The sequence below is a fragment of the Oxyura jamaicensis genome, chromosome 12 (assembly GCF_011077185.1).
Source record: "Oxyura jamaicensis isolate SHBP4307 breed ruddy duck chromosome 12, BPBGC_Ojam_1.0, whole genome shotgun sequence".
In the NCBI taxonomy this organism is placed as follows: Eukaryota; Metazoa; Chordata; class Aves; order Anseriformes; family Anatidae; genus Oxyura; species Oxyura jamaicensis.
Window position 1 is genome coordinate 8933159 of NC_048904.1, and position 55795 is coordinate 8988953.

The following is a 55795-nucleotide window of genomic DNA, read 5'->3' on the forward strand; positions in this document are numbered from 1 at the left end:
CGGCGTCGTCGTCGTCGTCCCGGGCGCTCGGCGTGCCCAAGGCCAAGGCGCTGCCGGGCGCCGTGGTGGCCCCCTCGCTGCTGCTGGCCGGGCCGCCGCCGGGCGCCGCGCCCTCGCTGCTGCTGGCGCCGCTGGGGGGCTCGGCGGGCCTGGCCGGGGAGCCGCCCGGCTCGTGCGAGTACAAGACGCTGCTGGTGAGCGGGCTGAGCGCGGCCCTGCCCGACCAGCTGCTGGAGGACGGCCTGTTCCGCCTCTTCCAGCGCTTCGCGGGGGGGGGGCGCCGGGGACATCAGCGTCAAGCTCTCCCACACGCCCGAGCTCGGCCGCGTCGCCTACGTCAACTTCCGACACCCCGGGGACGCCCGCGACGCCCGCCGGCATGCCCGGGCCCGGCAGCTGCTCCTCTACGATCGGCCGCTCAAGGTGGAGCCGGTGTACCTGCGCGGGGGCCGCAGGAGCCGCACGCCGCCCCCCGCGCCCTCTCCGGAGCCCCTGGGGTACCTGCCGCCCATCCACAGCACCTACCAGTACAAACAGAGGTCGCTGTCTCCTGTCACCAGCCCCCTGCTGCGGGAACCACGGCCGAGGCACGCTCACGCCGCGGCCGCCGCCTTCGCTTTGGAAGCCGCCGCCATCGGGCTCTCCCGGGAGCGGGAGCGGGCCCTGGATTACTACGGGCTGTACGACGAGCGCGGCCGGCCCTACAGTTACCCCATCGTGGCGGAGGAAGACCTGATGCCGGAGGACGATCAGAGAGCTACCCGCAACCTCTTCATCGGCAACCTGGACCACAACGTCTCGGAGGTGGAGCTGAGACGCGCCTTCGAGAAGTACGGCATCATCGAAGAAGTGGTGATCAAGCGCCCTGCCAGGGGCCAGGGCGGGGCTTACGCTTTCCTCAAGTTCCAAAACTTAGACATGGCGCATCGGGCCAAGGTCGCGATGTCGGGCCGCGTTGTCGGCAGGAACCCTATCAAAATTGGCTACGGTAAAGCCAACCCTACTACCAGGCTGTGGGTGGGTGGTCTCGGTCCGAGCACCTCCTTGGCTGCCCTGGCGAGGGAGTTCGACCGCTTCGGCAGCATCAGGACTATTGACTATGTGAAGGGAGACAGTTTTGCCTATATCCAGTACGAAAGCTTGGATGCTGCCCAGGCTGCCTGCGCGCAGATGAGGGGCTTTCCTTTGGGTGGACCGGAGAGGAGACTTCGTGTGGATTTTGCCAAAGCAGAAGAGACGAGATACCCGCAGCAGTACCAGCCCGCACCTCTCCCCGTGCACTACGAACTGCTCGCTGATGGGTACAGCAGACACCGAAGCCTAGAGCAAGACTTGCGGGTGCGAGATAGGACTCCTCCACACCTCCTGTACTCGGACAGAGACAGGAGCTTTGCAGAGGCAGAGTGGGCCAGCCCTGCCAAAAACGCCGAGCGCAGAAACAACTTGGAAAGCTACAGCCGATCGGTGCGTAGCCGGAGCGGAGAGCGCTGGGGCGGCGATGGCGATCGCACCGTGCCCAAACCGTGGGAAGAGAGGCGGAAACGCCGGAGCCTTTCCAGTGACCGCGGGAGGACTACTCACTCGCCTTACGAGGACAGAAGCAGGACAAAGGCCAGTGGGCCAGCTTTAGACCGCAGCCCAGACAGGGCTCGCAAAGAGAATCACACTACAGAATCCGGAGCTGAGAAAGAGCAGAGTAACTCCCTTCAGAACAATCGTCACGCGACTGAGGAGAAGCCCCATCGTGAGGCATCCGATGCTCCGCAGCCTAAAAAAAGGGACAGCGAACGCAATCATCGAACTGGCGAATCGGAATCAAAAACTCACGAGGAGCCAAAATCAGAGACCAAAAAGTTAAAGAATTTATCGGAATACGCTCAGACACTGCAGCTTGCTTGGAATGGGCTTCTTGTGCTAAAAAACAGCTGCTTCCCCACCTCTATGCACATCCTGGAGGGAGACCTCGGCGTCATCAACGGGCTCCTTAAAGACCATTCGTCCGGCGGGAAGTTAACGCAGCTCAAAATCGCTCAGAGACTTCGGCTCGACCAGCCCAAGCTGGATGAAGTCACTCGCCGCATCAAACAAGGCAGCCCCAACGGCTACGCTGTGCTCCTGGCGACCCAGTCCGCCCCGGGAGGCGCAGGGGCTGAGGGGACCTTCCCTGTTGTAGAGCCTGGCTTGCAGCGACGGCTTCTCAGGAATCTGGTCTCCTACTTGAAACAGAAGCAGGCTGCTGGGGTTATCAGCCTGCCCGTGGGAGGGGCGAAGGGCAGAGACAGCACAGGCATGCTTTACGCGTTCCCTCCTTGTGAATTCTCTCAGCAGTACCTCCAGTCAGCACTAAGGACATTGGGAAAGTTAGAAGAAGAACATATGGTGATAGTTATAGTCAAAGACACTGCCTAGCCCACACTGTCTTTTCAAATTCCATGTTTTCTTTGTGTGTCACACAGCCCCGTTGTTTTTAAGGCCGATCATTTTGGTGGAGGCTCAAAACACCTCGACCAAAGTGGTAAGATTTTTAGTTTCTAATTAATTTTAATACCATTTAAATAGAGCCCATTTTATTCGTTTTTAATATGTGACACTGTCTGCTGTTGTTCTGTATTTTTATTTTTTAACTGTATGAAAAGTTGTCAGTAAAGCCTTGTTCACTGATGGATTTCTAAACTTGTGCAGTATCCTAGTTTTTATGGCCCCGTAAAGGGCCCCCTGTGCCGTGAGGAGCTGGAAGGGGATGGCCGCAGCCTCCTGCCCCCCTCAGTCTGTGTCCTGCAAGGTGGGAGGGGAAGGGGAGTCCTCTTTGTGATGGATGAGAGACCAAAAGACTGGTCCTGCTCTTTTTTTCCCATTCTGTTTGCCGTTCCACAAATTTAAGTCTTGAAGCGCTGCTGTTGATTCTCTGTTTGTGGATTGGAGCTTCCCAGGAAGCCAGCTACCGAGGAAGCAAAGCCTGACTAAGACAGAAATGTTTTTTAATATGCAACAAAAAATTGTAGTTGATAGTTGGGCAAAAAGTTTGCTGCTAAGGAGTCAACGCTGTTCTCAGGTCTGTGAGGTCTGAAAGCACCCGATACGTGGCTCGGTCAGATGTTCTTGGGCAAAACAAAAAGAAATGAGGCTTGACACTCCTGGTTTTCTTAAAGGGAAAAAAAAAAATCAAGCAGGAGAAAAAGAAAGTCATTGACGTGGGAACGCTGTTGGGCCTGTGTTAGATGTAGACAAGCAAATAAAGGGCGTGAAGGGTTTTTTTTTGTGAATTATATGTGCCCTTTTGCATAGTCAATCACGTTGCACTATCTGAAATCCTTTATCGAAAGATAAACTTTTCTTTGCTAAAGTTAAAACTTGGTTGCAAGCTTACAAAAAGAGAGAGAAACATCTGGCTGTCAGAAAAGCGTGGCGCGTTACCACAAGCAGCACCTGGCCGTGGCTGCAGGAATCCTGCAGCGCGAAGCTGGGCGGTGAAGCTGGGCGGTGAAGCTGGGCTGGCTGCTTCACCTTGCCCAGCTGTGGTGTGGGACAGTTACTCAGGAGCAAAGCCAGGACAGCTGCAGCTCTGATTTCGCAGTAACGTAAGGATGTGGTAACGATTTTAAACTTGAGTTAAAATCCACACTGTTTGGGGATTATTATTATTTAGTATTTTGAAACAATGTCTATAGATTTTTTTAGGAGGCTTACAGAAGTGTGTGGGATTAAAAACTATTTTAAAAAAAAGTTTCTTTAAACTTGCAGGGTTTTGTTGTTGTTTTTGGTGGTAAGCAAGCGAGCTGAAGCCAGGGAGCCCCAAGGCTTTTGCACCTGTGTGAGATTGAGCAGCCTCACTTGCTGACAGCTGCCAAAGGCCCTTTTGAAACTGCTCTCAGGTATGATTGGTGGCAAAAAAACTATATAGCAGGGAGCGTAACTCAGCCTAACAGTGCTTCTATTCCTTTTATTATTATTTTTTAACCCTGCAGTTTCACGGTAGGGACATCATCAAGTGATGACGTATGAGCTGTTGCTTAATTTAATGTGCTGATAAGAGTATGGTTGGTTTTGTGTGTGTTTTTTTGTTTAACATTTACTACTGTGGTCATGCTAGAAGTAACTCTGACGCGTTAGCTTGCTGATGAGGGGATATTCCACTTGCTGAGGCACCCCAGACAACTCACTGCTGGCCCGAGTGCAGCGACAAGGCCCGCGGGGTGCACGGCGCGTGCTGGGGGCGCTGGCAGCGGCGCGGCTGGCGGCCCCATGCGGGGCAGTGCTGCTGTCCCCGCAGCCCAGCCGTGTCCCCAGCACCGCTGCCCCGGCTTTAACCCGGTCACAGGGCCGCTGGCTTTTAACCTTGTGACCGAGTCCCCGGTGCTGTTGTAATGCGGCCGGTGCCAAACGTCACCGACTGTAACCGCCGAGTGTGATCTGAAACCGAGTGCTATTAAATACCCCTGATGGCCGGAGTCAGCGTGGTCAGAGCTTTTTGTCAGCGAGGAGCCTCCGTGGTGGCAGTGTCCATGCAGTGGGCGGCAGCATGCGTGGTGGTGCGGTGATGGCTGCCTCGGTGGCTTCTGGCTGGCAGGGCCCCATAGCTTGTGCTGGGGGTGGGCCCGGTGTGAGGGGTGGGAAGGAGAAGGAGGCCCTAAATGACAAAAGCTGCCAATACCTAACAACAAAGCCAGGGAAACACTAGAAATACCCATCTCCTACTTCCTTTTTTGAGACAATTAAACAGTAATGCAGCTTTTCTTTTTTCAAGAGTACAAAAATTGTCATGCTTTGGGTTGGGCGAGTTGTTTTTAATGACAGGCTTTCTGTTTCCAGTGAGGTGGCCAACTGCTGTGAGCAGGTGTGCGAGCAACACCTCTGCCTCCCACACACAAACTAACAGGTGTAAAGTTGGAGCGCGTAAGGAAAAACAAAAGGAGAGCAGCAGCACCCGCTCTCGAGCATCAGTGTTTAGAATTAGAATCATGGAATCCTAGAATATTCCATGACTCCAGAGTTGGAAGGGACCCATAAGGCTCATCAAGCCCAACTCCTGGCACTGCACAGGTCTACCCAAGCATTCAGATCGTATGACTAAGAGCACAGTCCAAGCACTCCTTAATTCAGACAGGCTTGGTGCCGTGACTGCTTCCCTGGGGAGCCTGTTCCAGTGTGCGACCACCCTCTCAGTGAAGAACCTCGCCCTGATGTCCAGCCTAAACGTCCCCTGCCTCAGTTTAACACTGTTTCCACAGGTCCTATCACTGGTGATTACGGAGAATAGGTCCCCTGCCCCTCCGCTCCCCTCGTGAGGAAGCTGTAGGCCGCGATGATGTCTCCCCTCAGCCTCCTCCAGGCTGAACAGGCCCAGTGACCTCAGCTGCTCCTCATACATCTTCCCCTCTAGGCCCTTCACCATCTTCGTAGCCCTCCTCTGGAGGCTCCCTGACAGTTTTACATCCTTTGTGTACTGTGGTGCCTTTTTGTGCTGTACTGCATGCAGTGCTCGAGGTGAGGCCACACAGCCCAGAGTAGAGCAGGACAATCACTTCCCTCAACCAACTAGCGATGCTGGTGCATCTTTCTTTAAAAAAATAATCTGTAAATATTCCAGCTTTCATCACCTCTCCTAACATTGGTTGCTGGCTGTCTTTATTTACTGTTGCCCCACCACGCTTGCCTCCAGCACGATGGCCACGGAGCCGCGGGTGCAGCTTGTACTGTACAGCCCTGCGCTGGAGCACAGCAAGCAGGGCAAGCAGCCTCTGGGCCAGGTCAGTAGGAAGAGGGCCAGGCTGGGGCTCAGCCTCCCCTCTGCCCACCTCATGGTAGGGCCACAGCCCGCAGCATCCTCTGTGCAAAGGCTGGGCTCTGCTGCTGCAGTAGGTATGTGTTTCAGCCAGCTGGCAGCACACTGAAAGGTCCCTTCCAGCCCCACTAAGCCACGTCCCCACCCCTGAACCAGAAACTCCCCAGCAGCCACATGTTGGGCTCACGCCTCCACACAGCACAAGCACAGGAAGGCTGAGCATCAGCCCTGAGCAGGCACAGGGGCTGCTTCAGAGGGGCTGCGTGACTGCAGGAGCTGGGTCCTGCCTCCACTGCTGCAGTTGCACTGGCCCCAAACCTGCTCCCTTTGCATCTAGTCACTAAAGATAGGTGTGGGAGGGAAGGGTTGCACACGTACTTACGGTGGCCCAGTTTCAAGTCCAATCTGTAAATACAAGCTCTCCCTGCTAGACATTTTGTTTGTCTCATAAAACCAGTCAGCAAATTTCCCTGAGATAGCCCGGCCCGAAGCAACAACAGATGCAGCTGATTAGAGCTGTGGTATAGCACCAGAACACGATATGCACATCTGGCACCTTATCTCTCCTCCATTATTAGTAGCAGAGTATTATTATTTTTCCCTCTCCTCCAGAGCAGCACATTTTCTAAGGTAACGTTGCACAAGATGCGTTTTCATAAGGCGGAGGCTGGCTTCCACAGCTGCTGGGTGGCATATCCAGTTTTCAATTCCCTATTTAATCAGACTGCTGCTCCAGTTGCTGGTCTTTAATGCTGTAGTAATCGCAACTTGTTCATCTTTATCGACTCTGTAGGGTACAATTATCCATTATAAGTTGCAGAAGCCTTTCTTTTTAATTATTAACAAGCAGCCCTGGGTAAGTACAGCTTGTAGAAGCACTGCTGGAACGAAGAAACGCTATCCCTTCTCTTGGTTAAAAAGAAAGTTCTTCCTCTTTGAGCAATGAAATGCTGAGCCTTAGCTGCAGTCAGTTATAAGGTGATTGCCAGCACCATTCTTGGTGGAAAACATGATGTAGTGGCAAGGAGTGAGAAGCCTCCAGCTCCCTGCTCTGCCTCAAGCTCTATGCTGAAAGTGGCCAAAACAGAGAAAAGGTAAGAAGTTGAGTGGATGTTAACTGAAAACCTGGGAATCAAAAATGCTTTTAGCAGCCTCATCCGAGCAAGCGATGAGCACACTTACCTCTGAGCTCTGACTCACAGAACCAAGCTCTGCAGTTGTGTGCCACGCACTGAACTCACATTCAACTGCAGTATTTTCCCCCCTTTGAAGGGCAGGGCCTGTTGTCATGTACAAACAGGAGCACCTCATTCGCCTTCTGCCAGCATAGCCACAAGGCAATCTACAAACCGCACGTGAACGAGGAGTCCCAGAGCCGCTCCTGCCTTTGAAACACACCAGCAGGGTGGTAGGAGTTCCCTGCAGCTCACTGCCCTTCCTGTAGCTGAACCGCAGAGTGGACGTCCTGGTGCACCTTTAAACAGAATCACAGCCTGGCACCAGCAGCTTCCTGTTCCCACAAAGCAGTGACGAGGCGGTACCGTGCTGCCTGCACCCCCGTGGAAAATGCAAGGCTGGCAGGCAAACCGAGAAGGCAGATTTGAACCCACAGGCTGTGAGAAGTCTTGCAGGTCCAGGAGGTGCTGTGGACTGGAGCAGCAGGTGGAGCCTGCACCCTCTGAAATCTCACCCTTTGTTTACTTTGCCTTTCCTTACTGCAGCTGAGCCTCTAGCTACACCTAGCTGCTCTCCTGGTAGGCAGAGCGCTGCTTCTGCAGGGGTGGCAGAGGAATGCATGGCTACAGCTCACAGCCATAGACAGAGACAGGACTTCCCACTCCTGGTGTGTATACAATTCAAAAAGCAATGTCCTTTTATTTAATTTTTTAATAAATACACTTTACATTAAAGAAAAAGGCCTTCAATTTGCAGTTTCCACACAGAGGGCAAAAAGGGAAAGAAAAAAAAAATAAAGATTAAAAAACTTGAACCACAAAGGGCAGAGGGGAGAAAGAGGGCTCCAACTTTAACCCCAGATTCCCACGTCCTCAGGAATACCACGCTCCGATTAGGCCACGCCAGGCTTTCAGCCTCCCACTACAGCTGGTGTCACAGCAAGAATCTCCACTCTAAGCAGCCTGCACATTCAGCTACCAAACACCCCCAGGGCTCTTCCCTGGGGGACATATGCGTCTGAAACACATGGCACACTAGCAGGTGGCTAACACCTGTTGTGTTTTCTTTAAAAAATAAAACATATTTAAAATAAAGATATTCTCAACTCCTCAACCATTTTAGAAACCATGATCCTCTTATTTCATTTCTTAGTTGCATAAAAATGCCTCTTTTTAAATTTTAAACAATTTTTCTCCCCCAAACCTACCCCATGGTAACAAGGTACTACAGGAATACAAAGTTCATCCCCTCTTTACTAGAACACCTGCCTTTTTTTTTTTTTTTTTTTTTTTGGTTTTATATAAAACTATTTCTGTTCTTTAGGAAAGAACTTTATACAAAGAAAATATATTGTGAAATATCTTCAGAAGTTTCCTTGAAGAGGAGAGTCATCTCAGCCTAAAATAAAAAATAAAAAAAAAGGCAGAGAGAAAAGAGGCCTAACCCCAGGTCTCTTTATTGTAGAGCCTCGGACTTAGCCCCGAGCCTCAAACTGACTCAAACCAACACAGCGGATGGGCTGGAGTTCCTCAGGTTTTCCCAGGAGGAAAAGGGTCGGGGTGCTCAGAATCAGTTTCCAATTTGGTCTCCAGTCTTCTGCTGGGAAGGGAGCGTCTCCTCCCGCCAACACCCCCGCCTGGCAGCCGCTCCTCACTCGTTCAGAGTCAAGATTATGTCGTCCTCCAAGTCAGAGTTATCTGAGCTGTCAGCTGAAAAGGAGACACACAGGTTAGGCTTGGTGGGTGCACAAACACGGCTGTCAGGTGGCTAAGCAAGGCAATGCAGTCATAGTTATAAGGAGATGGCCAGCACCTGCTTGGGACCAGGAACTCCTCTGCACTAAGGAAGGCAGCTAGCACCATTCCTGCAGTTCCCATCAACCAAAAGCAGTTGGCAAATCTGCACCAGAGCTGTGTTCTCCCTGTTAGAGCAGAGGGTGAAGAGCAGCTCTCACAGGTGCAGCGTTAGCTGGCAGTATTTTACCACGACAAGATAGAGAGAAGGACGCCAGCACGAAGGGACCTGTACATGAGCTGCCCGCACAACTTACTGCGTACATCTGAGTGCAACAGCTCTTCGTGCTGGGAGCTGGCCGTACCTGCAGTCATTTCTCACAGCTGCTATTTCAAAGCAAGCTGGACAGTTCCAGCAAAATGATGCAGAGGAACATGGCCTCCGTGTAGCGTACACAGGGCTAACTCATTAATCAGCAGGTTGGACCCAGACTTTGTCAGCATGAGGACACTCCCCTCAGCGCAGCAGGAGACCCCCCTGCTGAGGGGGAAGTAATCCATACACTCAAGACTAGCACCTTCCTCTAGCAACCCCAAAGGTTACCATAAATTAACTACAGTTATTAACAGTGACCTGCAGCCTATTGCTGAAAACTGTGCCTTCGTTTTCCTCTCTCTGTGGTATAGGATGAGGACATGAAAGGATTTGCCAGAAGCAGTCACACACACACACGCTTTTTAACTTAGAAAATCTCTCCTCCCTCAGTTGTACAAGAGGGAAGTGATAGCAGCTCTGGCAGAAAGGCCTCCTGCTTACCTTGGAGATGACGATGGTTCTTTTTCTTACGTGAATTCATTGGATGCTGCAGTTAACTAGGTGTTAAAAATAGTTTTTTTTAAAAAAAAAAAAAACACTGAGACTTCCTCTTAGCCATCTCAGTTATAGTGGAACTCTAGAACACCTGTTAAGGTAAGCCAGACCTTCTGGAAGGTTCACCCCTTCTCAGGTGCTTTCCTTAGGAAAAAAAAAAATCACAGGCAAGCAGCAAAGGGCACAAACCCTTTCCCCCAACCCTCCTCCCTGAAGACACCTCTAAGATGAAGAGAAAAATGCAATGCCAAAGTGAGCTGAAGATACGGTTATCCCACACCACACTGGCAATCTGTAGAGACAGCTGACTGCTGCACAGCCCTTCTCCCCCAGGCTTCCTGCGAAGCCCTCTGGTAGGCCTGTCCTTCTGCTTTAAACTCCCTTGGAAACCAGGTGACCTCTGGCCTCAACTCTCCTACATGCACAAGGTCTCGGACAGACCCAGCTACTGGAGCCAGACCCATTCAGGAGCGTGGTATTCTCCCCCCGAGGAACAGGCAGCAGAGGAGCAGTGGCTGATGAAATGCTTGAAGAAGCTTCAGGGAAGGTACAAGAGCATCCAGGAGCCTGTACAGTGGCAGGGCAGGAAACTGCAAATGCAGCAGCAGCTTGGGAACGCTCCTCCTCGCACCTCTGTTTGCCTTTCCACTGGGACCAGCCCCAGTCTCACCTGCCATCGCACTGAGCCTACACTGGGGGATCGTCAGTGCTCCCCGAGCGGCTCCAGCAACGCAAGGGGAGTTGGAGAACACCCGTTGGTGTTGCAGCAGCTACACTCATGTAGTAAAGAGGGAAAGAAGTACAAGGGAGACAATCCACGAGCTCTGGAAAAGAGCAGCTGAAAAAGTTCTTTCCCAACACCAGAGGAAAGCTTTGAAAGGGGATTTCCTAGCTCCTTATGCTCCAGTCCACCACACAACCTGACAGCTTTGAGCTCCGTGTCTGTAAGTAAACCTGATTGCAACAAAATGCTTGGGAGAAGCTTATAGACACGCCTGGAAACTGCCATTTCAGATTACAGAAGGAGAACTGAGGAGACAAGTCAGCCATGCTGCTGCAAGTCACCAGGAGGTGCTGAAAGGCATTGTCCCAGACCCTGGAATTCAGCACATTCCCAGGTTATTCCTCTCCTGGATACAGGTGAGAACTTCAGAGTTTTCTTCCATCCTACGTCCCCACCTGCATTCAGAAAAGACACCCCTCTGGCCCACAACAAGCTCTTGGGAGACGTGCACAGCGCACAAACTGCTCTGGACAAGATTAACAGGTCCGCCTGCCCCAAAGTGGTGACAAAGCAGGAGCAAGAAAAATTCACACTTAAAAGATTTCTCCATGGATTATTCCTGAACAGGAAAAAATCTAAAGCATGAGGAAATAAAGCCACTCACTTCTCTGCTTCAACTCATTTTTGAATTAATTTGTTTTAAGCACGCCCACTGCACATTATGTAGGTTCAACCGAAGTAGAGCAAAGGTTGGCAGTAGAAAGCATTCTAAATTCATCACCAAGCCGATCTATACTTGGTGACTGTGTCTTGGTCATCATTGCCCTTGCCACTTTTAGCTCAGGACCACAGCATAAGCAAAGGAGAGGGAGATTTCAACTGCTCTCGCTACATGAGAAACAAAAGCAAGCCAAAGTTGAAGCCACAAAGAAGCAGCCACAGAAGCCCACTCATCACATGCTGGGCAAGGACCACATGTCCGTCAGCCTGGCACAGCTGCTCTCCCTGCCTCAAGTTCCCAAAGATGCTTCCAAGCAACCCACAGCCACAGTATGGGCTGGCTGCAGCTCTACTGCAGTAACAGACCCCAGGTTCTGACCAAGTGGCTGTACCTATAAGCAGCGTACAGGTGTGGCCATTTCATAACGTGTAGTGCTCCGCAGAGAACACTTGGAATAACCGTCAGGTAGCATCCAGGTTTGTTACAGGAACAGCTACGGGAATTACTGGCCCCAACTGCCATTCTGGGCAATTTGAGTTCTAGCACGCTGGGTGCTCTCTTTCAATAGCGTCGAGCCCTGCACCCTCTGAAAACAGAAGTGGAGCTGTCAGGAATGTCGTGACAGCAAACAGGACAGGCAAAAGTTACGTGCAAGCCCGAAATGCACCAGTGCAAGACCTTGTTTTTGAATTTGAGCTACATAAGCGTCCAGTAAGGTCCTGCAGACTACACCTACCACCTCCAAAAGAACTGACCCCCCAAAAAAATGTAGCAACCTGATGTAGTCACGCCGTTAGGGAAGTCAGAGGACTAAGCTGCATTGTAACAGAGATGTGGGACATGAATGAGCGCCAGCCACATTAGCACCAAAGTAGAGGCCTGGCACACAGTTCTCCGGCGCTTTGGCAGAGAAGACCAATTCCCACCTTTAGCTCTCATGTGAATCCCCTGTCACTGCGGTAGGTCACTGACGCTACCTTACTCACCTTCTCTTTCTTGTGAAGCCTTTTTCTAAATTGAATTGCTAGATAAAGAGTTCAGACCTTTCTTTCCTACACACACACTTTATTAACTTTTCAAGTCTCTGTATCTATGGAATGCCAGAAAAAAAGAACAATTTCAATTTTATCTCAAAGTTACGTTAGCAACAGCATAGTCTGAAAAAAAAAGAGCCAGAAATGCCATGTTGCAGTTGCTTGAAGTGCAAAGTCAAAAGAGAAAGAACAGTGCCAAGGAGCAAAAAGGTCTCTCTGTCCTTACAGGTACAAGTAAGGCAGAGAAGACAGGTGAAGCAACAGGACAACCAGTGACGCCCTAAAGGGCAGGATGGGCAACAATCAGACACGGCTTCTTCACATGGAGTTTCTTGGCCTGCCTTTAAGATCTCTCACATGTACCTGGGAGCACTTGAAGAAAGGAGGTGCCTTCCTTTCCAGAACTCACAATTGTTCTCTCAGGTAAGAGCTGTTTTTCCTGTCAGATTACTAAGAGAGGCCATAGCTGACCAAGCATAATGAACTGTGCCTTTCATACTATCGAGGGAGAAAGTCACCTAGGTCAGGTCGGCCAGGTGTTGCATATTTGTCATGACATCAAACAGAGGACAAGGTCACCTTTGGTCACCAAGCTCAGTACACACTTACTATCTCCAAGGATCAGCTCAACTTCCTCATCAGCGTCAGAGTCTTCATCTTCACCCTCATCACCTTCTTCCAGGAGGTTGGCAAGCTCCTCATCGTCAGAGGGAGAAAAGTCATTTTCTCCGTCCTCACCAGCATTCTCATTGTTCTCATCCTCCTCCAGCTCAGCCTCCAGCAGCTGGTCTGTGTCCAGCTCATCAAGGTCATCTGTATCATCATCATCTTCGTCATCATCTTCTTCCTCTTGCTCTTCTTCCTCCTACAAAGACAGAAAAACAGTCCACAGTGGACATCAAAACAAATGCAAAATGGAGTAAGAATAATTGAAGAAAACACACCTATAGCTTCCACTTCTCTGAAGTACATTATCTAATTAAATTAAGTAAAGTCTTAAGTACATATATCAGTTATGTGTAGTACCGTCAGTTATACACTTTATGCAAAGTATAGATGATGCAAGAACTGTCAGTTCTTCTAGTGCAAGTCTGCAGCACGGGACAACTCGATTCAATTGTGTCTTGTGTCTTCGAGGTATCTCTGAACACTCACTAACTTACCAAAACCCACTAATTCACTTACACAGTAACAAATCACTTCTCAACACAGTCCATGCCCCTGGAACTAGTTCAAGGATGATTAAGATGGCAAGTGATTCACGTCAGCTTTTGAACGCACCTGCAGATTTACAGAGATGGAGTACAAGAAAAGCTGGACATCTAGCTTACAGAATCAGAACAGTTCATTACTTAGCAAAGGATTATCTCAAGATCATCTCCAAGCAAATTACCAGTAACTTAACTCTACTTACCCGTTCGTAATCTTAAATAAATATTCAGAAAGCACAATAGATTCAGCTCAAGTGATTTATTGTTTATAGCTACCCAGGAAAAACTAAATGCCATCCCATTAAGGAATGGCATACATGGGGGTGGCAGTGCTATAGCAAGAAATGCTTCACCTAAATCACGCTGCCAGTATTTACCTCCTGTTCACAGCTTAGTAAATACCTTTTGCTCTGGTTCAAGCTTTATACATTTACTTCCATGTTGTTCTTGGATATCACTCAGATTTGCATGCAATTTCGCTTGCCCTTCATCATCAGGTTTTCGTCATCATTGCAGACTTCCTTACTGTTCTCCTTCACCCATTTATTTTGCACATACAAAATTCACTGCAGTTGTCTTGTTGGGTAGTACAGGTTATTGATACGTAACACATTCACTGGTGTTCAGCTCTCTCTACACAACATACAAAGCCTCAGGAAAACCTCCATCCTTCACTTAAACTCTGATGCAAACTACGTTTTCACTAGGCAGAATTTACAACATATTTCGGCACTGCAGTTACGTCTCAAGCTAAGGCTGCACGTCTCCTAGCCAAAGGAGCAGAAATAACCTTATTCCAGATTACATTTTGTATATTGTGGGCAACAGATTGCGGCACAACTCGAATGGGATCGGCAAACTTTCCCAAGGAAACAACACCCAACGGAAAAGCTTCCAAGTTCTCCCAAAGCTGTTCAATACTCTCCTTACTGCAGCTTCCAGGGAAGAATCTTTGCCAGAGGATGATTAAAAAGAATAAATCAGCATCTACAGAAGCACAGAATACTAAGAAAATTAGATTTTCTGAATTTCCCAAGAGTTTCTTTTCTAAAGCATAGACGATTCCCTCTACGGATCAATCTACATGTGTGTTTTCTGTACTACTGATGAATTGGGAGAAGCTATTAGACAGGACAATAGACAGGACTCATTAGACAGGACAATACCATATAGCAACTGCAACACATTGGAAACTGATCTCAGATGTCAACTATGGTTGAGCCCAATTTCCACTTTCCTGAGATAATACGCACAGATTCTGTAAGGTCCTGTAGGTCTCCAACATCTCAAGAACGTTGGTCCACCAGACACCTTTCAGTCAGATCTAACTTATTAAGCTTGTACACCACTGAACCCACAGTGTACTTCTCCACGTCCCTGAATTGAAGTGACCTTCTGCAAACTCAACTGCATTAGAAGAAAGCTTCCAACAAGTAACAGAATTCTTTTCTATTCAATACATATCTTACCAAAACATATTTTAAACAAAACATAGAGGACACAGTACACACGTAGTCTAAGTTCCCATCATGTTTTTCGTACAATTTTCAAACTTTGCTCTTTTCTTATTCAGAGTGGAAAGAGATACAACAGAAATATAAATTATAGCAGCTTACTTTACAAGCAGTCTTAAGACCTTTTATAGTGTTTTCTTACATTTCCAGAATTCTTACATTTCCAGAATTCAAAACTTTCTATGATCAGATGAACAGACTTTGAGACCTCAGCTCACTTTTTTCTTCCTCACTAGGGGTTGATTTCAGTCCAAAACAAGTCCTTGTGTTAACTGTTCTCTGCTGAGTCTCCTTTGCTACTGCTATATGAACTGTTCAGCTGTCACCTGCTCCTGGCTGCTCCTTCCCCAGCCCCATCCTCACCTCCTGTCATCACTTCCAAGTCAACACCTCTCCTCTGCAGACGCTTTCCAGCAACAGTCCCTTCCTCTGAAAACACACTTCCCATTGCAACTGTCAGTTTGAATCCTGATATATTATATTGCTCTATTCTTAGTTTCATTTGAGGGGTTACCTTTTCCTCTACCTGCAAAACGGTTAATCAAATATCACTGAAGGTTCCACCACATTTTCACATCTTTCAGCTCATACTTAATTCACTTCTGGCTATTCATAGCTCTGTAAGCGTAATCATGTGGCAGTAAACATCTGTTTCTATAAACTTTTTCTTTTTTAAATAAATGTTTCCCAGAGCCCCACTAATTTGTTGAAATTAAACTAGTAGGTGGTCTCCTGCAAAAGCAAATACTGTACCCTCTTCCCCCAAGCTTCTCCTGAGAAAAGCAAATTCCTTTTTAGTAATCTGATTTCTTCCAAAATAACAGTATTACTTAAATTACTACTTCTTTTCCAGCACAGGAAGGGGTTTTGCCTTCATAACAAGAACACACAATTGTTGTTCCAATACAAATTCACTGAAGAGTATTTTTCACTCCAGAGGAATAAATCTCTTCCTCTTCTCCTAATTTATCTTTCTCCACAGATGATCCCCTTGTCACATCTTCTGACAATTGTTCTCTGTTTCCAAACGGCCATGTAGCACGTTAGTACTTTCTGATCCTTTGCTATGCAGTTCTCAGGAGTGCCAATGTCTGTTTTTCAATCACTTCAGAGTCCTCTATCCAGTTTCCTCCCCTACCCACTTCTTAACACTCCCAGAACAATGCGCAGTAGAAAAAGCTTAAAATATAGCCAACAGTCCTTCTGGGGGGTCAAGTATTCAAGGAATTTTACCTTCTGAATTACCTAGTCCCCCTCCCTCCCCTCGGTTAGCAAGCCCTAACTCACTTCCTATCACCATTCCATTAAATTCATTCTAAGTACACCTCTCCTTCACATTAAAAGGCTGCACCTACTTTTAGCTTCTTGGCTACTCCAACATCAGAATTTCCTCACAGCCGTTTATGGAGGTCAAAGTACTAAAAACACAGAAGCCTGGGAACGTACAGAAGTTACTATATGTAACAAGCAAGGGATCTTACCACGGGCTTCTATGCAGAAGTTAAGTATGTGCAGATTTACTACAGGACGTGGCACACAGCATGTCACAGAGGCAAAAAATGGAGTGAAGAAATAAAACCCAGTTATTCTCTTAGGCTGTGTAAGTCAGTTTAGCCTAACAATAATTACTCACTTGTTATGAATGAAAAAGTACCCATGACACAGATGCACAAAACCTTCAGAGTAACTGGGCCTCTGTTGGATTGGCCTGTTCAGCTGGGACTCTTTGACCAATACTTTGTTTTGCCAATGAAATGTTTTCATTGTAACATGACCAGATGCATCTGATGATAATAAATCTCACTCCAGAGTCACCGTCTGCTTTGAGGAATATGCAAGTCACCATTCAGCAGTTGCTGAGAACCATCAAACCGTGGTGGTGATTTGGCACAAGCTGCCAAATGGATTAAAGTGACCCATCCCCTTCCCAGCAAGTATCTGCATGAAAACAAGCCCGTATCAAAACAACGGCAATAAAAAGCCAGTGGAATTGCTGTTGCAGGCAGATAGGCAGGTAGATTCCAAAAATAAAAGTCAAAACTGGGACCACAAAGAACACACAAAGAAAATCATTCTCCATCCTGGCTAAAGCATATGTTAGAATGACAATTCTCTTGGGAGTACTTACTGCCTTAACTCCAAAGCTTTCATTTCATATCACCCAGAATTTTCCAAACCAATGTAAAAAGACAAATTACACACCTACCATCACCATTTAGATAGCCCAGAAGCAGTGCAGGATTATTAAGTTCTTCAGTTCTGGCAAAAGAAGCAGAACACACTTTATAGGACAGGGACAGCTAAGCGTGGCAATCGCAATCTGCTGCTGAAGCCATAAATCTATCTAAACACAAGAATAACTGAGAATACTTGAGCCTCACAGGTGTAATAACATCATCCATATCATGTACTACAGAGAAAAAAAGAGGTCTTAAAGAACTAATACGGAAAAGAAAAACTAAGAGGTAAAAATACAGACACTAAAAATCCTTTAACTAACTCAGAAGATGATCATTATCCAGACTTCATTTTCCCAGTTTTGACACAGAGTGTGTGGTCAGCCAGTCCAGTTCACTTTTGTTAGCTTTTCTGATTGTTTAATATTTCTGAGGACTACTTTTCTCATCCACAGCAACTGCCACGCACCACTTCTAGGTCTGATCAGTACGTTCACTTTTCTTTGCACCAATTCTTGGTCTGCCTAACTACACCAGAGAGGCCAATCAGCCAAGAAAGGGAACTGAAGAATTAAGGAAACGAACAACCAAAGGATGGCCCAGTATTGGCGTAAGTAGCTCGAATACCAATCTTGTTTTTTATGAAGTCTCTCAAAGTCAATCAGAATAGGGGTAAATGCATGAGGAGGAGCACCTTAATGCAGCCTGAATAATGGGGAACTCAGCCTATTTCCCCATAGCTGAACGTGGAAATACTTGCGAATGTCAGACCCCTTTAGATACTCAGCCAACAGTGAAATAATGCATGAAAAGGCTGAAATCAAAGTCATTCTGCCGAAATTACTAGTCTTTCTGCCGCGTACGATATCCAGCCAAAAAAGCTTACCTATCACCTCTTGCTAAGCACGTCACCTCTTCACTTTCCCTCAGTTACTGCAGTAGGTATGGACCACAGAGCATCAATACCCATTCAGCATCTGTTCTGATTAACAAGTCCTGACAATACTGGATTACCGGCCACAACTCGAGATGCAGCTTTCTGGAGATCTAGTATGAAAGGCTGGTGTAACAGCAAAGGAAGGACCCAGCAACAGTGCTGTTCTTCTCAAGTATTTCAAACAAAAGCAAAAGGATTTAGCACAACAGGACCATACACAAGCCAGCCAAATCAGCCTGACCATTTAATTAGTGGGTAATTTATGTAACAGATGATTTTACAAGGTTAATTTGAGAAAGGGGGAGTAATACAGTTTTGTTTCTTCGCTGAAGTAAGAGAATGAATTGAAAGGCAGCAGGGATGTGTGGCCTATAAGTATCTGGCCTATTTTAAGGACTCAGCTTTTGCTTTTCAAAAAATTGTCACAGACCTGTATTACTGACCTATTATCAGACCCTTGTCAAAATGTCAGGCAGATATTTTTCTCCACAGTTCTTATGGCTAACTTTCCTCAAACCCAATTTTTAAAGCGACTTCCTTCTGTATCATGTGACTTCCAAACAGGGCTTGCCCAAGCAAGCCTGCTTCTACTTGCACACTTACTGCTTCTGTATGGGCAAAAAATGTACTTATGAACACATGTAGATCATACACAAAAATATACCTGCATAAAGTATTAGGATACAGGGGCCAAACAGATCAATATCTACTCTGGAAGTCTTGACCAGAGAGGTACCACAATTAATGTTGATTCAAATGAATTTCCCCTCCACCTTTTTCATGAAAAAAGCTCAGAAAGCATCCTTTAGCTAGGTGTTTTGTAACATCTGTGACAAGTCCCAATAAGTTTGAAAGTTTATTCCCATTTGTCAAAGCCTAAGTCGAAGAAATTGATCAGGAGAGTACATCACACCTACATCTGTGTGAGCGTATGTATACAGATAAAGGTCTTTTTTGTCAGGAAACAAATTACCCTGGTTGACCTTAACAAGCAAGGGAGCCAGAGAGATACTGTCTTAATTCTGGAAGTTTTCTACTTGTTCTAGCTCAATGCAGGACATCTCTATGGAGACAAAAGATGTATTTTGTAAGCCTGTTTCAGATGGACTAGGACAAATCTGCAGGAACAGCAATGAACAGCTACAGGACAGAATGCAAGGCTTTCAGTTTATGTTGCTAAATATAGACTGAATGGAATTTGGATTCATAAATGTAATATTAAAGTCAGAACTCTTATTAAAGAAACTAGATTGCAATCATTCCTAAAAGACAGTTCCTGTCTAGGAAACATCCATACACTTCAGAAATGAAGACCATAAAAAGCAGCAATTATGCGCAGTCCGCTAGTTACTCTTAGCTTGCCAACTGAATACTCCGTAAGCTTTACTGAAAAGCTTTTGGCATGCTTAAGTTATGTCTGGGGCCACCTCTTTTTGTAGGAAGCCTCCCCAGTCACATTTGATAGATGATCTTTGATCCATCTGACTGATAGACCTTTGCTTGGTACCTTGTGTTACAGCCTGGAACCAGCAGCATTCAGGCTGTGTCCTCTGTCACAAATACACATCTCCACTTCAGTCAACACCTGCCAGTGATATCACAACACGGTGTCTCAGTAGCTGCTGGTTAATCATTGTACAATTCAACATCAATTGCTGCTACAAGGATTTTTATAAAGAAAATGTGCATATGCTCCCTGAAACTGAACATAAAAGAAAAACAGTGGAAGCAGAGACAAAAATGGAAACTAACGCCTATCTGAGGCGAGCATTGGATAGCTGAAAAGTAGAAACACTTTGGAAAGAACAGTGATTTCCCCCCCCCCCAGCACCCTTCACTGCTTCACAAGGAATCCTACTCTTCACCCAACCTAAAAGTTCCTGAACTGAATCCAACCAGTCTAGGGACAGAAACAGTGACTGATGATTCCAAGATTTCAATTGCATCCTTGCACAGAGGACAGGAGGGAAAACCATGTATGTAAAACCAAACTACTGTTTTATCTTAAGAATTATAGTGAAATTGTAACAGGAACAGCTACCTGCAGAGAAAATTACTTTCCATGGATCTGCTGTCCAGTGTTCTGAACTATAAAGTGAAAATTTTAACATAGCAACAAGACAAAAAGGGTTAACAGAAATCCATCTTTCCACACATTGTGAAAAATACCAAAATACTACCTTCTGGCATTCATTGGAGAAAAGGCAAAGTCAGCTTTCTTATGGGAAATACAAATATAAAGAATCACAGAATCATTCAGGTTGGAAAAGACCTCTAAGATCATCTGGTCCAACCTTTCACCTAGCACTGCCAAGCCCATCATTAAACCACGTCACTAAACTCTACATCTACACATTTCTTGAAGACCTCCAGGGAGGGTGACTCAACCACTACCCTGAGCAGCCTGTTCCAATACTTCACAACCCTTTCAGTGAGGAAATTTTTTGTCCTTTAAGGCAATTGTAGGGCACAATAAGGTCTCCTCTGAGCCTTCTTTGCTCCAAGTGAAACAACCTCAGCTCCCCCAGCCACTCCTCACAGGACTTGTTCTCCAGGCCCCTCACCAGCTTCACTGCCCGTCTCTGGACACACTCCAGCACCTCGATGTCCTTGTAGCAAAGGGCCCAAAACTGAACACAGTACTCGAGGTGTGGCCTCACCAGAGCCAAGTACAGAGGGACAATCATTTCCCTGGTCCTGCTGGCCATGCCATTTCTGATACAAGCCAGGATGATGTTGGCCTTCTTGGCCACCTGAGCACACTGCTGGCTCATGTTCAGCAGGCTGTCAACCAATACCCCCAGGACCCTTTCCTCTGGGCAGCTTTTCAGCCACTCTGCCCCCAGCCTGTAGTGCTACTTGGGGTTGTTGTGCCCCAGGTGCAGGACCCGGCACTTGGCCTTGTTGAACTTCATACCGTTGGCCTCAGCCCATCGGTCCAGCCTATCCAGATCCCTCTGCAGAGCCCTCCTACCCTCGAGCAGATCAACACATACACCTAACTTGGTGTCGTCTGTGACCTTACTGAGGGAGCACTCAATCCCTTTGTCCACATCATTGAAGATGTTGAAGACAACCGGCCCCGGTACTGAGCCTTGGGGATGACCACTAGCGACCAGCCTCCAACTACATTTAGCTCCATTCACCACAGCTCTTTGCATCTGGCCACCCAGCCAGTTTTTATCCCAAACCTCGAGCAGCCAGCTTCTCCAGGAGAACGCTGTGGTGTCAACAGCCCTCCTGAAGTCCAGGTAGACCACATCTACAGCCTTCCTCTCCCCCATCCACTGAGTTCCACCGCCTCCCTCAGCTGCCTCAAATGCAGGAAACCCCTTGCATGCCACAATTCCCCACTCCGCTGCAGAACGTCTGTCTGCACCAGAATCAATTGCCTTGGCAATTTACTAGAACGCAGACAGCAAAGAGCAGAGAATAATGGATTTAAAATCTTTGAGAAATTGAAGCATAAAGCCTTTGCCTGTTCAAAAAACACCTGATCCCCCAAAAGCTACAAATTTGTCCTTAATTCTCACGGTATTGTAAGAAGTATTCTGTGCTGTTCTGTATTCCACCAACTGCACCCTGAGGAGCACTTAGTGCAGTTCTCAGATCTTTTGTCAGGCTGTCAGAGTTCATACAGCTGATCTGAGAAGGAAAACCATCACATCCCAAGGCAAACCTACTGCTTTCTTTAGAATTTCTAAGACATTCTGCTGTGTAGAAAAACTGTGCAGTTTCATTGCATTGGCCACATGCTGTGTCTCACCTGGAAACTGGTGAGATGTTAGGCCCAACTACAAGACTTGGGCATACTTAAACTTAAAAAAGGAAAACCTCAAATATTGTCACTACTGCGTGTCAGAATATTTTAAAAACAGTAAGAACAAACAGCAAAGTTTCTGATCAAGATTAAAACACTTCTGGAAATTAATAAACTATAATTTATCACATCAGTTTGCAGTGCACAAGTTACTGTATACACAGGTCCAGTACTGATAGTCTTAGTTTAAACTGAAAGTAAAGTGATCTGCTTCACAATAGATGGGACCAAATGAGGCATTTGTAGCTTATGGGTAATAACTGAACACCTGTGGCCTCACATACTTGCATAACAGCTACTCTTAAGCAAGCAGGTTAATGCCATGCTTCTCACCTGATCTTCTTCTTCATCCTCTTCATCTTCTGCCAAACGCTGCCTGCCCACTTCATACAGTCTGCAAACTGTATCCATGTTCATGGTATCCATGCTCCCTTGATTCTGAAGGGGAAACACCCACACAGTTAGTCCCAGGCATTCAGTTTTGCATGCATATTCAAAGCTGCACCTGATTTTAACTACAGAAACATGACTAAAACCCTTCCCTCCCGTTTAGCAGCTATACAATTAGCACTAAAAAATAGTCTTTTCATTTTCAAGGACTAGCTAAGGAGTGACGTAAATATCTACCTACTTTCTGCTTCTGTCATCCGCGAGTTGTGCTTTTACACAGACTTAATAAAACCCTTACTGGATCCTGAACACACTGTGGGTTAGTCCTCACCTAACTGCACAACGCTTCTTTTCATATGTGCCTCCCTACCGTATCACAGAACCGCATGCCTTGAGGGAAGACTAAAAACTGCCAAGCAAAAAGTCACAGAAGACAGCAGTCTGATGACCCCGTTGGCCACATGTATATAGCCAGTTCAAGAAACTGAGTACTGACAACATAAAGAGCAAAGAACTGGATCCATTAGTTTAATGTGATTTCCCCTCTCCCCCTCCCCCCCCCAACAAACAAGAAGTTTCACTTAGTAATTTCTGCTTCAAGTTCTTAGCTTCTGGGATTTTGCTAGGAAAGTGAGAAAAGAATAGAAAGAGATCCATAGAAAAGCTCCATGGGAAGCCCAAGGTAGACAGCATTTTCCAGGTATTTAATTTCCTATTAACATTTGCACTACAGATTCATATAAATAGCAAAAAACACATTTCTGTGTTTCTGAGTAGCAAAGCCAGTGCACAGTTATTTTAAAGTGGGAAGCGTTTGAAGAAGAGTGGTGTACACGTTTGGAAGTTCAAGCAATCAGAGGCAGACAAAGATAGCTTTTAAGCATAAGCTGTGGATGGAGAAATGAAGTGAACAGCACCTTTAACACCATCAAAACACCACCACCACTTAGGATGCAAATTTAACAGTAAGAATTCCAGAATCATCAGTTCCAAAGGTTTTAAAAAGAAGGAAACAGCATAGCACACAGATCACAGTTAGCTCCTTTACCTCAATGACAGCCAGATAGCAGTCTTTGCTGTCTGTGCACAAATCAAAGATATTCCGCTTTACGTCTATGGTAGCTGGAAAACATCATAAAATGAACTCAGTGGCTAATTGCATATTACTTAATGCTTGCTAGAAGACAAGAGCTAATCATATATATCTAAAAGCAGATAACTATCTGAGTGAAATGGACATTTGTAACAACTCAACCTGTAATAAAGAACAGAAGTGTTGCAGACTTAAAAAAAAAAAAAGGTAATTTCTTAATCTGGTCTCTGCAGTGCCCCCCCCCTTGATAACAGATGTACTGACTTCCCTAAACACAGTAAATAACAGATAATCTTCCAAGATAGGTGGCAACCAGAGGACTGAGTTATGAGCTGTACTTCCTTTCAAAAGCAAAAGCCACGTTTATGTCTATAGCATCAATTAGCATAGCTGCAGAAGCTCTGCAAGCTCAAGGCCAAAGTGACATTTTGGACTACCAGCATTAGGAAACACTGGAAGGAAAAGGAAAGAAAGATGAAAATAAAAGGTCCTTCCAGAAATTACAAGCAATGACAACTTGGCCAAGTGACCTACTACCTCAGATTATGTCCTGCTTGGAAAAAAGAAAGGAAAATAAAGCCAGAACTGCTGAATGGTAGCAAGTAACGAAGTTCACACAGTGAACAGATGATACTTGAACCTATTTCAGCATTAAACCCAACGTTCATGTTTTGATAGCACAGATCATAGCAAAAATTGTTTTGTCACATATGCAGAGGGGAGGAAGAAGTAAATATTTCTCAGAACTTTCAATAAAACTTCAGACCTCCAGACCAGGCTATTTGCTCCTCTTTTACTCTTACCTATAGGTTTATAATCAGTTGCATTGAATGTCCTGAAAGAAGAGCCAAAGGGACTTCTCATTCTCTCCTCCAAAAGGTCATCTTCATCATCTGCCTGCAACATAGCTGATACAAGGAAAGATTATTCTACAAACCCACCTTCCATTTGTCATTACCTTTAATGAACTTAAGATCAAAACAAACTTTTGACATGAATTTTCTTCATATTTAATAGCTTGGCAAGACCCGTTTAATACCTACTTTTCTAGAGCTGCCTTTATTACTAGTGATGATCGCTCAAGCTTAAACATTGAGGATAAAGTTACTTTCTCAAGCATCATCAGGTCTACTGTTATACACATTTTATTTCTCAAAAGGTTGATTTTTAATCTCACAAATAAGTTTTGGTATCGCTGATGTTAGAGAAAATTGTCTTTGTCAGCAATAGATACACCATAAACTCCTGGAGGGGAAGGGGTGGAAATCCAGTTCACATATGCCAGAAAGGCCTGCAGCTAGACAGATTTTGAAGCTTCCAATTTCACTGAACAAATACCTACTTATCACCACCCAGACATGTCCAAGGAGAGCAATTAAGACTGAGAAATCTTACCTCCATACATAACTGTACCAGTGTAGTTGAAGACCACACGACACTGATCCAGTGCAGGTACTGTGTGTAACAAGTGGAAAGTTCGGAGGTCCCACTAAAGAAATCCAGGCTAAGGAGCAACAGACTACTGAAAGTTTCTGTTTCAGTTTCAACACAGTGCTGAACAACTGATTAATTGCTTTTAAGAAACATCATTCCCACCCTCTTGCAAATATAACAGTGTCATATCCTAGCACCATGATCTCTTCAACATATTAAAACCCAAAAAGCTGTTATATCAAAATTTAATTCCCACTTATCAGATGTTACTGCAGTAGCTTCATGGGAGATCTTGGTAAGGGAGTGGAAGAGAGCAGAGATACCGCCAAGTGCATTAGGGAAAAAAAAATCTCTCAAGTATTTCCACTAGGCCAAAATCAGAGGCAGAGGCAGTCTAGATTTAAATTAGCCAGTAGTCTGACAGTCCCCACTTACTCCATTCAAAGACAAAAGCTGTTGTAACTGTTCATAATTTGTAACACGGCAGACCATTAATACAACATCAAACAGCTACTTGGTTTTCAATGCAAATTCTTGTCCTCTCAGCAGGTTACCACCCTGGCCAAAGGATACAATTTCTGTGTTGACTATGACCTCTAGCCCATTGGGATGGAAAACACCACTGATGGTCATGTTGAATTTATCAAACTTGTGGATGGCTTGTGCTGATCTGACATCCCAGAGGACACCATCATTTAAGACAAGGTCATCTGTGGGGTTAAACGTGGCACAGTTCTTCTTGTAGTTGTTGGCAAGATCTGGGTTAAACAGAGTCAATAGCTTGTTGCCAGTCTGAATATCATAGATCTTTTAGATTAAAAAGAAAAAGAAAGATTAGTCACAATTTGTAACGTACCTGTGCCTAAGAACATCCCATATTATAGATTGTTTCCAGAATCCCCCCAGCCCTATTTTGCTTTCAAGCAAGAGCATTATAAAGATAACACTTCTTCTGCTACTCTAATAGTTTTTCACAGCTGGAACCAAGTCTCACAACATGATCTGGCCAGCAGTTAACTTACTGCAGGTTTCCCAATATATTTAACATGATCAGGATTAGTTCCAAAGAAATTAACCCCATTACGAAAAGTGGGGCAGAAAGCTGCAGACAAAAGAGCCTGTTTCAGAAATTCAACTGCTTTCAGAGCAGATAGTATTATAAAAATACCAAAACCCCAAAGCACAAGGGGTTTGGGGGGGGGACGGGGGGGGGCAGGGTCATAGCCATATCTACAGAAAAGGAGTTAAAATTTCTGGTATTTACACTGAAGGGCAACTTTCTATGCTTTGCCCCAGTAAACTATAAAAAAGCTTTAAGGAAGACTTGGAATATAAAAAAGGCTTTACCAAGTACAAAGGGTTTATGACCATCTCAGATAAATTTGATCTGTAACACCCTGAAGAGCCCAGCCCTCTTTCAAACTCAGAAGAAAAAAAAAATCTTCAATATTGGAAAGCAATCTGCTTATCAGACAAACAATGCACAAATGGATCTGACTTCCAGATAAAGTTAAAAAAACTGGGCAGGAATGCATGGTTTGCTTAAATGCAAAATACTTCCAAAAATCAAGAGCAATAAATAACTTATTCAAATTATTTATGATTTTATGTTTCATGACAGTATTTTCATGCAAATGCTTTTTCAAAAAACAGTGCCTCTAATGAATGCAAATTAGCACTGAGGAGCAGAATCACTCTGAAGCCTGCGTCTGTCAAATTTGCAGGTATTCATACAAAATACTGCAGTATTCTATGAAATTAGATTGGTAAAATTAAACTTGCAACACCCATAAGTAAGCTGTAGATTACTGGGGGAAAGAGAAGAATAAGGACACTTAGTAAACCATTTTCCATGGCTGTTGATTGAGATACTGCTAGATTTTTATTTATTTATTTTTATTACTGTTAATGAAAAATCAGGCAAAGGAGTCAACTTTAGGGGGAAAAAAAAAATATAGTCTGGCGTAACTTCTCTTAAATGAACAAAAAGCAGATTTCTGTTGCCCAGGATAACCAGAGAAGCAACGCACTGCACATTTTTTGTGCTAGATGATTTTGAATGGTCAAGTTTAGACCCTCAAACACACAAAGTGTTATTTGATACTTCCAAATCTTTTTCTCTAAAGCCTCTTTGCTCACCCGTTACGCTCTGTGCATCATAGCACCGTTAGTACACATGCTGTGAATAATTATATTCTTGTCACAGTTTCACAGCCATGACTTTTAATGGAACTTACATGGGCGATGTCTCCTTTTGTGCCAATGACCCTATCCTGAGAGTGCTTGCTGAACTCCACGTAGTGGTCATCAGGGAAGGAATGCCTGTAGATAGAGTCAGTAAGAAGTCAGGGAACTGCAGATTCAAACTGCCTGCGTGAACTAAACAGCACCTCCAGCAGAGGTTCCAACAATGCCAAAAACTGAAGTCTAGAAAAGACTTCCCTTCGCCATTGACCATGGTGTGCTACCGCGCTCCACTGGCGTTTGTAGGGAAATATCTATCACAGACACACAGCCTTTACAATAGACCAGTTAAAAACCACAAGAAGCAAGTTATTAGACTCGTAGCCAAATAACTGCTGCAACAGGGTCTGCCATAACGCTACTTGTAGGAGTGACCCATACATGAACATTTGAACACATGTACATGAAATGGCACGTTAAACTATCATGGAGAACACTCTCTAGCCGACCTTCACAGGTCACAGCAAAACTGTTACTTATAACCAAGAAAAATGACAAACAAAGCTTTTTAAAAGGGAAGTATGCCCTGCCCACTTTTGATGAGAAAAAACATTTGTAAATACTGAATTCAATTTGACATAGCTTCCTTTGGGATATCCAGGTCTAAAAATTTCAGCATGCAAATCAACATATTATAAAATTCTGTAACTACTATCCACAAAAAGATTGTCAAGGTATTTAACCAACACGAGAATAAAACTACAAACATATTTCTTTGTCTTCAGGAACTACAGTGATTTTACTCATCTATCTTGCATCAAATAGCCCTTCTGGTAGGTAGAATTTTGCTACGGTGTCTGTACTCAATAGAACAGGGAAGATACTAAACAAGAAAAGGAGTACATTTTATTTTTTCATCACAGACACAATGGGAGCTGTGCTGTCCTTTCCTTCAGAGTGTGTTCTTAAGAATTCTGCGTATGTTGAGTGTTTCTTCTAACTGCAATATCCCCCCACAGATCAGAGTACACCTACTTCATATCAAAGACAGACTTCATTCCCCACAACGCAGACAGAGGTTGGCTCCACGTAGCAGATGTCAGCAATAAAGATCCATCCTGTATTTCCAGATGGGAGTGGAGGAGGAGGAAGGAAAAAATGCCAGGGAAAACAGAGGTTATTTTACCTGTACACTTAAATTTAGGCTTACAAAAATAATTTAGGAACTACCGCAGGTCTTGTGCTTGATAAACTACTTCTATGGAGATGTCTCAGTATTTGATGTTATGCCAAGGGCTCTTTATGTTATACAGATTAATAAAACCATACCAATGGAACGATCTATGATGTTAATAGCAGATAAAAGCAGGATAACCCCTGCCTGAACTTTGATGCACTGTGAGTGGAGTTTATTCTGCTTGTAAATGGGTTACCTTCTGGTTTCTTCCTGGAATCATCTCCCGCAGACTTCTCCAACAAAGAATTGTTATATAAACTCTAGTATTATATCTCACATCTCTCTTAAATGTAGTCACTTTAAGCATTTTACCACTTACAGACACACACGTACATTATTTATGAAAACACACAGCCCCTGCATCTTCTCCATTATCTTGGGAAGAAAAAAAACTACACAGAACGTAGAAAGGTAGTACGGCACTGCTACAAGTACTTTCACGACAGGCATTAGAGGCCAGCCAGTAGGTGCACTTTAGATTTACATAGCCAGACAGGCCCCAAATATAGCAGGCTTTAGTCTACAAGAACTTCTAAAACTCAGCACAGGTCTTTGATGACTTACCCTGGATGGCTCAAGGTGCGTGATAGCAGAGTTATGGCAGTTGTAACTAGCCTCTTCCTGTCCACTAAATACATTGTAGAGTTTCAACTGCCCCGTGCAAGTACCCAACATTAAGAATCGTTCCCGTGCAGAAAACGCGCAACAGGTAAAGCCACTCTCATCCTCATTTGCTTCCCGGAACACAGAAATTGGACGAAACCTAGAGAAGGTAGAAAAAAAAGGGTCACCCAAAAGAGAGCAGAAAAGCAAAACTGAAGTCCTGTGTGATAACATTAAAACCGGTCCTTAAAGATCACATAGGTAAAAAGTTGTAGCTTTCATCTCAGACAAGCCAGGTATCAATTATAAGGCTACTGCTCAAGTGAGTATGTGACAGCAGTGTCTACAACATTTCAGGGTTTGTCTTGCATGATTAGGTACTTGTATTACAGCACAACATTATGTTGAAGCACTTGGAGTCCGTCTTCAAAGCTGGATTGATGGAAAACCTGAAAATGCTGTCATCTGGAAAATTATTTTTTGTAAACTGTGTATCATCTTCCAATTTAGCCTCAGCAAAGAAAGGCCACATAAAAAGGCTAGCAACTTGCTGTGCTGAAAATTAAGCTGCACGATGAGAAAAACGTATTCCGCTGTCCTCCATCTGTCGGTAGGCCTGGGTCTGTCAGAAGCCAACCTCAAGGCTATGCTACACCCTCTTAAAGCTGGCAATACATACTTACCTTCCAGAGGAGAACAGAAGTATGAGCTTCATTAGCCAACGCTGCCAATGAATTAACATGACACTGAAAACAGAGTGTACTTTATGTGCTAAGGGTCAGTACTAAGGACAAGAGAAACAGAACAACTCTGGAATTGCTTTGCAAAGCTCCCCAACTGCCACTGTTGAATTCAAACACTTGTCTGTCCAAGGAGACTCCACTGTAGGACACCGTGGCCTGAATCCAGGCAAGGCTTTTTGGCACAGGGCACACCCTGAGAGGGAGCAAGAAACGTTTTTCTTCCTTACCTGCTAAATATAAGGTGTCTATCAAAGCAGCCACCATCCACCCCTCCGTACTTCGGAAAGGCTGCCCTGCGGGTCAGCCGTGAGGTAAAGTTAGTTGGCGCTTGGCGCCTCTGTTTTGGCTCAGGACACTGGTGGGGAGTAAAGAGAGAGAAAGGGGGACAGGTGGCAACAGGGTTCTTGCAGCGGGCGTGCTGCTCCCTAAGGTACTCTGTGATTATACTGTCCAGCGTGGGTGGGGAAGGAAGGTGTCTGTCCAGCTGCTTTTTGATAGCTGGGCTCTGGCTGTAGGCGCCATGGTCCGATTTTTGTCGCAACACTCTGATTTTTCTGCCGTTGCAGGGAGATGGTCTCTCCCTGACAAAGCTAATCCTGCCAATCAGAGGAGAGTTGCTGGCATAAGAAGGGCCTGGAAGGGCAAGTGGACCTTGGGATGCAGACGGCCTTGCCTGAGCATGGACAGAGGTGGCAGGGGAACCTACGGAAGTGTGGCTACTCAACCGGGCTGAAATGCCATTAGCTATGCGAGGAGTGCGAGGCAGGGCCACAGGAGAGGCAGCAGCCGCAACAGGGGTGAAGGCAGATGAATGAGATGCTGCAGTCATGGGTAGGTCAGCCTCTTTAGTAAGGACAGATGCAGTTTCTCCTAGGCCCTTAGAGATGAGATGGTTCCGAATCAGGAGCAGCAGCTCCTTCTCAGGAAACGTGATCCTTGACTGGGCCACCACATCCGCTTTCTGCAACCGAGCCAGGGAGACATCTGTGCCAATCAGCAAGGGCTTCCCCGAGACACGCTCTATCAGCTCAGCAGCATATTTGCAGAACTTCACATGCTCGCTGCGCTTGTCCTGAAGCACCGGCTCTTTCATCAGCTGCTGAATTTGACAGCTGCTGAAGAGGGGGAGCTTGCTGATAATCTGCCGGACAGTACTGCTGCGTGAGAGCCCCACCAAGGCTTTGCAGGCTAACGCTCGGATCTGATCTGCGTCTGTGATCGGCATCTTTATAGACAGCAATGACAGCAGCACTTTGATGCCATTGTTGGACTGTACCACATTCCACATCTTAGCTAATGTGTGCTCACTGCTCTTGGGGGCCTGAGGAAGCTTTCGCCGAGGAGTTCCGGAGATGAATTTGCCAATACTGGAGATCCGGTTATCGGGGCCACATACACAATTGATGATGATCTGAAGGGCTGATTTCTGAATCTCGGCATCGTGGATGAAAAATTCACCCTCGGCAACTCCAAGGATGATACTAATACCTAGTGAGGGAAAGAAATCATTTATTTAATACTCCAAGTGCATCTCACACAGTTTAATCAGATAACTGGGAGAAATATGTAATTCCTCTTCATTATGGGAATTTTTGAAGTTCATTTTCTCTAACCAGCATAAGACACATTCCTCTGCCTCCCTGACAAAACATTTTTCTACACTGATGCTCCTCCACCTCATCAGTGAGTAGGCAGCCTATCTTTCAGGGATCAGGCACGACTCAGGATTGCAATCTTTAAGATACCTGGCACAGAGATGATGCAGAGGCACGCCTCTAACTTCTGATCACAGAAAGCAACTCTCTTGTATAAGTATCAAAGTGGAAATGGAGGGCATGAAACCTTCGTAACCTTGTTATGAAGGGGAGGAGGGAGGAAACTGCATCGTTGCTTCCTAAATGAGTCAAGCAAAAATGAAACTTGCTATCTTTTCTCCCCTCCAGACAGAGTTCCAAATGAAATTAAGGTTTCATGTCCACTTCAGAAGCTCAAACCCACCCTCAAAAAAAAAAAAGCCATTTTGTCCAAAAAAATCTCATCTCACTCATTTATGTATTGAATCTGAAGGTAGCCAATTAGAGCATAACTCAAACAAATATATAGCAATAATTGTTCTTCTCACATTATTCCCAAATGCAATATCCTCAGGAGTCCTAAATTTCTAGGAAGCTGAGGGAACCTCATAGTCCCATTACAAAAGCAAATTTTCTTGCACCTGTATTTAATGAGCTCTTGAATTCAAGCATGAGTCAAAGACCGTGCCTTCAAGTTTGTAATCAAACCAGTACTAATCATGACAATTCTAACCACAGTCTGCTCTCCCATTTATTTGCATCCCTAACAACAGCTCTGAATACATGAATTATTTTAACCCTTGTCTCACTGCAGATGAGAAACAGCTGAAGAAAACACATAGCTGAGGCCAATTGGTAAGAGTAAGGCATCAGGACCACAGTCAGCTTACCCACAGTGGAAACAGTAGATCCAGCCTCATCTAACACATCCACAGGTTCTGCCAGCTGCAGCTGGATTTTAGGAACCACAGTCAGGATGGCTAGGACATCCAAAGCGTAGCGTACCGTGTCATTCCTGAAAGTCAGTAACAGGAGAACTTCTTAGAGGTATAACGAGAGTTGTTTCAACAGCGTAAAACACTATTTGTTCTACCCTAATCCAACAAACAGAACTGGTCACATCTCATGTTTTTGATAATGCCTTCTGATGGTAGGATGTTCCTCTCTTACAGGGCTGGTCCTCACAGAAGGCAGTGCTCACAGACTGTAACTACACACTGTCTCCTGCAGTTTGTCATCCCGCATCCCACCCTGCCCACAGGCCCCTAAAAGCACTGTCATTTTGAATTTACAGGAATAAGATTCCTAACGCTTATCCACGAAAGCATTCTAAGTTAAGTTTCTCAATCTACCCTAACTCTGTATCTCAGTCAGAAAACATTCCTCTCTGAAACAGTTTGTTGCCAACCAAGTAGAAAGGAAGTTTGTTTTTTTTTTCTGAAACAAAGGGAAACTTCAGCAGTAAAACAGACAATGGTGACAGGGAAAAAGGCATCAACTTAGGCACCAGATTAAGAGAGAGACAGGTGTGTGGAAATGAATAGAACTGTTCAACAAGAGGTGGAAGAGCAGAACAATGCAAGAAAAGGGGGGTGAGGTTTGTAAGCCTGTACGGAGAGGCAGGAGTTAACCCAGACAGCAATTAGGAAACAGATGCAGAGAATAAGAAACAGGAGAAGAGGAACTACCCAGGAGAATGCAACCTGAGAGAGAGAGATGGAGGCGGGGAGCGCACAAGCAAAACAGATTTCAAAGGCTTTCAAGTTCAGCGAGGCAAGGAGCTCCTGTATGCAGCAGAAATAAGGAGGAGGGATCCTTGGTGACAAGAATACAGCTGATGACAACTAGCCATAGCAGACCGTGACTCACCAGCAAGAGTCTCTAGAGAGGACTACACTTTCACTCTTGGGAGCAGATAATGATCAGGATAAGCAGAGGCTGGAATTTTACACCCATTCTCTCTCTCAGGGACAGGATCCTAATGGTATCCTTAGCTATCAGAGCCTGGTGCAGTTCCCTTTCTTTTCTAAGAGTAAGGATGCTGCAAATTGTTGGGTTTGGACTTGGGGGGGGAAGGATGTGCCACAGAAACAGCACAGTATCACAGTGCCCCCAGAGCACGTCTGTGGCTAGGACAGGAGAAACTGAGAAGTAGCATCTCAAGGTAAGCCTCTCTACAAACACGCTGTGTTTAAGAGCCGGTGGTGTATCATCTAGGGACACCATTACTGTGCTTTGCTTGAGTTCACCTTCAGACTTTTTTCCCCTCTCTCAAATGCTGGCTTGTTGCATATTCACAACTCCTTTGCACAGCTGTACGTAATCAGTAAATTTCAAGTACCAATGAATGAACAAAGGTGATGGACAACATCCTCTCCAGTCAGCTGAATTTACTACATCCAAACAGACACTCCCCTGATTCTCCAGAAGGAGAATACGACTTGATTTCAACCTCTTAAAAGGTTTTCTAGTCTCTGATAAAAAGGTAAACAAATAACACGGAAAAGTAGCACAGAATTGTGACTAAGCTCTGCTATGATGCTGAACTGTCAGAAATCAAAGGCCTGAGGCATTTTGGTTCTTCAGAATTCTCATTCGCCCTCTGCCTCAATATTTTAGCCCTGCTGTCTCCAGTGTTAACTTCCATAAGCACCGTGTAACCAAAGCCCAGGCCCCTACTACCCACGGGGTGCCTGCCTTAGACGCTTTAAGAAAAAAAAGGAAGTTTAGAAAGTTAATGGCTGTCCTGCCCCAAAATCACAGCTTACTGCACTAAAATAAAATACTGCAGCAAGCAGCTTACCTTGCATAGTATGTCTTCCAGTTGCATGCTATTGAAATGAGCTGAAGCATGAGCTGGACGCAAGACAACTTGAGAAAAACCTCTGCTGGCTCCCAGTAGAGCTGTGCTGGACCATACTCAATCAGGAACTCCATCATCTCTACAATCTGCTCATGAGTATAGGAGCAGGCCTGCCAAGGAAGGAGTTGGAAGCATTAGAAATTATCACATGGGTTACAAACTTGCACATCAAACCCTTCATTGCTGGGATTTAACTGAAAACTGCATCCACACCTAAGTTGAAGCTATCACCGTTTCTTGCAGATTTATTATTTACTTCGCTTTATTCTCCAAATACAAAAAACAGCAATTGCCATGATAATGTGCAATAAGCTTAAGAACAATACCCTTTAATACCCTTTAAGTTTCTCTGCAGTCCTAGAAAGCTTAGACCAATTTAAGAAGTTACACTAAAATCCTGTTTTTAGTTCTGTTATTAATTTTCTGTTTTTAATTCTGTTATTAATCTGTTTTTAAGCTACTAGACCATAATTCAAAAGAAATTTATGCTAAAGTATTAAAAAGGCTGAAAAAACACTCATTTACAGTTTCTAACTTCGGACTACTAGAGATAACGAAGAAAAAAGTAAATTCCAAACAAGTTTACCTTTCAACTTGAAAATACTCTTCTAATCAAAACGTCAACAGCTTAAACACATTTTTTTAACTACTGAAAATGTAAGTGATTTTTGCAGAAGCCAAAAATCATGTTCTCTCATTTCAGCTCTTCTGGAAAACCATTGTGATTGAAACCAGAAACCACAAATGAATGTACTCCGTCAGAACAAGCAGCCATAAAATTCAGTTTAAAATAAATAAATAAATTTTCAGGGAAAAGATTAAAAAAATAAAGTCACAGACAACACCAGTACCTCCCAGGTCATTCCTAAAAAACCACGGTGTCCAGAAGACATTTTATTTGTCACTACCAAATTCATTCCCAAGTTTGTCAGTACTATCCACTTCTCCATAAATACAGATTTTGTCCATGTTAAAAGGCTGCAACATGCTGCTCACCTTGTAGGGGGGCTGTGGATGTACCAGAATGCCACCTTCAGTGCGCTGGAGTGACTGCTTCACCTGTTCAAGTTTGATAGCAAGGTGAGCCTCAAAGTATCGACGCAAGGCCATGCAGGTATGTTTCCCAGTCTGGCGACTGGCAAAGATCTCGTCGTCACTCAAGAGAGCTCCTTGGTCTTCCAGGTTTAAGATTTCAAGAGTACTTATCTGCAGAAAGAAGTCGGGTGGAAAGAAGAAAAAGGTTCATCAGCCCGCACTTCAGAAAAATAGCACCTACAGTTCTCAGCTGTACTTGTACCAAACCCAAGCTCTCTTTGCCACAAAAGATACACAAACACACTCAGAGAGCTGATGAAAGCCTTTCTGTTCAGTCAGCTACTTGCTTGGATAATGATCAAGTCTAAAAAGGACCATTCCTCCTCCTCTGCTATCTATGAAGAAATCCAGCAGCTACATGAGCAAAAATCTAGAGGCACCATTAGGCATTGTGTTACACAACACAAAACGTGCTTGTGGCAAGGTCCCTGAGCTAACACCAACCCAGGCTACATGACTGCACAGCATGCAGAGGCACCCCTTTTTGTACAGAAATAGGGTAATTTGTGCTCATAAGGCACCGTGAGTACCACAACAGCACAAATCCAGCTGTATCTCTCCTGGAGCAAGGCTGGACGTATCTGCATCCAAAAGGGTGCACGACAATACCACACATACATGTGGAAGGCAGAGAAAGATCTGAATCACCACTAAGCCACTGCTGTTTGAGTGAGCGCTGCTTAACCCAGAAGTACCAAAAAGCTCTCAGAGGGCAGTCAGCCTCTGGACAGTGATCTTGTTATTAGCAATAAAAAGAATCCTCACGTCTGTTACTCAGAAAACTCACCCCACCTCTCCCATCTCTTGGGAACTGACAAGGAAAAACTAAACCAAACAACAAGCAAAAAAAAAAAAAAAAAACTCTCCACAGTTAATTAGCTGTAGAGGGGGCAAAACCTGACACTAAAACCCTGTTCAGCACATAAGCCTTACCAGGTTAACCAGACGACGAAGTCCATCATGCCTGTCAAAGAGCTCCAGGACAGCACGGAATGAGAAGCAAATGGAGAAGAACATGGTAGCATGGCAGCAGCCTGAGGCGTGGGAGCACTCCATCAGCCATAAGGTGTAGTTCACCACATCTGAGAGCACGTTATGGGGGTGCATGCACACCTGTAAAGAAAAAAAAAAAAAAACACACACATTATTGAGAAGGACTCCAAACAGATTGTTGGAGAGAATTAGCCTGAGAAGAATGACAGTTTGAGAGGCAAAGCGACAGGGGACAAATGTCCCTAGTGTAGCTGAAAGTAACTGATAGCTGAGACATGAAATAAAAGCCCTATTTCCAGACCAGTGAAAGAAGGCCTCAGTGAGACTAGTAAAGATCATGATGATGCAATGTAGGTCCGTTCCCAGGCCTGAACAGTAAATGCAGCAGTCTTCACACAGTGCAATTTCAGAGTCCCTCTGCATATCATTTCAAAGCATCCAACCAGAATACTTCACTAGAGCCAGAGAAGGAAGAGCAGTTTTCAGAGAAGAAACAAAAATACTTCAAATCTAACAGCATCATACGCTATGTTGAAGTTCAAGCAAACTGGTAGCAGCAAAGTCTGGAAGAACAGCAGGGATCATCAAATGCAAATCTAAAGCTTTACTTTCTCTGCAAACAGAGAAGTCTGAAAAGAGGAAGAGACCAGCTCTGTCCCCGAGATGTGCAGACCACGTGCTCAGAGCTGCACTTTCACATACTAAAACTGGATGCCCCTGAAATCCAGATGCCCGGAACGGACACACATCTGCTCTACCAGGTATCTGCAGATATTGGGGATAACGTGGTGGCATCACTACAAACATCAATACAAACAGCTACATGGTCTTATGACCCGGCCTGAGGATGTCAAGCAGAAGGAACCCCCATGCAGCACCCTGCCAGGGCTTTTGGTTTTGCTTTTGAAATACCATGCAAAGGGCAAGTGCAACCAGAAAAAGTAAGATAGGGGGTTTTCTCATGAGAAACACCAAAGCAGGTCATATGGCCAGGGTCCATCTTTCTGACGCGTGCAGAAAGAAATGAGGGGACATTATGCCCATTTCACCTTTCCTGCCTTCATAAAGGAGATGCACCACAAGGCCCATAGACTGCCCTGTCAGCTGTGATTACTGAGAGGTTTTTGAGCTCACTCATACACGTCTGCAGAACACAAATGTCAGCAGAATCCCTACAGGCAGGCCCTTAAACAACCGCTGCCAGTCAAATCAAAACATTCAGACAGCATCAGTAACTCAGAGTATGCAGAAACGTGAAATTACTACTTCAACTGCTTCCACTTTCAACGGAATTAGAAAAAAAAGAGATAGAATCTTAAGGAAAGGCTGTGAATCGGAAGTCATGACTCCTAAAGTAGATTTAGAAGGCTTAAGGGTACAACTTTGCAATTGCTTTGAATGAATCTTAGAGCGGGGTCCTCCCATGTGCCAGCACTAATGCTTACAAGCTGGAAGTTCATCTTCCCACCTCCCCACCCCCCCCGCCCTTCCCCTCAGCATGGCCACAACTACAGGATAAACTGGATCAATTCCTAGACCTGGCCCAGCACCCAAGTGTTGCTGCCACTATGGAAAAAGGAAACAATCACCATTTAAAGCACCTGGAAAACTGAAGCTTAAGGGAGGACTGCTGTACCAACCTGTCTGAAAAGATCCTTGCTGGAGAGACCCTAATGAACTTACAGGAAGAGCCTTTTATGTTTTTTTGTTTTTGTTGTTGTTTGTTTCTTTTTTCTTTTTTTTTTTTTTCTCTTCCCCAAGTAAAAATATGAGGTGAGGAACTTGCCTTCATTATCAGCTGTTTTAACATTTATAAGCCCAGGCCACAGATGTCATTTAACTTGACTCCCTGCATAATGCAGATCAGACCTGCATTAGTCTGCTGCTGCGTGCCAACACTACCAAAGAAATTGCACTGCTGGCTGGAACCTGACTGAGACCCCATGTAACACTGAAGCTATCCACACCTGGACTGTGGATGGAAAAACAATCCAAGTACAGGAGCCCACTGGAACAGGTGGAAAGGGAAAGACAAATGAGAAAGGGGAGTTCTTCCTTTTTTAGAGGGAAAGAGAACGGTGAAAAGGGTGAATGGAAGTATTGAGACAATGCTAACAAAACAGAGGTCTTCAGTTATATTCCCTGGGAATGGAAATTCACATCCTTACAACAAAACACCCTCAAATACACAATTATCTATGCACTTTCTATTGCCTCTGCACATACCAGAATCTTTTATATAAATTTGCCTAGGAGACACTTATTCACTGTCTGAACACAGGTAGGAAGACCAAGTCCATCAGAACAACTGAAATCACTGCAGCTATATTAACAGAATGTCTTACCCTTTCCATGGCATCTTGGTTGTAAGACAAATAATATAAGCACATGGAGACTCCTGTGGCTGCCATGGAAGGACGAGGAATCTCCAGCAACTTTTGCACTCCTCCATGAGCAACAAACTCCGTCGCAAACTTGTTGTGCAGCAGCAATGATGCCAAATGCTAAAGAAAGATGAAAGCAGCTTAGAAGGGAATTTTTCAAACCACCATTAATTCTACATTCCCTCTGTCGAAAAGCAGACTGCAGAAAAAACAAGGTGGACAAAGCATGGTGTGCTTATTTCCTCCTCCCATTATATATAACTGTAGAATGTAATATTTTGCCCATGTGTCACTCTTTATATGGTTTATAAAGTAATTATGTACCCCTATGACAAATGTCATGAGTTTAATCAGTTGTTTTGTTCGACTAATGACTGTAGAGACTGATTTTTTTTTTTGTCAGGGTACAATTTAAAGGAAGCCAAGATCTGAATTTCTACTCGATAGACAGGAACTGAAGAAGCTGCACAGTGCTGAGATCATCCGCAGGCCTAGCAGGAACTAGTAAATAACCCTTTCTCCTCAACTAATCATCTGTTGCAAATCTGGGGAATGGGTTTGTATGAACTCTGGTCACTAAATATAGCTCTTGCTTTCTAGTAGAATCTAATCCATCACAAACCTATGCTGTCCAAGTCTTCTCCTTCTTCCCCCTCCCTTGCACCAGCATTATCATTCATTAAAGTAACTAAATTAATGCTGAACTGGCCTAAAAAGTAATTGGCAGGGTGGTGGGTGGGGGAAGTGAGCTACTGAGCTCTAATCCATATTGTTCCTCAGTTCACTATGCGGCTATATGAATGTGATGGCAGGCACAGAGAGGAGAATGATACCGCAGACATAGGGATTAAAAGAGAAAAAAAATCCAATCCTTTTAGAATACAGAGCTTTTATTTACTTTCTGAGCTGCTACTCATTCAGTGAACTTGGGTTGGCAGTTACAAAAGCAATGACTCTTCTTTTTTGGTCTGAAGAGCTCCCTCTTCAGCACACACAATTAGAAAAGCTTCTTGGATGAAAACAAATTTGGCCTTAAAGTCCACGTGTCATGTTTGGCACGTTATCAGTTACAGATAAGGAATGTTACTAGATGCTCCGCACAAGAATTATTTACTCATAACATAATCAAGAAATAACCAAAGAAAGATAAAGCAAAGAAGGCAGTTATCACTTAGTTTTACACATCTTGCAAAAGAAACACAAGAAAAGCAGAGCAACTCAGAGATTATACAATGGGCCACTAAGTCTTCCTATTCTTTCTGTAAGATCTCACTTTTTATCTTACTATGGAATATTCAAAGCTGCATTCACACTTTGTACATGCCATATTGCTGGCAAGGAGAATTTTGCAAAACTGAAGTTAAAGGCTACCGTTAAAACTGAAGTCTGCAGCTGACTGAAGGTTACTCCACTTCACTTTTCTGTATTATCAACACCTTAGGAGGAAATAAGAACCACTGTAAACTGCACCCCAAGTTGAGGAAACCTACACCTTTTGTAGGAACACTCCTGCTCAGAAATAAATTTGCAGACAAGTGACAATGAAAGGTAGAGAAAGATGACACTGGAGGCGATACCAGGGGCAGAGGAGTTACTGTGAAAGAGTAAAACAGTAAAATCCGAGTAAACAGAAAACATTAACCTGTGCTGCTGCATTGCAGGTTTGGATTGAAGAGGGTTATTTTGTATTTTTTCTTATGTTGGTGCAATAACCTACAATAATCTTGTGTGAGCAATCTGTATTTCAAATGTTAAGCTCAGAGATGTCATGCTGGAGCTCCCGGGAATAAGATGCTTATGCTTCTTACACCTGACAAACATCCCCTGTGAGGACAGGCAGTGTACCAACTCAGGAATGCCATCTAAGGGCAGCAGTAACACAAGCATTCAATCGGAAAAGGAATTTTTACCATCTTCAGTCACACAAATGGCAGAGGAAATTAATGGTGCTTCCCCCACAAACAAGATCTTTTTACTAAGATACCTCCCCCTTAAAAAATAAAAAAATAAAAAACACTCAAGAGTTATAAAAACAAATACCCAATGCAGTTGAGTCAAAGCCAATTCCAACCCCAGGGAACCCCGTGATATACACAGGCTTAAAGGAGGTGAGCATTTGTCTTTCATGCATGCAACAGACATACTCAATGCTTTTCCAGTGTTGACAGCACGATTTTTTTTTCCCTATGAACGTAATTTACCTTAAGGGCTTCAAAAGTGAGCAGCACATCATTGGTTCGCTTCAAGTCAATGTAGTACATCATCAGCTCCCTTGATCCCAGTTGCATAAAGATGGGTAGTAGCTGAGAAAAATAACATTGAGATGCTAGCTGAATGTTTCATGGGAAATTCAAGGTCTGTTTTGGTTTTGTTTTTTTAACTCTCTCAAACCCCCAGTTTTCCCCTACTGGCAGATACCTGTTATGAGAGGTCAGTGGTAACCAGCTCCATCCATAGGAAGCAATAAAGGTTAACAGACCTCTTGTAATACATCTGCTGACTGCAGCAAGGTGCATGACAGCTGCCACACGGAAATCTTAAGGCACTCCTTCAAGTGCGGCTATGGCAAGTCCACACAGATACCACCCTGGCGATAGGTTCCACTTTCCATCTGTGCAAAGACAACTACCCAACAACTGAACAGAAAAAACAGGAGAGCAGGGCAACAAACCAAAACCCTTCGCATAATTCTTTGTGTAACAGCTTTATGGTATTAATTCCTATTTTTACATCCTATTACCATGAAGCGATCCAGTCAGCATGCAGGCTATCAGGGGGATAACGGGTTCTCTGGATCTTACAGAAGCAAGGCACACATGTGCACACACACAACGTATACGGCAAACCAAAACCGCGTTGTTTTATTGCATCTCAAATTAAGTTAAACCACCTAAAAATGATTAAACGAAGATAAAGGTGGTCTGCAGACTTGTGCTGAATCAAGACTTATGATTTGAAAAAAAAAGGGAAAAGGAAACACTGGTAAATCTGAGATGGCCCAACTATCTTGTCCAAGTAAGAACAGCTCTCAAAAGCATCTACATAGCACAGGCACTGCCATTTCTAATGAGAAATGCTGCAGAGGTTATACAAGCCATTTCAGAAAGAATTTCAAAAACCCACTGTTTCCTCAAATTTTTAATGCTGGAGTCTATTAACTTCCCCAGAGTAATCAAAAAAAAAAAAAAGAGGTATGCATTTCAAACAAAGCGACTTATCCTGTATCATGTAAACAATCACTACAAGTTAACAGAAGCCAGGAATAAGACTCCCAGTGCCATGCTCTAATTACCAGACCACACATCTGCTAAGTTCAGCTTTGAGTATTATCTGCTAGGTAGTATTTAAATTAATGACCTCATCCACTTGAAAAATTAACAGCAGCTCAGGAGAGGATCTTAACCACACCAGGAAATACCAACAAGCGATATAGCTGCCCTCAAAACTTTTCCCCAGAATACCACCAATAAGTTTTGTCAGGAGAATTCACGCACAGAGTCCTCCCACCTTCATATGCTCACCTCTTGGTACTCCCCTAAGGGGGTCAGGTATTGAAGAATTAGCCTCTGCTCTATGGCGGGGGTCAAAGGGTAAAGTGTATAGTTAGTGCCAATCACCCACGGGGACATTTCTGACCAGCTGCTGTTGGACAGTTCAACAAACATCCGCTCTGGTTCTGAAGCGGAGAAGCCCAGCTTTTGCTTGGCCTTCCGGAAGCCATCTCTTTCGTGCTGTTTCCCTGATTTGCTTTTCCTCAGTCCCCCGTCGTCTAGCTTTGTAGCAGAGTTGACTCTGCTACTGGTCTTGTGACTTGAATCAAGATGAAAGGAGATCTCCATATCCCCAGCCACTTCTTCTTGCTCTCCATCTACTGCCATCTCCCCATAATCCATATCCACAGCCTCTTCATCTAGAGGCAGCAGAGGATCTGACGGCACTTTCCGAGGACTGGGACGCTTGTTTTCTTGTTTTGTAGTCATTTCAGTAACCTGTAGCTCTCGTAGCCGTCGAAGCACCAAAGCTACCTGTTTCACAAAAGAAGCATGCATGACGACACCATTCCTGCCTCGATCATACAACCCACATTGGCCATGTTTTTGCTGTTACCATATAAACAACTCTAGTTCATAGAATACCAGGCATGCTGAAGCACATGTTTGCCCAGAGAAAAAATGATTTCAAAGTGCCTAAGACAATCCCAATTCTTTTTACTCTAATAAATCATCACCCACTTTCCCAAAGGAGAAAGAAGGACCTGAAAGCCATTAAGAGCAGATGAGCTGTTGTGGTGCTACAAGAACCACACACCATCTTGCAACGTTGTTCCATCATCTCCAGGCAGCCTGGGATAAGGGCAATGTTTCCTTGTGAAGCTGCAGCTTTGAAAAACTTCGGGTCTACAAAAGCTAAAGGCTCACTTCTGCTCTAAAGTTCTTAACTGTGCAAGAATTGGAAGAATTAGCCTGTGGTTTGACACACTGTAAATGACATGCTGTGCGCTGTCCTGAGAGCCAAATTTGCTTAGCCTATCTTCTTCTGAAAGCCATCTCAATTGCTGATAAACACCATACTGGTGAAGGATTTAGAATTAAAATGTCTAATTATAACAAAATTTCATATTAAGTTGTCCCTATGTTGATTTACCTTTCATTTCAATGTCTCTGCTCCGTATATAAACCACCATAAGCAATCCTTACAGATGCAAAGTTTCCTCAGCTAATTCATGGTCGGGAAAGGATGGAAAGCATGAGCTACCGACTCTTACAGATATTATTATAACCACCGCAAAAATCATACAGTAATTTCTAAACGTGAGCTCCACCACACACACTCTCAAAGAAAAAGACTTCTCTAAAGGAAAAGGTGCATCGAGATATCATTACCAATTGTGAATTTTCATCCCTGTAATTCGCAGCAATATCCTGGTTTTCCATAGCTCCTCCTAAGAGCCCTGTTGCGTAGGTCCTCAGTGGCTGATCAGCCTCTCGCGCCCACTTAAAGAGATTCTCAACTATGCCTTCCTATAATGAAGAAAATAAGAAAGCAATTCCAACAATTGCACTTCATTTTTCCTCCTCTGGTCCCAGTGTAAGCACCTGTTGGTAATTCTCCCTATCCCCCGTAATGACCAAGCTAGATTTCCTACCGATTATGTCATGAATCAAAATTTTAAAATACTTGGAAGAAAAAAAATATATGCTAAGATGCATACAACTATTTCAAGGCATTAGATATTTAGAATCAGGATTAGTGGAAAAATGAACCCACAGCTCCTGTACGGTTTGCTAATATAGAACTCCAGAAATTCAGTAGATCTCAAAGAAGCAGTGTTGAATTTTCACCCAGTAAAACAGAATTTTGGTAAATTTCTTCCATTTCTCTAACAGCTTACTAGAGCCAAATTGAAAAGTCACTTAAACAAGCAAGCTACCTGGTGCCAGAGGAGCTCTTTACATTACTACTCACCAAAAAAAAATAACCCTCAGTCATAAACCCATAATGGCTGGAGAAGGAATGCACGCAATTATAACAATCCATACATATAAAAATCGTAATGTTAAATATTGTTTATATTTTTAACAGCGAAACTCAGTGTTTGAACACAGTCTACCACACAATTTTTCTTAACGAGGCTGAGTAAGTGTTAATTAAAAGTTAAAACAGGCAATTAAAAGACTGTGTTAGAATGAAACGCTTTCCTCCAAATCACTATCCAATTTTGATTGGATAACGCTTCGTTAGCGTGACATGTATCTTGAGCATAAATTTGGGCCGTGGGTACAACACAACACATGTTTAAAAATAATGAATAGACACAAATTTCAATGAGACCTACCAGCATACACATTTTGAAAGAGTTTCCTGTTCTATATTTAATTAAAATTGCATTATTATTAAATTGCTCTTATGTCATTAAAAAAATCAATGAGATGTGAAAGCCATTGGCCGCTAGAGGGCCTCTGTACGAGCAGAGTAACGCACTCCGCAAATCGGGGTCTGTTACCTGACCTAAAGCCTCCTACATACAGGAACCCAAGAAAACAGAATAGAACTGTATGTTCTCTAGTGAAAAGAAAAGCCCCTAAGTGCGAAACTTAACTTTAAAATTTAATTTCAGTTTACACAGTTTGTGTCTCAACAAAAACTATATTCTCCACAAATAAGGAACCTATTATTTTAGCTTTTTTTTGCCTCAAAGTCTCAAAGCCTTCGCCTTTGGGCAGACCACAAAGACCACATCAAATTAAATTCACTCCTTCAGAAAGGGAGCTCATTTTACCGTGCCCTAGAGTTCACATTCATATTTCTAATACGGAAGAAACTCATTTGGAACTTTGATATAAAGCATTATCTGATTTTCAAACTTCAGAAAAATACTACACTAGTTTTACAGATGAAGAAAATGGGGCTCAGGAGTGAAATCTACTACTTCACTTTCAACCCTTCGTGCATTCCTTCAAAAGCCACACTTGCCAACATACAGAAGTCTGATTCAGCTGTCCACTGCAATTCCAGATAATCCCCATGAAGCCTGTGGATTTTAGACTGCTTAGTTAAAGTATGACTTGCTTATCATTTAGCTCGAATAATGCTATTGCTCTGCTGTAGTTCTGAATTACCTGGCGAGAGTCCTACCAGCAGCTGTTAACATTCTATGGAGCCTGCTCCATTCACAAGCCTCTAAAACAACAATTCAAAGTACGAGACTTCCCATAACATTAATCTGTTTTAACCAGTCCTACTTTAACTTACAAGCTGCGGAATACCCAAGATTTGATCAGCTGAACAAGCCGTCATCAAAAAGCCCCCACCCATTAATAAGACTAAACAGATCGTCTCTCAGAGACAGGATTTCAATGTTCCTTTTTACTGGTTTCTCCTGTGGGAGGAACTGTTGGAGTGCATAATACACCAAGCTTACGAACCAAGCATCAGTGTAAACAATACCTTTTCCTGAAAGACGACAGCAGTTTCCAGTCCTGGCATGATATCCAGAAGAAGCCGACAGGCAGCAGTGTTTAACGGAGGTTCTCTGCTTGTCATCACATAAGCATTCACTAGCTAGAGAAGATCAGGAAGAGCATTGGTTTGAAATTCAACTGACCAAAACCAGTGCAGTGAAGTCCTTACAAACTCCCACATCAGCGAAATGATAGAGCAAGAAGTGCCAGTATGTAAGCCCTGAATCTACAAATGACTAACCCGTTAACCTGGTCTCTTCAGCGCTTCCAAAGTTGAAATAATTCCTCTGACAAACAGGATTCCCCTCTAATCTGCTGTTCACTGACTAAATACCTATCTTGAAGTGATTTGTAAAGACTAATGCCTAAAAAAGTTACAGCTCAATAACAGTGTAAATATGCAAAGCTAATAGCTGAAAAAAAAAAAAAACATTAAAAGTTAAATATATCAAAAAATACACATCTTTAACGACATCTACGTTTGCTTTATCACTCACAATTTAAGGCAGAAGGCTACATGCAAACAACCTGGCAGAACCCTTACAGAAACACGTACTGATACAGGTGCTTGCACTGAGGTGAGGGCAACAGAAGTTCTAGCTATTAACTCACATTACAATATAGCAGCACAAGAGGAAAGACAGACTTGCCTCTAAATCCTCTGCCTGAGCCCCCTAGAGCTGATATAAGCTGCTCTTGCAGGCAGTCCAGCATTTCCAAGTGTTTGGAGATAATGCACTGCAATTAGTGGTATTACTTTCCATTACACAAATTAATTATGCTTTTAAAACTTTCTTTAATAAACCTTGAGAAAAACAAATTCAATCGTTACTATGCACATTTCAGTACTCCTGAACAGCTCATCAACTCCCCTTTCCTTGGGTCACTTCAACAGCAGCAAGCAAGTTGTGTTTAAACACACTTCAAAAGCCACTGCTATGGAAGAAATAGGCCCACCACCAGTAAAATTACTATTAAACAGGCACAAATACTGGCACAGGCACAAGAACTATCACAAAGTGAACAAAAAACATAAGGTATCGAGAACACCTGACAGAGGCAGTTCTCCGAACAAACCTACCGCATTCATGAAATCATCATTCTTGAAAAGTATCCTTAGTAAGTGACCTAACATGCACTCAGGGTCTGCTCGACCTGTAGAAGAAGCAGGAGAAGACTTAGCTATCTACTTTGAGACTTCGAGATCATTACTGAACTACTGTCTTCAAACTGATTTTGGAATATTCTAGTTAGCAGGACCTTTCTCAGAAAGAAAATGATGGAAGAAGTCATAAATTATTAAGCAAGTTAACATTTTTTATTGTATGCGTTACCTCCTCAAAATGTCTACTGGTCAAAGCACAGCACATCGAAGTGGTCCGACAGTGTTGCATTGTTAGTTTTACTGACAGTGAAGATACAAACATCAAACTGTCTCAGTAACATGGAAATAAGTCACACACACACAACCCCAAAGGACAACACACAAATCAAGGATAACAAGATAAAAAGCATCAGAAGCTACATGAAACTACTGCAAAGCACTTACTGAACAACAAATTCAAGATAATCTGAGACAGTCCTCTCTCACACCCAGTACATCAAACTACAACTTGCTAACACAACAGTACCCTTATTTCATAAGTTAACCCCTTAATTAAGAGAAATACTCTTCCAGAACTCTACCCAGGGCCTCAAAATATTGCAGCAAACCTCCAAAGATGCCAGCTATCAGCGCTACAGAACAGACTCAGTGCAAAAGCAGTTATCAGACCTTGATCCGCAGTAGACACATTCAAGCTAGATTTTGCTTACTTTTAAATACAAATAACTAGGTACCAGCTGATACCGTGCTAGTGCTGCCCAAACCATTCACAATGTCTTACCCGGGTGCCGGTCATCAAATGGGTCTGGATCCCCTTTGCGGTACTCCTCAGTCTCCTTCTCAATCAGCTCGGACATCCTACAGAAGGAACAACATGCAGTGAACCTAATCTTGTTCCAGCACACAGATCCTCACATTAGCCTCCTTGTCGAAGTGTTTTCAAACAGCTCATCACCTTACATTTGAATGGCGTTTGGTGTTACCAGGGCATTTCACTGTCTGCTCAGAAGGATGAGGAAAATAAACTTGCCTCTAGTATCTTATTCTTCACCAACCCTCCAAAACATGCTGAACCCATGTCATCATCCCAGTGATGCACAAGCATGATGCTCTGGAGGAGCCAGTATCTTTTATTTACCCATGTCAGAGTCACAGTGATGTTCTACAACACTTACTACAAGAACTAAGGGGCTCAAGTAGCACTTCTCACCACCACGGTCCCTCTCTTGCAGCAGGGTAAGTCCTGAAGAGATGATTCAGTCTTCTTTCCTATTTGGACTGCGCAGAGGCACCCATTTGAACTACTTATGTTGTCATTTCTATCAATTTTTAATAGAAATGTGTAATAATAAAATATTTAATGTAGTATTATGTAATCTCTGTTAAGCTTACCCCTTCAGCTACATACTCAACCTTGTAGCATGTCAGTTACCACTAAGGATAATGCAAGGAGAAACTCATCCAGTTTCCCATTCACAGACCTTCAAAATGCATTAAACGGTCCTGTCTAACAGAATCCCATGCTCCAATTCGCTTAGAATGAGCAATAAAAAGTAATTCATTTCCTTATTTAAACAGAATCAAGGAGAGGGAGAGTATCTAATAGTAAAGCAATAAATAATCCCAGTCCTCTACTACCTTTCTCCAAGAAGTGTTAAAGCAGAAATCCAAGCAGTCTGAGGTGAAATAAAGAGCAGCATTCAAAAAAAAACACAAGCAAATTAGTCTCATTTCCTCAGTATAAAACCTGAGTCCTCCCCTCCACTGAGGTCTGAAGAGGGGTGCAGAACTCACAGGCTGTGCAGAGGTGAGACCTTACATCAAAGTCTTAACACTCACTTTAGGTCACTAGCCTGGAGGTGCTTTTTTCCTTTTCTTTTTTTTTTTTTTTTAAAAAAAAAAAAAATAGAGGTCAGAAAATTACTGGAACACTGCAGCAATCCCTGGAAAAATATTCATCTTTCACAGAGGATCTCACTTACAGAAGGCCACTGACTTCTGCTGCATTCCTGTTACTTTCCAGAAAAATATCCTGTGATGCCAGGATCAATCAGAGACAAAAACACGCTGAGATCCACGCCTCTGTGAACTACACTGACTTGCCAGAAGGGCAGAAGATGTTATGAAGCCTGCACAGATTGCAGGAACACCAAATGAGCTTATGGGGATGAGCGAAGAACTTCCTTGCTTGTCTCTGATACAACAATTAACTTCCAAACTGTTTATCCTGTGTGGTTCTGATATTTACTTGCAGTAAGCCTGAATGTGAAGAGACGCAAATCGCATCCCTTGCTAACAGGTGGCACAGCTCGAGCTCTCACGGATTTCTGGCAAAAGCTGGTTACTTAAACACTCTGCTGCCAGCTCCTCTTTTTTTTTCCATGGGAGCTAATAGCTCAGGGGGTACCTGCTGACAGACACTGGGAGTCAGGAACCTGAATCCTAGATTTGTTAGGTCTTCTCAGGTGATAATCAGCATGCTGAACGTTTGCCAGAAAGGACTGACAAGCAGCGCAGAAAGCGAGCTTAACATCCTCATCAGTCCGTCCTGCTTAGGTAGGCAGCCAAGCAGCGTGCCAGCTGAAGCTGCTGAGCGGTTCCAGGGATGACAACATTATCACAGCCTAGACAGAACGGGCACACGAATCACTGATTACAGTGTTTGTTTGTTGAGACAATTAGGCACAATCATTTGATCAAAATAAAGCACTGCCTCTTTAAAATTGACTTTCAAAGAGAAAACAAGCCAGATTAAGCTCACATATAATGCCTTGCCAGCACACAAAGAGTAACTGTGAAGTGACTTGGATGAATCTGTCTAGATCAACAGCTTATTCAACTGTCCTATCACTCCAGGATGACAAACCAACAAAGCTCATTCCCACCTCTTGAAACAGGCACTTGACACACAGGGCTTTAACAAAAAACAATTCACAATAACTCTGGGCTTTCACTCAGGTGTCAAGATTTCCCTTATTCACCTGATAAAATATCGGCTGTCCACCCGCTTGAATCTGCGGACAAGATCTAGGTTCTATGCAGGCAGTAAGTGGTCTTCGCTCCTGCTTTGGGCTTTTTCATTTTTTTTGCCAAACCCTTTACAACTGTCTTTGCAGATAGTCTTTGAAAACTCCGTCAGATCCTCATCCTCACTTGCCACAAACACAAGGCTCAGCTTGTGGAGAAAGAAGGGCAGTGGCAGACAGAAGCACACCACCTTTGCAACACGCCTGCTGATGCAAATGGCACAACATGAAGAGCCCTAACGCTGCTCTGCGCCACCATTTGGCACCAGCGACCAACCTGCGCCTTTACAACAGGCTACAAACAACATCAGATGCTCCACAATCCCATACGGTAGCACGCTACGTCCCAGACTTGGTTGGTGGAAGTGAAGCCAGAACATAAGATGTTGAGCTGCTGAGTTAGTCCCTTCACGTAAGGGGCTCCTGGGATGCTGTGGAGGATCCAACCCCCAGGACTCTCCAGCACAGTTCAACATGACTTGTGCCCACCCTACAAACTATGGCTCTGGCAGGATTGTTTCAATTCACCATTTTTCGAAAAGCATCTTTGTTTTGTTGAAAAATCTGCTGTTTGCTGACACTGCTTCCCAAGCAACCTCCTTCATTGACACACGAGTTTGTTAATCCAGAAAACTAACTTATTTAGAAGCAACAATTCACCTGTGGCCTATGACCCCCCGTGTTCCTGTTACTGTCCAAACACTGCTGCACTCTCACATATGCTGCCTCAGAATCACATTTTAACAGGTCCCCGTCCACACAGGGAAGTTTTTCCTCCAACTAGTTCAGAAGGAAGTAGAAAAACGTCACTCACCAACAAGCACGACCACAGCTTCCTCTGCCGTAAGTCTCAAACAACATGCAAGAACACCGCTGTGCCTCCAGCCACCAGCTACCCTCAGTTCCAGCTGGGGAGGATCCCTAGCACCTCTTCCAGCAAGTTCTTGTTAAACATATCCCGTATCTAAAACCCAGGACTCCAAACAGCCAGCTTCCACTGACACCCAAAGCACTGCGATCCCCTTGTGATCTACCTTGAACGAGCCCGCGTTACCTCCACTAAAGCCAAAATAGCCCAGCTCTTACCATCCATATCACTCTGCCTGCTGCACGTAAACCCTGGAGAACCAAAGGAGAACGATCAGATTTGTTTGGGCATAAATAATGTAGGGAACTCAAGGAGCTGAGGGAGTAAGGAGTGCCAGACTGCTCTCAACGGAAGCAAATACATGCTGAATTCGTATTTCTTAGAATATATTAAATTTCTGGTGCTCATGCCTGCAACAAAAAGCCTGGAAGTGTCACGTATGTTTCCTTCAGGACATAAATCAGATAGCAATACACAAAGAAACACCAAAATGTGTCTTGATTTTTAGGAGACCTACACAGTAAGTGTTTAGGATCATCTTTTTGCTGCTCATCTTCCTCTTCCGTGCTGTTTTTTTTAAAACCCAGTAAAAAGAACCAGATATGACCACAAAGTGAGGAATGACATAGGTCTGTGCAAAGAAGCTCCAGCAGATTTCTGTTATTTCCACCCGACGCCAGCTCAGGATCTGTGCACTGAAGTGTCCATCCCAACACCACAGTACCGCAGATTTTTCAACGTGCAGTACCAAAACCTGGATCGCTCCCCACGGGCCAGTAAGCACAGCAAGTCCTGCTGCGGGGACGAGGCAGCCTACAGGTCTGCGGGCAAAGGGGTGAGGAGGAGTTGGGTGGAACTTCTGTGCATCTCCAGTTGTAGCAGGGATATTAGCAGTTTAGCCCAGAGAGGTCTGGCTTGGGAAATGACAAATACAACTGATATTTTGAGTGTTCCTCTTGTAGCAGAAGCTGCCTTCTAACGAATGGTGTTACGAGTCTCTCTCACATAACTGACCAATGTCAGCTCCATCACAAACCCCGTACCACCCCTCTGAGAAACAACACTCCTGTAGATTTGTTTCCATCAACATTTCACAACTGAAGTTCTTCCATCCATTTAATGATTCCGCAGAGAATTAAATTTATGGTTTAGAAGCAGACTGTGCAAGATCTTTGCAGTAACAAATTCTTAACAAAATCCTATGTAAAATTAAATACTGAAGTCATAGTTCAGCTTTCTGGTCAAAGAAAGTTAATTGCCAACAGTTTATGGGGTATGTAAAAACTTCAAGCAAAAGCATGGTAAAAGCTGCTCTCCAGTAACTTCTGATGTTCAGATTTAGGAATTTATGTAATGGAACTCACCTGGTGAGAATAGGGACCATGTCTTGCCCACTGCCGTGTTCTTTCTCCCATTGCTCCAGCAAAGTAGTGAGCTCAGCCTTGGAGTCCACATGACCAGATCCTGAAGTCATGGCTTAGCCTAAGGCGGCAGAAGAAACAACAAAATAAGCAGGAAGATAAGCAAGAAATCCCACACAGTTATTCTATATTCATTGAAATAATCTAAATCAAAGATTAAAAGCCACTTGGAAGAGGCAAGTAAATATTCAGCAACAAGGAGTGAGGAAGAGAAGCCTAAGTGCCAAAAAAGCGCCGAACTTCACTTGAAAAGCTGGAAGCTTCCCTTTGGTGCTTTGCCTGAAGAATAAAGAATGCGCGCACACCGAACACAAGTCTTAACTGGTGCACGCCAACCCTGACCACGAGGGAAGCGTGCACGCCTCACCACGCGCCCAGCGCTGAAGCTGCTCAACCCTACCTCCACGGGTGTCGACTTTTCTTCTAGTAGATTTCCTTATCGCTGACACATCAACAGATCAAACTAGAACGCAATCTGCCTCAAAACAACGCCATGCCCTTAAGTATTCAAGCATTTCATTAGCTGTAACGTGGCCAACATCTGTCTGTTCTAAGATGAAATATCCATTCGTCACAACTGATGCCGAGAAGGAACTTCCTAAAACCACCTCCAATACAGACCGGCCATTTCTGGGGCAGCTACATCCACGTAAACCCCTGAAGTACGTATTCAGGGATCAGCCAAAGAAGAGACAGCCACAGTTCAACGCAGTTACACGTGCGATTGCAGCAGGATCATTCTGAAAGGGCTCCCGTGGTCAGCTGGGAGCTGGATACCTCTAACTCGCTGACAGCCTCTCCTCACCCAGGGAACGGGCGAGCTCCCTGCCTCCCATCCCACAGGCGCTTCCGCAGGAACGTACCGCGGCTGCTCAGCTCGTGCCAGCCTCCAAGGGAGGGCCGCCCAGCTGGAGTCAAAATGGGCACAAACGGTGCAAAAATCATCCACCCAAAGACTACGAGAATAACCCCGACGACAAGACAGAGTCCCAAGTACACCGCTTTACTAAGTACTACTTAAAATGAGCGTATGCTAACAAAAAAAACACCTAAGCATAAAGAAAGGTGGTGTTTTCTGAGTGATAAGGCATTACAACCTTATCTAGAGAATTCACGATTTGCTCGCCATAGAATTAGACTGGGAAATTGGATGGGTGTGCATGAACGGCTTTGGCAAAAGCACTCCCTGAATGCAGGCAACAGAACATGCTGAGACCGTACACACACGGACAACGCAACGCCTCCGACAAGGAAAGCTCCTCCCAGCTCAGGAAGGTCCGTACCTTTTCTCATCAACGCAACAACGCTCGCCAGCAGGATTTCTCAGCTTTTAAGTGTCACAGGAAGAACATTTGGGTTTCAGAACGCAAGCACTGTACTGGTAACTGCATTCACCCATCCCAGGCATCTCCACCTTCCTTCTATACCCAAGGCATACAGAGAAAGACGCCCCGTGACCCCAGAGCTTGCATAAGGCCAGTAGAGGCTCTTCTGCAACCTGCAGAACAGCTTACCACAGCTCACTGCCCCTAACAACTCCTCACTGCTCCCTCTAGAAAGTGAGAAGCTCTGCTGTAGCAATACCAGCAGCAGGTGAACAAAGTTCCGGCCAGGAAGATTGGGGAAGCTCTCTCCTTGTCCCCTGGGACACGCGGTGCTACCGCAGCCACGCGGAAGGAGGACGGGACGACCCTGGGTGTCCCCGCAGCATCGCCTCCCTTACAGCACGCCCTGCGCCCAGATAGCTGGTGTTGGTACACGGCCGTTCCCTGCAATGAAGCTGAAGCACAGACCTGCCGCCCTCCACACGGGCACGCGGCGGTGGAAGGAGGTGCCTCTCCTCTCCCAGGCACCTCACCCGATGCCTTTTGTATATAAAAGAATGAAAGCGACTCCTGCTGCGCTCGCCTCTTGCGAGAATTCCACCTTAAACCAAAGCGAAGAACCCTGCAGAAAGGACAAGACCACCAACGGTACCAACTGACCGCTGAACGTCACAAATGTCCCCAACCTGCCGCCCAGGGAGGCCTGGAGGGGAGCTCTGCTTCCCCTGGACAAGCTGCCGAACTCACGCAACCTTGAACTGCTTTCCAGGGACCAGGAGAACAGGGATGGACTCAAATCCATTCATTAAAAAAAAAAAAAAAAAAAACAAGTTTTGAAAAATCACACTCCACTACAAATTTCAATGATATTATCTAAAAGTGGGTGGAGTGGTTTATTTTTCCTAAAACTACTGCTGACAAAACATCATATTCCGATCCAACAGAACTGGTATAAAAAAAAAACAAAAACAAGGAGTTACTCAAGGGATTTGACTTGGACAAAGGACAAACGTTTACAGCCTTGGCAGTGACTCACTGCGAACACTTCCACTGAGATCCCACACGCCTCTGTCAGCGCACAGGCAGCATACGGCTGCGTTAACGCCAGACACTAGTTAGCATCCCGGTACCCCAGCAGCGTTTCGGGGAACACTTCACTCTTCTGAACGAAGAGGTAAAAGCTTGACAGAAAAGAGGAAAAAGTTCTTGAGGATAAAGAGTTACTGAGGCTCAGAAGCACCGACACGAAGCCTCGGACACCTTCATCAGCCACCTCTGCACAACTCAGGAACACGGCTCCCAGCGGCCTCTGGCCACAGACCTCGATAAGGGCTCGGTACGGTTCAAGCAGTTCAGCTTCACCCTTCTGTTCCTCACGCTGACCACGGGAACACCGCAGGTCATTCCCTCATTGATCGTGCTGTGCTCGTGGAAAGGACGGTAAGGTTCTGAACAGACTTCGGTACGGATAAGCGTTTTTAAGTGTCAAACTTCGTAGGTGAAAATGGATTTATTTGTTAAGTCTGAAAGTCTCCAGACAGCTTGGTTACTCGGGAAACAAGCTGAAAATCCGTGCCTTCATTTAAATGGAAACTAAGAGTCGAGTAAGAGGCACACAGCAAAACACAAAACACTAACTTAAGGAAAAAAAATAAAAAATTAATTGTCCTCATAGAAAGAGTGCACGTTTAAGTTTGTGTGTGGACAAGAACTACGAGAGGATCTGTACACCCACATCTATAAAGCCAACTCAAATTCTAGTAACTATAGTGTGACCTAGCTTAAATAATCGAGTTCCACGTTCTACCCAAATATGAGTTTAAGTACAGTGAAGGAGACGACATAGATGGGAAATCCAATGGAATCAATATAACCCCGTATGGGGAAATTTACAACTCAGCAATCGGAACCTATTTAAGCGCACAGCAAATCTGTATGGTCTGTGTTTGTTCTTCAACACGAAGAATTCTTCAAAAAAAAAAATCTCTTCTACTAATTACGGTTATTCTTTAAACAGATGAGGTGCAAGTCAGCTATTTGCCTCAACTTGTTGAGCCTGAAACAACCATGCCAAAGTTAACGCTGAAGCGCAACGAGCTGTCAACGCTCAAGTTCACTCGTGGAAGGGAACGCGCCCCCAGCCACGGAGGGGAACGCGCCCCCATCTCCACAGCCTATGGGGAACAGAAGTCCCGTTTCCCTCCTGCACCTGAGAGGAGCTCTGGGGGAAGTCCCCGTTTGTTCAGCCTCCCCCTTTAACACCCGGCAGGCTCTCGGCTATCACAGAACGCATCCCTCACGCTGCTTTAAACGCGTCCCAGAAGAGCACGCAGCGGTGTAACAGCCTTTACGGCTCCAACAGCTCCGAGGCCAGGGAAAGCCACCAAGCCCCGGGCCCTGCCGGCCCTCCGCCCTCACAGCAGGCCCGGCGCCGTGCCCGATGTGCCGGGGCGGGCACGAGGCTCAGGAGCCGCCCCCTGCTGCCCGCCGCCCGGCACAACGGCCGGGGGGGGGAGGACGCGAGGGCCCGGCCCGCGGCGCTGGGGGCCAAGGGGGCGCTGCCGCCGGGAGCCCCGCCGGAGGGCCGGGCCGGGCCGTCCGTACCGGGCCGGGCCATGAGGGCAGGAGGCGCCTCCCTCCCACCCCCCTCATTCCCTCAGGCGCCCCCCGCCCGGCCCGGCCCGGCCCGGCCCGGCGGCCGCGGCCACAGGCCAGGCCAGCCCCGTTTGTCCCGGCCCGGCTCCGCTTGGCCCAGCCTGGCCCCGTTTGGCCCGGCCCGGCCCCGTTTGGCCCGG

The 55795-nt window shown here is 44.8% G+C and overlaps 2 protein-coding genes across 2 annotated transcripts; one reads left to right on the forward strand and one right to left on the reverse strand.

Moving 5' to 3' along the window:
• Window positions 1–2: 2 nt before the first annotated feature.
• RBM15B (RNA binding motif protein 15B) lies at window positions 3–3249 on the forward strand (the record flags this gene model as incomplete). Its single annotated transcript, XM_035337892.1, is given in 2 exon segments — window positions 3–269; window positions 271–3249. Coding segments are annotated over 2 exon segments (2406 nt in total), but the record flags the coding sequence as incomplete, so codon positions are not given.
• Window positions 3250–7632: 4383 nt separating this feature from the next.
• Window positions 7633–51738, reverse strand: DCAF1 (DDB1 and CUL4 associated factor 1). Its single transcript, XM_035337717.1, has 23 exons — window positions 51619–51738; window positions 47142–47218; window positions 46337–46410; window positions 45242–45355; window positions 43177–43314; window positions 41815–42318; window positions 40495–40596; window positions 38255–38413; window positions 35850–36029; window positions 34818–35027; window positions 33762–33931; window positions 31849–31973; window positions 29612–30872; window positions 28603–28801; window positions 27837–27919; window positions 26855–26939; window positions 25191–25424; window positions 24579–24672; window positions 23987–24091; window positions 23139–23212; window positions 22034–22138; window positions 12651–12906; window positions 7633–8667 (listed from the first exon to the last, which is right to left on the reverse strand). Exons 1-23 carry the CDS (start codon window positions 51726–51728, stop codon window positions 8609–8611), a joined length of 4518 nt encoding a protein of 1505 aa, XP_035193608.1. The 5' UTR covers window positions 51729–51738; the 3' UTR covers window positions 7633–8608.
• Between the last annotated feature and the right edge of the window lie 4057 nt (window positions 51739–55795).

Bases quoted from the DNA above. Each gene is read 5' to 3' on its own strand.
- DCAF1 (XM_035337717.1), bottom strand. From the start codon at position 51,728: ATGACTTCAGGATCTGGTCATGTGGACTCCAAGGCTGAGCTCACTACT. The intron at 12,907-22,033 runs GTGAGAAGCATG...CTGTCTTTGTAG, and splicing joins AGGATGAAGAAGAAGATCAG to GAGGAAGAAGAGCAAGAGGA. The intron at 8,668-12,650 runs GTAAGTGTGTAC...TCTCCTTTTCAG, and splicing joins TGAGCTGATCCTTGGAGATA to CTGACAGCTCAGATAACTCT.